The sequence below is a fragment of the Carassius gibelio genome, chromosome A1 (assembly GCF_023724105.1).
Source record: "Carassius gibelio isolate Cgi1373 ecotype wild population from Czech Republic chromosome A1, carGib1.2-hapl.c, whole genome shotgun sequence".
In the NCBI taxonomy this organism is placed as follows: domain Eukaryota; kingdom Metazoa; phylum Chordata; class Actinopteri; order Cypriniformes; family Cyprinidae; genus Carassius; species Carassius gibelio.
The window spans coordinates 15,663,600-15,725,686 of NC_068371.1; the positions used below are offsets into that span (position 1 = coordinate 15,663,600).

Consider the following 62,087-nt stretch of genomic DNA (forward strand, 5'->3'; position numbering starts at 1 on the left):
ACGTAAATTTTTGTAATGGTTGTGTTGTTGTCTGCCCTAGCTCCATCTAAAACTATTATTAAAAAATGTAAATATTTATCTGCTAAATTACAACTGTAACGTTACAATAGATAATAATGATTACCTTTAGCATGCAGGGTTTTGAGTTATGAGTAATGGTTTGCTACTGTGTAAGGGAAACAGGTCAATTTAGCTCAAAGGGAATCATTTAATAATTTAAAGGGAATTTGAACAGAATCACTGTTTCACGGCTGAGCACTGAGACGCCCTGCGATTCACTGAACGAGCCGTTTAACATCAACTCTGCGCTGGATATTAATATCCAAACTATCAATTAGCACAGTAACAAGATCGGCAGTTTAAGACATTAACTTGTAAGCACAAAACACAAGATACTTCTCTTTTCAATATGAATAAGTCTTTATTAGATAAATCTAAGACATATAAACTAATCTAACACATAAACGCACGCACTCACACATTCACACAAGTTGCAGGAAGATCGAAAGTTAGGGAAAGATGAGTTTAAGAGAATGTAAATATGGAATCCCAAGTTTACAGCAATACGTTAAATTGCATAGACATGAACAACCATCAATCGCGTAATTAGCCCTCGCATTGAGTTCCTCAGTGAGGTTAAAATTATATTAGATACACCAGTAAAGGTCACAGTCTGGAGGTAAAGTTACTTGCGTCTCCTGTGAAAAAGGAGTCCTGTTGAAAGGGCTATCCCGATGTCCTGGTTGGGCGTTGGATGAAAATGCAGAGTTGTGTGCGCTGGTTGAAGTTGAACTCGACGTTACAAACTTAACTCAGAACACGAAACTCTCAAACGGAAAAGAAAAGAAGTAAAGTTTGACGAGACTAGGTTGTGTTCCTTCTCATCGTGGCTAAGTAGCAGCAGACAGGCACGCTGGAACCGTGCTCAAAGAACAGCTAACAGTGATGACTAAGAGCATGGCTAAAAGCTAAAGCTAGGTAGCAAAGCTACAAGCTAAACGCTAAAAGCAGGCATGACTAGTAGCAGAAGTAAAGCTAACAACTAAAAGCAAAAGCAGGCATGACTAGCAGAAGCATAGCTAGAGACTAGAAAGCAAGATTTTATGGTGTCCTTAGTATTTAAACTGGCCTGTTGGCCACACCTCAAATGTTGTCTTGACCAATCAGATATTGTCTTGGCTCAGGGGTATCATAAATTATATGTTTGTCTTACCAAGCATGTGGTCCGAATATTCCCACTCTTGCAGGGTTTAATTTTGGGCATGATTCCTATAACACGAATATGATATATTTGACAAATAAATGATTGGCTGGACTAATTCAAGCAAACAGATTCGATTACATCGATACTAGACATGAATATGTATCCTTAAGTTATCCCATAGTTATTAAAAGACATACACAATAAGTGATTATAACATGATAGTCAAATGTGTGGGTTACATATAAATGAATATGGAGTTAAGTGATGGAATGATATTCATTTAGAAGTCATTTTGGAGTTCATTTTGGTCCATATATATGTACAAAAGACAGTTCCTTTGTCATTCTCTGACATAGGGATGTTCTGTGGAGACCAGAGGTTACAAGTTCCCCCAACACCCCCCCCCCCCCCCTTAGAAATTTCAGTCTGGTTCTGCTGGGTGGGCGAAGTCAATGGAAGTGTTTAACTCGATCTCATGGGTTTACATGTGATGTCCAGCTTTGCATTTCCATTACGAACAATACATTTGACACCAGATTTTGTCTTCTTCGAATTGAAATTGTAAATAATTGTTCTAGTGGTGTTAATGTTGAAATATGTTGTGTTAACAAGTTGGTTGCTCATCTTGCTTGGGACTTGTGGCACAGAATGTTTTATGACTTCCTGAGGAATTCGGCTCCGTGTTTCAAACACAGCCCTGATAGACTCTTTAATTTGTCTGGTTCAAGTCATTTCTGTTACAACTGCTAACGGGTGTTAGCAGTTTAATACTTAAATAAGTAAACAAAGACAAAACTACAATAGTCTATTTACAGATTAAATGCTCAGGTTTCTAAATTAACCTCGGTTGTATTGCATGTATGTGTTTACCATGACTGCGTGGTATGTCTATAACAGGCATGGGCATTAATCTGGGGACGGTGCATGCATGTGTAATTTGCTTTTCTTTTTTTCTTTTTACTGAATGCTTATATATATATATATGTAATGATAAAATCTCCATATTCATCCGGAAGAAGGAGGCGGGAACCGGCGCACAATCAAAATGAAACTTTAATATTCAAAATAAACACAAAACGGACGACTGGTGTGCCGAGACTGCACTCTACTCCCCCCCTTCCCTCCGGGGGGGACCGCGTTGCCTGGCGGTGGCACTGGACGGCCCTCGGCGGACGGCACGACACTCCTCCGCCGCCCGGTGGACGGCGACGGCTCCCCCGGTTTTGGGCAGCCGGCAGGAGTCCCCCGTTCCCTGCCCCTCCGAATTCCTTCGCGGAGGCAGCAGGCTCCGGCCCCCTGGCGAACAGCGCCGACTCCTCCACTCCCTCATGGACAGCAGCCGCCCCTCCATATCGTGGGCGGTCGGCAGCGAGCTCGCCCGTCCCCGGCAACTCGCTCCAGCCCACTGCCTCGAGCGTCCATGGCGGCACATACCTCGCCAGCTCGAGGGCACCGCGGATTCACCACAGTGGTGAGGGATCTTCAGCAGCGCGTACCTCCTTCTCCCGGGCTTCGGCACCACTGTAATGATATTACCTTCGCAATCATCGGGAAGAAGGAGGCGGGAACCGGCGCACAATCGAAACATCATTTTAATATTCAAAATAAACACAAAACAGCGCACCAGCCCCTCGCTGACAACTGGTGCGCGCAAATAAAAACAAAACATTAACTACGATCCCAGGCCTGGTCCTCTCTCGTCCTTCACTATAGTCGCTCCAGTTTTATATCCTTCCATCTCCTACGTGGGACTCGATACCGGCGGTGGGGCGCAGGTGTAGCTCATCTCCAATCACTACACCTGGCCTCACTCCTCGTTCCCACGCCTCTCGGCCCCGCCCCACTCGCCACAATATATATATATTCAAGTTAGAATTTTAAAAAGGGTTATGCATTTAGAAAATGTATATTGATGAATATGGTATTGTAACAATACAAACTTCACAATCATCGGGAAGAAGGAGGCTGGAACCGACAATCAAATGAAAGCTTTAATAATAAAATAAACACACAACAGCGCGGCAGCCCTTCACGGATGACTGCCATGCACAAACAAAATCAAAACACAAAATGAAATCCAGGCCTGGTCCTCTGTCGTCCTTCACTGCCGTCACTCCTGTTTTATATCCTTCCATCTCCTCCGTGGGACTCGAGACCGGTGGGTCGAGCAGGTTTCGCTCATTACCAATCACTCCACCAGCCTCGCTCCGTTCCCACGGCTCTAGGCCCGTCCCACTCGTCACATACGAGTCCTCTTGAGACTGCGCTCTACCACACCCCTACCCCCCTTACATCAGGGGGAACTGCTCACGGTGATCTGTGGGAACCTGGGGGTAGGACAAACGAGGCGAGAGAAAAGGAGATGGAAGGATGAGGAGCAACAGAGACGAGAGAGGGGAGAGGAGAGAAAAAAAAAAACACGACAAAAAGACACTCCTCCGCCACCCGGTGGACAGCGACGGCTACTCCGGTTTTGGGCAATACAAACTTCACAATCATCGGGAAGAAGGAGGCGGGAACCGTCACAGGTATTTAAAAATCACATACATGAAAGCCAAAAATTACATTTCAATAAATCAACTCAAAATAAGGATTCACATAACATTTGATAAAATCAAAAATGTCACACCAAAATGATGTTGTGTAAGAGCAATTCCAGAATAAATGTAAATAAGTTTCTAAACAGAAAGAACAGTTGGTAGGCTATTAATATCAACCTTAAGTCTTATAAGAGAGTAATTATCCAGGTAAATTCTATAAATCAACTTAAAGGTCCCCTGAAATGCTTTGAAACACGCACCGTTATTCTGTTTGTCTACGTCATTTTAACTGAAACAAGAAGACAGGGTCGGAAATATCAAGCAGCCCCCACCCAGGAGCAGCATTCAGAAGGATGCCCACGAGTGGCCCCTTTGCGGCCGATATGCGCCCTCGATCCATACTTCTGCCTCAGGGTCACTTCTGCCACTACATGCCATTCACTGTACAGGGAATACTAATTCTGTAAACAAGTGAAGTGACCAATTACAGCCGTGGCTTCAGTGTCTATTTTTAGTGTATGGGGCGTGTGCTTCGTATTCTAGAGAGCATTTGATTGGACAGAAGACCTAATGAGAAGATGATGTGCGATGTGATTTCATGAAAATCTCTGATCCATTTTAGCAGAAGTGAGAGACTGTAAGTTTTGAATGCTTACATCTCCTAAATGTGAATTTTGTTTTTATTTTGAAACACACCAGCTTATTCATAACCTTAAGGCTAACAAACTGAAATTTTGATTTCATGGGGACTTGAAAATTAAATTTCTCTCATTTTGTTAAATATTTGTGAGGTAATGACCAAACATTCTTCCAGGGAATATCAGTTACAAAACCATTCCATTAAGAGATTACATAAGGCACAGAAATCGACTACATCTGAAACAAAACTCTGATAATGTAATATTACTCTATACTTTGATGGCACCTTATACAGTATATTCCTAATTTTTATCTTTCCTCTGTGATGGTTCTTTTGTTTATTTTTTTATTTATTTAGTATAATTTTGGACATGTTTCTGTTGCTTTGGCAATTCTGCATGTGAAATATTTAAGCCAATAAAGTAGTTTTAAGTTAAATTGACTACATACAGTATTTTTTTAGTGTCTGCATCCCATTTTATGTATGGTGCCTCCAAAAAAAACTGATAACAGTGATCCTTTTTTTTATTTCAAAGAAAGAAAACAGAAAATATAATTGTGTATACAAATATAGATTCAAACTATAAACTAAAACCATTACACATGCATATATTCATGCATCTATTCATTTTGAAATTCAACTCCAATCACTTATAAAACAATCAAGCGAGCAGTAGCCCTTAAATTCTTTGAATCAATAAAACCCACAGACCCCCCTCCTTCCATTCCTAACATACCCAGGTGGGCAGTTTTTAAATATCTTTCTGCACCATAGGTCAGTGGACCTTATTGCACTGGATCAGTGAATACGGCACCCAGAACTCCTGTCAGCATTTTGCAGAAAATCCACTCAAGCTTACATCACCTAGTTTACATAAAAGAACAAACAATATTAAAGCCATATTAAATCAGAAGAATGGCAAAAGTCAATAAAAATTTTGGTTGGCTTGGCCTGAGATTTTTTTATTTATTTTAAAGCTTTACAGTTAAGGGCAATACAGTCTATCAGAGAGAAAACAACAATCAAAATCAGATAGATGAGAGGAGACAGATAGACAGACGAGAAGAGACAGACACTCAAATAGTTTTTTAAAGTACTCACTACATGTTAAGAAGTTAAAGAACTTACTGTCTAGCCACATGAAGTGGGCCTCTTCACTTAATTTCGTCTCACTGACGATGTCCCTAAAAAGACATGAAAGTAAATTTAAGAGGTAACATTTTACAATAAGGTGTCATTGGTTAACCCTAGTTAATGTATTAATTAACATGAACTAACAGTGAACAATACATAAGTTACAGTATCTGTTAATCTTTGATATGGTTACTTAATGAAAAAGATGACAAATATGAGAAACAACATTATAATTGTTTTACTATTATTTATTTATTTATTGCATTACTTTATTAATATAAGTCTTTCTGCTCTCATTTTAGGCAAAATAAGACTTAAAAAAAACAAACTTAAAAAGACCATCAGAATCCCTGTCACTTTGAAAACTAACACATATCATAAAACATGTCATAAATGTTTGAAATCGACACATTTAATTATGACCAAAGCATCCTTACATTTAAAAGCTGTTAACACAAATGCACATAAAATAATAATAATAATAAGTTAATGTTCTAATGACTCACTTCTACTGAATCTCAAATCCACCATACCTTTTGAACATCCGGAAGTGAATGAACCTGTGCATGCACATTAACGCCAGTCAGTACTGAGTGCATGCGTATTTACGGTAAACACATAGACAGTAAAAGAAATGGACACAGCGACCCCATTGGAACTCAATTGAGACAAGTGAAGCCCATTTTTAGCGTTTTTTAGCACTTCCGTTTCTGACGCGCAGACTCAAACAAAGCTTGACGACGTCAGCAACCTGTCTGACAGATGTAAATCTTCTAAGTGGCTGTGCGTGCAAACTGCCATTTTTAATCTTGCAGAGACGGCGAGCTTGAGCTGGGAGTTCTTTGTCGTGAGTGAGCAGGAGTAAGTATTCTGATTAATTATTTTGTATAGTATTTTAAAATGTAACGCCAGTACGCCATATTAAGTTAATTGCCTGCGAGCTTCTCCTCCTGTCTGTACGGTAATGCGACAGAGAGTTATGATTATGATTGTTATGATGCAATCGTTAGCCTATTTTTTACAAAAACTGTTTATACGGGGCCATAATGTAACATAGAAGGTAATGGAGCCCTTTATACATTGTCGTGTATCTTTAGAAATAAATAATGGACAAACGGAGTCTTTAAATGCCTCAGATGTAAAGTTATTCGCTGTCAAAGTGACGCCAAAATGAATGGGAGTCAATGGGAATGCTAACGCAAGTGAAGTTCTGCTAAAAGATGGCAGCCCCCACCCGACTTCAACTTCCAGTCGAGTTCCTTGCCGCCTGGGTAAACACCTATGGTATGTGATGTCACTACGTTAATCCACATTCGTGTTATAGACATACCTATGTCATGTATGTGTTTCCCGCGCATGCAGAATGTGACATATGGTATGTGACGTATCGTATGCACTACAGTCTGCAGGCGAGGAGTACTTGTCTGTCACTGAAGCCTCATTTTGTAACATTTGTGTAGCAGCACAAACCAATGGCGTTCAAGCCCGCCAGAAGGGGCGTAGCCGACTGCTATATGAGACTGCTTTATAAGTCAGCTTGGAGCGCCATCTCATCAGAATCATAGGACTGAAGTGACAGACATCGATTATCGTTCATCTTATAACATGGCATATCACGCAACACTCGTTTGCTTATCTCAGGAAACCAAGGATATGTTAGTAACCAGTGCATTCCAAGCGTGTACGTCTGCATACTGCAAGACGGGGGCGTAACTTGAAGTGGGCGTAACTTGAAGTTGTCCAAATCACACAGAACCACGCGAGATCTCAAAACGATAAGTCGTTGGCAATATGGCGGCACAGAGTAGAATATTGATTAAGTTTTAAGGGAGGCAGGGGTTTTAGGCAGGATTTGATGCATGATGTGTGTGTAGATATTAATGTTTGGGGACAATGTCAGAGATGTGTACGTTTTAGTAGGAAAACGTATTATATGATCTACACTCCGTAACAGAAGAGGGCGGTAATGCACCAATAATCAATTAAAACTAAGGTGTAAAGTAAGCAACATATAAGCAAAAGTTCTAAAGAAGCTATTCTAATCTATCCTGTCTGTGACCTACATGATATAGCATATATTATATGATCTACACTCCGTAACAGAAGAGGGCGGTAATGCACCAATAATCAATTAAAACTAAGGTGTAAAGTAAGCAACATATAAGCAAAAGTTCTAAAGAAGCTATTCTAATCTATCCTGTCTGTGACCTACATGATATAGCATATTTGTGATTTCACTGTAAACATGTTTTATAATGCATAACTAACAGTGAAGCTCCATTAAGTACACGACTCAATAGTGGATTTTAATAAACCATATATACTTCTTAAAGACTATTACTGTCTATTTATCATCTGACTGGATAATGTTTGATAAGTTTTGTAGATGAGCACATCTAACAGACATGAAACAGGTTTCTGAGTGATGTGTGTGTGATATTGGGTAGAATTCACTTTTGTCAACCTGCTATAAATGAGTGTAAGTCATGTAAACAAACAAATCTACATAAAGTAACTAAACATAAGTTATCTATTTTATTTGTCCATTTGCAATATTCATAATTTAGGGAACATTTGTGTTGGTTAAAGGTGAGTTACATCAGTTATTAGTTCAACATGTAAATGCAGTATATCACAGATATATGACAGAGGAGACTGACTCTTGTCTGGATGTTACAGGGACAGATGAGACACACGTGTGTTTATCTGCTGTAGAGTAACTGATGAAGGAATGCTGCCATCAAAGGATTTGTGTAAGTACACTACAAAAATAAATGAAACATTTTAAATCTTAAGTTGTATTTTATTTTAATGTAATTTTAAACAACTATTACACCTCTTTTCTTATTCTTGATTTCTGTGCATTTGCTGCAGATCTTTTGTGGTGGAGCAGGACCTGCAAGGAAAGGTGAAAAAAAGGGAAAACCTGAAACAAAAGAATAATGTAATGACTTTTTGTATTGTTTTTTGTATTTTTGTATGACATGAAAATGTCTTTAGACTGGTGTGTGGACTGAGGATGGAGAAGACCACAGCATCATCCTGGAAATGATCGAGAGTCACAGATGAGATGCTCCTTCACTCCACCAGCCCTTTACTGTCTCATCAGGACCAGATGCTGCTGTGGTGTCTTCATCCTATGTTCGAATACCAGGGAACACATGTTAGGTAAAAACTGAAAGCACTGTAAGTCGCTTTGGATAATTTTATAATTAATTTATTAATTTGAAACACTTCAGTTCAAAAGTAATAAATCAATTAATGTACTTGTAAACTTTGTGTAAATGTTTTTTCAGGTAGTTGTGCTCATGGGGTTCAGGCACACGAAAGTTTGGAGCCGTGTTCTTCTGCTCTCGCTTCAAGGTTGTGTGGTTCAGAGAGCCGACATCATGGTCTTCCTCAATTGAGAAGAGTGAGATTGTGAAGTGCAGCAGCAGAACTGTATCAGCTGTGTTCAGATGGCAGGAGGATGTTGGGTTCATCATCTGTAAATACATGATTGTTAGAACAATAAGTTTGAATGAAGCTTTGTTTCATGTGTTGTTGACTTACACATGTATGCATTTATTGTGATACTAACTTTTATACATTATTTTCATCATTTAGACATGTTTTTGTGCTGTCAGCAAATAAAATATAAATATTTTATCCATTCATGTATTAATTGCTTGACTGAAAATGGATGTATTCACATCGACTGCATTTATTTAATTAGTATATATTCATGTATAGCTATGTCACAAAAGAAAATACATTTTGCTTCTTTTACTAAAATGTAATTTAAAAAAAAAAATATATAATTATTGGTTGGCATTTATCGTTATTATTGCAAGTAAGTGTTGGGGTCGGCAAAAGATGCAATTCATTATAGGGTAATATTAATTTTCGAGTAGTAATACTTACATTTTTAGAGTATAAAATCAACAACAGTCTTCTCCAAAGGTGAGATCTTCGAGCAGCTGATTGAAGTACCCTTTGTGCAGATATCGCAGAGTCGCTGTGAGGAGTTAGTGCACCTAATCCTCTTTTTTTTATTATTGCCAAATTATTTCATAAAAGATCATGGTAAGACGGTTGTATCTAACAATAACAATCATAATGCCATAAAACAGTAAATAAACAAACAAACAAACAAAAAAATAATGTTTTCATCATAGTATGCGATACTATACAAGAAAAACATTTTTTCACGTAAAATTATTTAAAAAAATATTCAAGAGATAACGATTTTGGGTTTTCTAATAACAATAAAAAATGCTTTAAGGATAACACTTGATCACATTAGTGGAGTTAAAAATATACAAAATTAAAATTAACAGTATTGGCTATACTACAATCACAAAATAAAAAGGCAGCCGTTTCTTCAACAAGACTACAACATGGGCAATGTTCTTCATTATCAAGATACTTACAAATACATTAATTAAATCTGTCACTTCTAACTTTTAAGTTTTTGTGCTTGTTTTAACTTTGTAGGTCACATGATCTGCAAAGATTATGATGATATACAAATTGCATTCATACTTCATACATACGCATTTAGGCTGAAGAGTATTTACCCTTTTAGCGCTCGTAAAGTTAGTACTTATTGAAATTAAATGCCTAATTAAAGTGTATGCGGTTTCGAACGCATCCCGACAAAATCTCGTTTTGACATCTCGCGTGGTTCTGTGTGATTTGAACAACTTCAAGTTACGCCTCCTACTTCAAGTTATGCCCACTTCAAGTTACGCCCCCGTAGGGCTGTAGTACTCGAGTCCGGACTTGGACTCGAGTCCGGACTCGAGACATTTTTCTGTCGTCTCGGACTTGTCTCGGACTCGTTTAATTTGCACTCGGACTTGTCTCGGACTTGGCCATTGGACTCGCCAAGTCTTCTAGTTGGTCTCGACCGAGTCCAGCAAAAAAATAAAATAAAAAATTTCTCCTTCAAAACAAAACCACATTTGCATGATGTCGCGACTGAAAACGTGTGGAAAACGCTAGGCGCGTCGCTCTCCTTATTTCCAAAGCACTCTGTAGCCTGCGCTTGCGCTCCAGTGGCGTCTGCTGTTGCTGGGCAACCATGACCCGCTCTCCATGATGACGCAGAAGTTTCAGCAAAGAATAAATGGAATTCCAGCACTTAAAATCACTTGCAGTAGCTCTGCTAATAGATTCATTTAAAAAATGGCTATCCTTGTACAACTATGATCATCTGTTTCTCCATCTTGCCTTAGCTTTCAGTATTGTTCCGGGAAAGGATGTGCATGACCAGTGGTGCACTTACTGCGACCTGAAAAGTTTAGATGTTTCTAATTTAATTTTCTACCTGTTAGATTGTGTTTTATTTACGTCTACACCTAGATAGCCTTTTTTTAATCAATAAACGCGTATTAATGTATAGCCTTATGCAACAATTACATATGTAAACTTTATATATGACATTACATATTTACATTTTCATGTAACAGCCAGTATTTGTATCTGTAACAATCACAAAATTTTTCCTATCTGCATTCGGATACAACATCGTACAGTTACTTGATAAGACTGTTATGACTTTTTATATATTTTTTCGTAGTTATCACTGAACAAGTATGTCGTGTTAAACTGAAATAATTATTAATTTCTAAAATAATATTTATCATGCAAGCAGAGATATGTCATGACAAACGTTTAGTGATCATTTGAACACGACTGAATCCATTCAATGCACACATTCTCATTACGCAGAACACTTTGAGCGAGTCTTAATGTTAATGAACTTCACTAAACAGATATGTGTGTTTGCGCAAACCAGCAAAAGGTAAATATGCAAACATGTAGGACAAGTAGACAATGTATCCGTATCGAAGCTGATTATTAGCCTACTCTTGAGAGAGAACTGATTTGGTTTTTGAGAGACTGAGACGCGCAGCGTGGCTGTTTGATTGGTGAGCGCGCTGTGCTTATTCCATTCATTCATATCATGGTAGCCTAAGCTTTCAATATTTGCCTTTTAAATATATACAAATAATATAACGTGTATCTATGATGTATTATTATAGGTAAAATTACTCTTGCAACGCTCTGATTTCTGAGAGATAAACTGAGAGGTGACAACAATGCGGTGTTTGATTTGCTCTCTTTTCACTCATAAAGTTTACATTCATTCACTTCTGGCGCTGATTCCCTGGCTCACCTGTTATCTAGCAAACACCAGACTCTGTCAGCTTTAGCTGAGTATTCAGGCAGAATTATTCCTTGAGTGTTATTCGTTTTTTAAGCCATTATCCGTGCCTTTCCGAATAAGGTATTCGGCTTCAGGCACAACCCTAATTATTACATTACATATTTTATTTTTACATGCAACATAGATAAGGTCATATAGTAACAGCTCCACGCAATATTGTAATTCTAAAATTCACGTCGTACTTGCAAACACTTTGTATGCATTATGGTTAATGCATGCTGGAGTAGTCGATTGTTTCCGATAGAGCTCGACTAGTCTATGCAAGCACTAGCACAGTATGACAAAAATGTCGCTGTATTTATGTGCGCATGTCCAGTAGAGCCAAACGTATCCATTCTAGCCTTGCTGCGCGCATTTGTCATATCACGAGCTTTGCGTGTGTCTGTGCACTGTGCCAATTAGGCATAGTCATATACATTTTTGACCACAGATATAATGTCAACAAAAAATAAAGTACATAAAAATTATTTGACCTTACAGTTCCAAATTTTTAGATGTTTAGCTCCCAGGGTCGGACTGGGGGTAAAACCACTCATTAGCAAGGCCCCAAAGGAAAAGAGGGCCCTTGAAAAGTATGAATCTGAAATATATTTTTTACCTGGATATTTTCATGGGTGGGGGCCATGGGGGCCCATCAGGACTGCCTATGCATAGGGCCCAGGATCTTGTTTAACGCCCCTGTTAGCTTTAACCCTAATTATACACACTTGAACCTAATCAAGCTCTTACTAGACACACTAATCTTCCAGGTGTTTTAAGGCCAGTTGGAGCTAAACTTTTCAGGACATTGGCCATCCAGGATGTAGTTTGGAGACCCCTGTCCTACAGAGTTGTTACTTTGCACATGCTTTTTGATCATTACAAATAATAATGTAAAATGATTTTCTTAGAATAGGAGATATGCTTTCTCTCGCATCACAAACATTATCAGTAGTTAAGTATGTGGTCTTGAAGAGGACCCTTTTTTCTTTCATTTGGACTCGGTCTTGGACTTGGACTCGAAACTTTTGGACTTGGACTTGACTTGGACTCGAACCTCTTTGGACTCGGTCTTGACTCGGTCTCGACTAGTCCTGGACTTGGACTTGACTTGGACTCGACAAAGCCGGACTTGACTACAGCTCTACGCCCCCGTTTTGCAGTCTGCAGACAGACCCTTCTCGTGCATTCCCTATCGAACGGGAACTCCTGTTACGTCTCTTGACGCTAATGGGGAACACGTCCAGCAGCGCCATACTATTAGCAGAAGCAGAACTAAGCTTGCTCTACAAGCCCAACACAGCAGTACTCATTATAGGGCCCCATTAGCCTGGGCTACAGCAGAGACCCAAGGTCTGCTTAACAAAGCCCTTACACTTAAAGGGGGATGGGTACATTCAAGCAGAAAGGATACACGCCTGCATAACTGGGATGTCCAAACTGTAAAATCTAGTGATGGTATACAGCAAGACATGCAAAAGAAATCTAATGTATCTCTTGCTCTGGCTACTGTGTATAGACCACCAGGGCCGTATACAGAATTCCTAAAAGAATTTGCAGATTTCCTCTCAGACCTTCTAGTTACAGTTGATAAGGCGCTAATCATGGGAGATTTTAATATTCACGTTGATAATGCAAATGATACATTAGGACTTGCGTTTACTGACCTAATAAACTCCTTTGGAGTCAAGCAAAATGTCACCGGGCCCACTCATCGTTTTAATCATACACTAGATTTAATTATATCGCATGGACTCGATCTTACTGATATAGATATCGTACCTCAAAGTGATGATATTACAGACCATTTCCTTGTATCGTGCATGCTGCGTATAACTGATATTAACTATATGTCGCAGCGTTACCGTCTGGGCAGAACTATTGTTCCAGCCACCAAAGAAAGATTCGCAAATAACCTGCCTGATCTATCTCAACTGCTAATTATACCCAAAAATACACACAAATTAGACGAAATTACTGACAACATGGGCACTATTTTCTCTAATACATTAGAAGCTGTTGCCCCAATCAAATTGAAAAAAGTTAGAGAAAAACGTACTGTACCATGGTATAACAGTAATACTCACTCTCTCAAGAAATTAACTCGTAGTCTTGAACGCAAATGGAGAAAAACTAACTTAGAAGTTTTTAGAATTGCATGGAAAAACAGTATGTCCAGCTATAGACAGGCTCTAAAAACTGCTAGGGCAGAGCATATACACAAACTCATTGAAAATAACCAAAACAATCCAAGGTTTTTATTTAGCACAGTGGCTAAGTTAACAAATTACCAGACGCCACCTGATTCAAATATTGCACCAACGTTAAATAGTAATGACTTTATGAATTTCTTCACTGATAAAATAGATAACATTAGAAATACAATAGCGAATGTAGATTCTACAGCGTCTAACACTTCAGTTTCATCCATCGCACCCAAAGATAAACTGCAGTGCTTTACAACCATAGGACAGGAAGAGCTAAATAAACTTATCACTGTATCTAAACCAACAACATGTTTATTAGATCCTGTACCCTCTAAATTACTGAAAGAGCTGTTACCTGTAGCCGAAGAACCGCTTCTCAATATCATAAACTCGTCGTTAACTTTAGGACACGTCCCAAAACCATTCAAGCTGGTGGTTATCAAGCCTCTTATTAAGAAACCAAAACTAGATCCTAGTGTACTGGCAAATTATAGGCCTATTTCAAATCTTCCATTTATGTCTAAAATTTTAGAGAAAGTTGTGTCTGCTCAATTGAGCACCTTCCTGCATAAAAATGATCTGTATGAAGAATTTCAGTCAGGTTTCAGGCCCCACCATAGCACAGAAACTGCACTTGTTAAAATTACAAATGACCTGCTCCTTGCGTCAGACCAAGGCTGCATCTCATTTCTAGTCTTACTTGATCTTAGTGCTGTGTTCGACACCATAGATCATGACATACTCATAGATCGATTACAAAACTATACAGGTATTCAAGGGCAGGCTCTAAGATGGTTTAGATCCTACCTGTCCGATCGCTACCATTTTGTTTACTTAAATGGGGAGTCATCTCATTTATCATCAGTAAAATATGGAGTGCCACAAGGATCCGTCCTAGGTCCCCTTCTATTTTCAATATATATGTTGCCCCTTGGTAATATTATTAGAAAATACGGAATTAGCTTCCACTGTTATGCTGATGATACTCAGCTATATATCTCAACGAGACCAGATGAAACTTCCCAATTATCTAAGCTAACAGAGTGTGTTAAAAATGTAAAAGATTGGATGACACACAATTTTCTCCAATTAAATTCGGATAAGACAGAGATACTAATTATTGGACCAAAAAACACTACACAGAATCTTGTAGATTACAATCTGCAACTAGACGGATGTACTGTTACTTCCTCTACAGTCAGAAATCTGGGTGTTATATTAGACAGCAATTTGTCTTTTGAAAATCATATTTCCAATGTTACAAAAACTGCATTCTTCCATCTTAGAAACATTGCCAAGCTACGAAACATGTTATCTGTTTCTGATGCAGAAAAGCTAGTTCATGCATTCATGACCTCTAGACTGGACTATTGTAATGCACTTCTAGGTGGTTGTCCTGCTTCGTCAATAAACAAGCTACAGGTCGTCCAAAATGCAGCAGCTAGAGTCCTTACCAGGTCAAGAAAATATGATCATATTACCCCAATTTTACAGTCTCTGCACTGGCTACCTATTAAGTTCCGTATCAGTTACAAATTATCATTACTTACCTATAAGGCCCTAAATGGTTTAGCTCCAGCATACCTAACTAGCCTCCTACCTTGTTACAACCCATCACGCACCCTAAGGTCACAAAACGCTGGACTTTTGGTCGTTCCTAGGATAGCAAAATACACTAAAGGAGGTAGAGCTTTCTCACATTTGGCTCCCAAACTCTGGAATAGCCTTCCTGATAATGTTCGGGGTTCAGACACACTCTCTCTGTTTAAATCTAGATTAAAAACACATCTCTTTCGCCAAGCATTCGAATAATGTATCTTTTTAATTGTGAGTGTAGTTGCATCTGTTCAAAGGTGCATTTTATTCATTAACTTGGGTTAAACTAATTTTACTTTGTTGGATCAGCAGCTATGCTAATGATGTCTGTATTTTGTTTCTATGTTTCGCCACGGGATTGGTAACTAGGATTTAAACAAGCTCCAGTCTGGATCCAGAACACCTGAGAAGAGATGATGCTGACCCTCAGAGGACCCCAGATGATGCTACCTTGAATCAACAAACAGAACTAACAATTATTGCTAAATGTGTCACTGAATCATATAATAACTTAATTAATAATATCGATAGTTCATCGTCTAGCTGACTACGTCTTATATTATTATTATTATTATTTTTATTTTTTCTAAAATCCTGTCAAATGTGCACAAACTACTAGCTACTACTAAATATTGTAGAAACATAATTTTCTGTAAAGTTGCTTTGTAACGATTTATTTTGTAAATAGCGCTATACAAATAAACTTGAATTGAATTGAATTGAATGACCAGCCGGCAATCAGAATCACACTGGACCATGCCCAGGAAGAGGCCATTCCTCTGGTGGAATGGGCCCTTACACTTATAGGACATTAAAAACTGCGGCATAAGCCAGGGTTATAGCTTCTACTATCCAGCAAGATAACTTTGTAACTGGCAGCTCCTTAGATCGGCCAAAAGCAGAGCGGTTTTGAGCAACATGGGCTACAGGCAAGCCGTTTGAAGTGGCTCAAAAGGATTATAGACAATCCCATGTCAGCACAGTTCTAGGGTGTGGCGGCTTCAGTCTCCAAGCTCCCCTTAAGAACTTAATAACCAGGCTTTTTCTACAGATTGAGCGGCCAGCCACGAGAGAATGATTCACTATGATGGCTGTCACATAAACCTTGAGTTCGGAAGGGGTTTGGCCCTTGTCCAACAACTCCTGAAGAAATGCTAGCATGTGGGACACATCACAAGAATAAGGATCCAGACTTCCTTCAGAAAATCAGTCACAGAATTCTGACCATTTCAATTCTTCTGTGAAATCTTTCCACACTGAAAATCTGGCTTGTTCATAATGTTAAATTCAGACTGTTGTGTGCTAAAGAAACTGAAGGACACCAGAATTTGTACATTGACCTTGTGATGATCATTTTAAAGAAACTATAATTTCACATTTTGTAAGAAACGTGAATGTTTGTCCATTTAAAACTAGCTATGCATGGTTGTCATGGTGTTGCTATGCTGTTGCTAAGGAGTTGTCCTAGTAACCACATTTTTTTCACATATTTTTAAACTAATTTATTTAGTTAAATTGTATTGTGTTTTACAATGCTATGTAAATATAGTAGTATGAATACAGTAATTGAACAATACCAAATAAGGGTATTCTTATAAGACATCAGATGCAAAAACTCTAAGTGTGATTTTTTTTTTTAAATAAGGTATTCAATAACTGAATAACATTTTATTTGCCATTAAAGATAAATTACTGACCCTTTTGCTTAATTAAACTTTATATATATATATTTTTTTTATCTTTTTCTATTTTACATTTACATACATGTAAATGTTCATATAAACTGCATGAGATGAGACTTTTGTATTTTGCAAATAGCTATTTTTAGTTTAAACACAAATCGAGAGAGAGATACAGTATGTTTGTTCTCTAGAAACAAAATCTAAGTATTCCTCTAAGTTCTGTGAATCAAAATCACTTCATAGTATTCCTTAATCTGTTTAGACCTTAGAGTCTTGAGCGCTCTGTACTTGTCTAATCCCTGTTTAATGGATCCAGTTTCTGGATGTTTGGAGAAAAGAGCTGCAACAGGCCTCTGCTATAAAGCTGGTTTAAGTAAGGTAAAGCTCTCCTGCTGGATTCGGCCTTCAGATTGACATGAGAACTAGAAAGAGCAGTTTCAGACCTTTAGACACCTGTTGCTTGAGATGGCAGTTGCATTTTTATTGAATTTGAGGTTGGAAAACACAGGTGAGCTCACTAAAGTAATCGTTTTCACTTCAACAGTGAAAAAAATGGTTGGGGAAAGAATTAACAACAAATAACACATTGAATTAAAGGTGAAATTTTGAGGTGCAAAAACTGAAATAGTATTTTCTAAAACATACTCCTCCAATAATATTGTATTTACAGCTTTGAAAAAAAAAAATTAAAAATCAGCTTTTAATGCAAACATTAAGAGAATATTCCATTTTATTATTTTCCAAACATTATGGGAATACATGCCCGTAGGCAGGGGGGTTCGGGTGGTTCGAAATATATATTCCTCCTCATATCGATCAATCAGTTATTTCAATGCGCAAAGAAGTCAATAAAACTGCTGGAGAACAATTATGTCACATAACATTTACCTCAGGAAAGCCATTTAATTACCATATATGTAGCACGTTAGTTGGCTAGAAAAAGAGAGTTATAGAGAATATTTAGCTAATTATCTGTAGGCCTACTATATTATATATTTATTATATTTTTACTTATATCATTAAATACAGTTGTTGTTATAATAATAAAATGCAATATATTTCATTTGAGTTATATGTAACCTAAAAATTACTACCAGCTGATAGGACTGATTAGGTGAGTTTATTTTTGTCTTGAGAAAAATGAATGCCTATATCTTGTGTAGCCTACCTAATATTTATCCAAATTAGTCAATATTGATTAAAATCACAAGCACTGAACTGAAATCATAAAATTTGTCAAGCACAAAAAACGTGGCTAACCAGAAATTGTACCATGTAAACAATATAACAATTAAACATGTTGTTACTAAACCTAATACAATTCTGCTTAGTTACTAAAATGTTCTGATTTTTTTTTTTTTTGCACCAATCTATCTGAAGTTGGATGTACATACATCTAATGAATTAAATTGGAGTGTTTAATCAATGACAAAGCTTCAAAAAGGTGTTTTGACTGTTTTTATGTCAGGCGATACAACCAAATAGTGAGTATGGGGCGAAAAGAGCAGGAGAAGACGGAAGAGAGAGCAGGCAGCAGCATCATTGTCGCAGAATATTGAACATATGTTCAAAAAAACTGGCAAACAGGGTAAGGTTGTTATATTTACTACATAACCTATAATATTTGATAGCTAACAGTCGTCAACCCCACTGGAGCAGAAGGTAGCTGAGGTTGTTCCTGATATACAGTAAATTTTCTATCTAAGATCTATAAACCACAAAATTATAAAAACACCAAAATATTTGTAATTTTTTTTTTAAGTACCTTGTTTGTCTTCCAAAAAGTATGCAGCCAACTGTTACTGGATAACAGGAACATATAACTTTGCAAGTAAACTATACAAGTGTATTAATGAAACAGTTGGATTCACTTTATACTACATCACTGACCAATGCATATACTGTATATTTACAGATGATTCACAACAGCTCAGGGAAGGTCTAGGTGAAATGCAACAGCTCAGCGAAGGTCTAGGTGAAATGCGACAGCTCAGGGAAGGTCTAGGTGAAATGCGACAGCTCAGGGAAGGTCTAGGTGAAATGCGACAGCTCAGCGAAGGTCTAGGTGAAATGCGACAGCTCAGTGAAGGTCAAGGTCAAGGTGAAATGCGACAGCTTAGGGAAGGTCAAGGTGAAATGCGACATCTCAGGGAAGGTCTAGGTGAAATGCGACAGCTCAGGGAAGGTCTAGGTGAAATGTGACAGCTCAGCGAAGATCAAGGTGAAATGCGACAGCTCAGGGAAGGTCAAGGTGAAATGCGACAGCTCAGCGAAGGTCAAGGTGGAATGCGACAGCTCAGCGAAGGTCAAGGTGAAATGCGACAGCTCAGTGAAGGTCAAGGTCAAGGTGAAATGCGACAGCTCAGGGAAGGTCAAGGTGAAATGCGACATCTCAGGGAAGGTCTAGGTGAAATGCGACAGCTCAGGGAAGGTCTAGGTGAAATGTGACAGCTCAGCGAAGATCAAGGTGAAATGCGACAGCTCAGGGAAGGTCAAGGTGAAATGCGACAGCTCAGCGAAGGTCAAGGTGGAATGCGACAGCTCAGCGAAGGTCAAGGTGAAATGCGACAGCTCAGGGAAGGTCTAGGTGAAATGCGACAGCTCAGCGAAGGTCATGGTGAAATGCGACAGCTCAGGGAAGGTCTGGGTGAAATGCGACAGCTCAGCGAAGGTCTAGGTGAAATGCGACAGCTCAGCGAAGGTCAAGGTCAAGGTGAAATGCGACAGCTCAGCGAAGGTCAAGGTGAAATGCGACAGCTCAGGGAAGGTCTAGGTGAAATGCGACAGCTCAGGGAAGGTCTAGGTGAAATGCGACAGCTCAGGGAAGGTCAAGAGGACCCACACCCTGTCATGGAAGGTCAGGAGATATTTAATGATATTGGATTTTTCATTCAGGCCACAAAATCGGTTAAAGAAATCTTAGAGAGTGTGCGTAAGATGTCTGATGGCCAGAAATACCATTTACTCAGGAACCACAACAAGCCTTCTAAAAACATCATTTTTCCAACACAATTCCTTGCTGGCTGCAATAGGGCATTCAAACTCGGGTGGTTGGAGGAATGTGGCTGGTGGTTGGTGTATAGTTCCAACCTTGATGGTCTCTTCTGTGTGTGATGTGCCCTGTTTGTCAATGCCAAAGAGAGAAAACAAATGTGAGTGTTAGTAAATGCCACATTCACAAAATGGCACAAGAAAAGCATGGTAATAGGCAGCCATTCAACAAAAGCATATCACTTGGCTGCAGTTGAAAATGCTCAGTTGTTTCTCCAGTCAGTTGAAAAACCTCAGACCCAAATCTCTGTCCTTATGGACAGTAAGAAGAAAGCCAATATCAAAGAAAACCGGCACATACTCAAGTCTGTAGCAGAGAGTGTACTATACTGTGGTCGCCAGTGCATTGCACTTAGAGGTACATCTGAGAAGCAGAATTCTACTGGCAATCCTGGAAACTTTTTGGCCCTGATGGAACTACTTGCAAACCATGATGAGAAGCTGAAGCAGCACATGGAACGGCCAAAGCTCAGAAATGCCACCTACCTCTCGCCCCCAAACCCAAAATCAGATGATTGACGTGATAGGAAAGCGAATAATTCAGGCCCAGATTGTGGATGAGGTAAAAAATGCACAGATCTATACAGTCATGGCTGATGAGGTGACATCCCATAATGTAGAGCTGATGCCATTGTGTGTAAGGTTTGTTGACAAAGACCTAAATATAAGGGAGGAATTGCTGGAGATTTGCTCTCTGCCACGAATCACAGGCAGCCACATTGCAATCGCAATTAAGGATGTGCTGAGTCACCTCAACATAGAGATTGGTGATTGCAGAGGCCAGGGGTATGATGGTGCCAGCAACATGAGCAGTGAAAATGTTGGTGTCCAGGCTCTGATCAAGAACAGACTGAATTTCATGCTGGATCAGGAGTGCAGGAGCAGTATGCAGTTTTAATGACATCCGGTTTGGTTGGCGCTTGTTGGCTGCCGCTTCTCCGCTCGGCTCTGTTTTAATGTCTTAATATTTAATGTTTATTTATCTTAATGCTTCTTAATCAGTATTCATTTTATTACTACAAGTTTCATTCATCCTCTCAGTCATCTCATACGGAATTTACAACGGATAACGTATGAATGAATAATCAAGTGGATATCTGTCCTGGGAATCTCACGTAGGACAAACACCAGAACAAACAATAAGTGCCCGACTCAACCGTGGCCTTCGAGCAGAACAACAACTCTGATCGCGAAGAAATCTTAGAACCTAATGTTACATACTTGCTGAACTTGACTGGAATTGAGACGCCCCGGCTTCTGGATAAAGTTAGCGCTAGCTTGTGCTAGCGCAACACGCCTGGATTATGCCACTGTTATGCTCTGCTGTCGACTCCCGCTCACTCAACAACCTCCTCCGTCCGGACAACATCAACATCCTTCAAGAATCTGGACTACCTCGCCGTCCTTTGCATAGAGGCTCTGGTCGTATGTTCAATTATAACTTTTCAACTTCAAACTCTATTCCATCCATCTGGTCTTATTCGCGCATTCCAACTTCCTCACTACGTCACCATAACAAACGACACGCGCTCCTATCGAATCTCCACTCCCTTCCTCTGTCCTCCCAATGCATCACAAAGCAACGTCACCTGAAACTGGCTTTGCTTAATACTCGCACACTTAACAATAAAAGTCTCATTTTAAACGAATTCATAACTGACAATAACTTGGATTTCCTCTGTATCACTGAAACCTGGCATAAACCTCTGGACTATTTCTCACTCAATGAAACCACACCCACAGGATACACATATATGGACAAACCCCGACCTGAGGGGCGTGGAGGTGGTGTCGCTGCAGTGTACAGAAAGGACATTAAAACATCCATCATTTCCATCCCTGCTGTTCAGTCCTTTGAACACATCACTTTTAAACTTTCTGGTCCCACTCCTCTGGTCACTGCCATAATCTATCGCCCCCCAAATCCTTCCTTTCTCACTGACTTATCTGATTTTTTGACTCAGCTATCTGCCATTTCATCTTCTGTTCTGCTTTTGGGAGATTTTAATTTTCATATCAATACTAACTGCAAATCTGCCATTGAATTCCTGGAAACGCTACACTGCTTCAACTTTACTCAACATGTTAACTTTCTTACTCATAGCCGGGGTCATATCCTGGATCTGGTTTGCTCTACTGGTCTTACCATATCTCACCTCTCCAGCCTCAACCTCAACATCTCTGACCATCTGGTAATCACCATGAACATCGATCTCCCCATTAAGACCACTAAGAATAAACGGTCAATATCCTTCAGAAATCTTAAATCCATTTCTACTTCTGCTCTTGTAGCCTCTCTTGTTAGCAAAATATCCTCCATCCCCCCACTGCAGACTGATAACACCTCCGATCTCACTGACTACTACAATGAAACTCTCTCCATCTGTCTCGATCAGTTGGCTCCTATTAAAACCAAAACTGTTTCATTCACTCACTCTGCTCCCTGGTACACCCCGGATCTGCGCAAAATGAAATCGCGAAAGCGTCAGCTTGAAAGGCTTCATAGGAAAACCAATTTATCTTTTCATCTACAAGCATATACAGATTACCTCGAGCTGTATAAAGAAATTATCAAGACTGCCCGATCCACTTACTACTCACACCTCATACACTCTGGTTCCTCCAACCCCAAGGCTCTTTTCTCAACTGTAAATAAACTTCTCAAACCCAGTGATACTACCACCAACTCTTTCACAACTGAAAAATGCAACTCTTTTCTTTCATTTTTTCAGACCAAAATTGACACCATTTATAACAACCTTTCCTCTTCCTCTGTCAATACTGTCTGTACTCCCATCCTATCACTTGCTCCTGCCCCCTTCACTTTTCTGTCCCTCTCTCAGTTTTCACCTGTGTCAGCAGGGTAGCTGTCCAAAATCATAACTGGAATGAAAACATCTACTTGTGTCCTGGACCCCATCCCATCATATCTTATCAAGAACTGTCTACCTGCTATTTCCTCACTCATTACTGGAATCATTAACTCCTCTCTCAGCACTGGCTCAATTCCCCCTTCACTCAAACTGGCTGCTGTTACTCCCATTCTTAAAAAACCTGGACTAAACCCCGACATTATGTCAAACTTTCGGCCCATCTCCAATCTCCCTTTTCTGTCAAAGATACTGGAACGCACTGTTGCCAAACAACTCAAAACCCACCTCTGCTCAAATGACCTGTTCGAACCTTTTCAATCTGGCTTTCGTTCGCAACACAGCACTGAAACAGCCCTCCTTAAAGTCACCAATGACATCCTCCTCTCTGCTGATGTTGGTCATCTCACTATTCTCATCCTCCTGGATCTCACAGCAGCTTTTAGCCACTCCGCAGACACTATAAACCACTCCATTCTTCTTTCCCGCCTCAAATCTTCCCTCAATATCACTGGCACTGCCCTTTCCTGGCTCAAATCGTATCTCACTGACAGACAACAGTTCATTCACATTAACAACTGTACCTCCTCCACTGCTCCGCTGTCCCAAGGTGTCCCCCAGGGTTCGGTGCTTGGCCCTCTCCTTTTCATATTATATCTGCTTCCCCTTGCCAACATCATTCGCCACCATGGTCTAAACTTTCACTGTTACGCCGATGATGTTCAGCTTTACATCTCTACTAAATCCATTACCTCCGCTACCCACTCCACGATCTCCAACTGCCTCATTGACATTAAATCCTGGATGCACACTAATTTCCTTCAACTTAACTGTGAAAAAACAGACATGATCATCATCGGTACCAAATCCATCACCAAGGCCACTCACAGTTTCTCTCTCACTGTCGACAACTCCACCCTGTTTCCATCCCTTCACAGTCGCAACCTCGGAGTCATCTTTGACAATAACTTCTCCTTTGATCCGCACATAAAACAAATCACCAGAACTGCCTTTTTTCATTTAAAAAACATTGCCCGACTCCGTCCTTCACTCTCGTTCTCAGCTGCTGAAACCCTCATCCACGCCTTCATCACCTCCAGAATCGACTACTGTAACAGCATCCTGTATGGCACAACATTGAAAAGCTTAAACAAACTTCAATACATTCAGAACTCTGCTGCTCGTCTACTCACCCACACCTCCACCCGTGACCACATCACTCCAGTCCTTAAGAACCTTCATTGGCTCCCGGTGCCACAACGAATTCAATTCAAAATCCTTCTCCTCACTCATAAAGCCCTCTATAACCAGACCCCTTCCTACCTCACTGACCTGCTCCACCGCCACAACCCATCTCGTTGCCTCCGCTCTTCTAATGCAAACTTCTTGACTCTACCTCCCAAGACCAAGCACCGAACCTGGGGGGGGACAGAGCCTTCTCTGTGGCTGCCCCAACCCTCTGGAACTCTCTACCCCAAAAAATCCGTGACTGCACTGACTTGCCAAAATTCAAAATCTTGACAAAAACTCATCTTTTTATAATTGCTTTTAATGTTTAATTTTATCGTGTGTTTTATTTTCTATTCTGTTACTTCTGCTTTACAATTTTTCTGTTGCTACATTTGTTTTACAATTTTCTGTAAAGTGTCTTTGAGTACTTAGAAAAGCGCTTACAAATTAAATGTATTATTATTATTATTATTATAAGAAGGACACACCTAAAGCAGTGTACATGCACTGTAATGGGCATTGCCTGAACCTTGTCATTGCACGCTCCTGTGCTCTTCCAGTTGTGCGCAACATGATTGACAAGATGAAGTCTACTATCATATTCTTCACCTACAGCCCAAAGAGGGAACACCTACTCATGGAGGTTGTACATAAGGATGCACACTCTATGGGACAGAGGAAACCACTGATTGATATATGTCACACAAGATGGGCAGAAAGACATAACGCATACAGCCACTTTTATAGTGCCTTCGTCTTTATTGTTAAGGCTCTAGAAGTCATCATACTTGGTCTCCATACAGAAGATTACAGCCAAGATGTCACCACTGGATGGCAGGGCAAGTACAAAGCAGAGGCCTATAGTCTCTTGTCTGGGCTCCAAAACTTCGGTTTCATCCTGACCTTCCTCACCGTCTATCAAGTCTTGTCCCACCTTACAGGCATCACAGTGAAGCTGCAAAAAACCTCAGTTGACATCGTGGAGGCATTTAGCATGGTAGATGAGGTCAAGAATATCTACAAGGAGCTACGTGAGACATTTGAGGATGACTTCAACCAGATCTACAAGCAAGCCATCAGGATGGCTGCTCAGGTCGATGTTCAGCCTACCAGTCAACCACATGTTGCTGGAAGGCAGACACACAGAGAAAATGTACCTGCTGAAACTGTGAAGGACTACTATCGTCGCAACATGGCTATACCTGTCCTAGACCATGTCATCTTGGAGTTTGAATCCAGATTCAGTCCTCTATCTGTAATCGCATCAAGGCTCCTGGGTCAAATTCCGTCTATACAGTGCAACTCAGGTGTGACAGTGGACATTTCTGAAGTAGTCCAACTTTACCAAGATGACTTACCTTCACCAGAGCTGATTGACCAGGAACTGAAACGCTGGACACTGAAGTGGCAAAACAAGCCATCAGAACAAAGGCCAACTTCATGTGCTGAGGCAATCAAACAATGTGATGCTCTGATCTACCCAAACATCTTCAAGCTTCTCAAAATAGCTTGTACTCTGCCAGTCACCTCATGTGAATGTGAACGGTCGGCCAGCACTCTCCGGAGACTGAACACATTCATGCGTAGCAGCATGGGAGAGGACCGCTTGTCATCCCTGGCCCTCATCCATACACACTATGACATGGCAGTCAACCTGGATGAAGCTGTGAACATATTCTCCAAATTGCACCCAAGAAGATTGGAAATGACCAGTGTACTAAATCCATAAGTGTCAAGACAAATACAGCAACAAGCAAAGAGGCATTGACAGAGAGTCAAGAAATGATGATGAGAAAAATTATTATTAATATTTCAGGAAAGTTCATTAAATCTATTCTGTTGTTAGTGTGGTCTTTAAACTTATGAACAGTGTATGGACTGACAAAGGTGTTACATGAGGAAGCAATTTGACAACAATGCAGTAAATATTTTAGGTGCATCAAAATGTGCTGGTTAAGATACCAGCAGATAAACTAATCCAGCACAAATTAGTGCATAAAACGTCACCAAAATGAAGTATTTGAACCTCATAATTAAAAACAAAAGGTGGAGAAAAACTGCAAAAAGGTCCACTTTTTGAAAAAAAGAACCCCCCCCCCCCCCCCCTTTCAATAGGCTGGCTACGAACCTGGAATGTTACTTTTAAATGTCTGAAAGTTCTGAAACAAATAGTAACACATAAATGGTAACTAAAAGTAAAAAAAAAAAATGTCAATTTGAAAGAACATTTGTTCAAAACTTTAAGAGAACCATGCCAGAAAATTCTGGGAAAGTTATTTAGAAGCTGGGACCAAAAAATAAATAAATAAATTCAAGAATTATTTGTCCCAAAAATGCACATATAACTGGATTACGAGAGAACAAAGGATGCTAAGATGGTCATGTGAGAGTTTTTAGGCCTGAGAAGCTCGTAACATTCACATAGCAGTTTCGAACAAGACAACAAACAAAGGCAGTTGCTAGATTTTCCCTCAGAGTCAATTATCAGTTCAACTTATGGAGATCAAAAATTGTGTTAGTGTTGGTGTAGTGACTCGGAGGGTGTTTAGTCCTGAATAGGGATGGGTACCGAAACCCGGTATTAAACTGGCCCTCGGGCTAAATTATGAAAGACCATAGTATCAGTAAGATCTGACGGGAAAACATTTATGTACTATGTATTTTTGCTTAATAATGTTATCGTGCACATTTTATCTCCCCAAACATTTCTAATGTGCGATCATATTAAGATGTTTGTCTGTGAGATTTGCGAGATCGCTCATGCGCGCCGCGGAGGCTGTCTGTCAGTCACACACACACACACACCACAACGAGCGCGGCACACGCACAGACATAACAGTATGAAAACTCCTGCTTAGTAATAAAAGAGTGACGATGGCGAAGAGATTTGCTTTATGATGTTATCGTGCACATTTTATCTTACTAAACATTTCTAATTTGCGATATTATTAAGACGTTTGTCTGTGAGATCTAAGAGATTTCTCATGCGCGCCACAGAGGTCTGTCAGTCACACCCACACACAACAAGAACGAGTGCGGCACACACACACGCGAATTGGCTGTTCACATATTGCATCTTTTGCACGCTCAAGTTCGTTATTTCAAATGCAGGTGCACGGTATGCGTGCTCATAATGGAAGTGACACGGTCACGACGCGCACGTGGTCCGACGAGCTCGTTTTTTCAAGGCGCGTCCACACCGCATCGAGTAAAAAACATCTCAACTTTTCAGAATGCCGCAAGCGCACCGCAGGACATGTAACTTCCTCACCTTTTCCGTAATAACGTTGAAAGCTCAGCCAAGATGAAGGAACAGCTGACAGCTGTATGTGGATTTTTTTATTAATTTGGTAGCAGTGCTACTGCAACCAGTTTTAGTGCTGCAAATCCATTCATCCATTGCTGAAATTTCCGCGTCTTCATGGAGAGAGCAGGTCATGGTTGCTTAGCAACGGCAGACTCCTCAGGATCGCAAGTGCTCGAAGGCTTTGGGGAAAAAATCAGAAAGCGGCGTGCATAGCGTTTTCCACGCGTTTTTAGACGCGATATGCAAACGGCCCCTTACAGTACAAAAATTCCTGCTTAATACAAAGAGTGACGATGGCGGAGACAGTAAAAGGTTCCAAAGTGTGGTTATACTTCACAAGAGTGGATGAAGTGGTTGTCATAAGATGCAGTGGTTGTCATAAGTGCAACAATATTTTTGCATGTAATGGCGGAAACACAAGCAATCTGTCAAAGCATCTTTCAAAAGTGCATTTTGTGCAGACAGAGAAATGCAAAGTTTTCGACTGCCTAACACAACACAAAGTACCGATAAGAATACCGTTAAAGTACCGGACCATTAAGCAGTATCGGTAAGAGTAGTAATACCGTTAAAACCTTAACGATACCCATCCCTAGTCCTGAATCATGTAGTGGGTCAAGCACATCTGCCCTGAGAGGAAGAGTTTTGGCAGAAGACAACAATCATGTCCGGTTCTTTATTGGTCTCTGGGACGAGCAGCTCTTCCTGGGCAGGACTGACTGATTGTTCTCCACTCAACTTCACCCAGACGTCTTCCTTCAGCTCAGCCCTCTGATGCTGTACATTACAAAGAATGGGAAGTGAGGTTGCTGAACGTAACCTTTTGCTTCTGAAATACTCAGAAATTGAAAAGCATTGTGAAGAAAAGTGAACAACTCTTTAATTCCAACATGATTTAATTAATATCCATGGTAAATAGATTTTGTTGTATGGATGTTTTGACAAAAAAAAAAAAAAAAAGATAAAGATAAAGATGTTAATTAGAAGCAGGTTTTTATATGGCACAGAATGAACGTTTGTGGTCTTTAAGATGTTTTTGAAAGAAGTATTTTATTTGCTCACTAAAGCTGCATTTGTTTGATTAAAAATACAGAAAAATTTAAAATATCAATACAATTTAAAATAACTTTTCTGTTGTAAAATGCAATTTATTCCTTTTGATCAAAGCTGAATTTTCAGCATCATTACTCCAGTCTTCAGTGTCACATGATCCTTCAGAAATCATTCTAATATATTATTATTATTATTATTATTATTATAGAAACTAAGATACATTTTATTTTTCAGGATTCTCTGATAAATAGAAAGTACAAGAAATATAAATATTTTGTAACAATATAAATGTATCTTCTGTTGCTTTTTATTATGTTAATAGATCTTTCATTAATAAAAAAAAATAATGAAAAAAAAGTAAAAAATACTCAGACCCTATTCTTTTTAAATGTAAAAAAAAAAAAAAAAAATGTTTTGAATACATGAATGTAAATTGTGATTTTATATTTATTATTCTAATATAATAGTAAATCACAATGTATGTCCATAAATCTTAAGTATATAAATGCATATCTGAATATACAGTATATAGTCTACACTTCAACATAAATATAATATCTTTATTATTAGGCATGTCAATAGGCAGATGTTCTTTTTTTTTTTTTAAACGCTATGCCTATGTATTCTGTACTTGTACCAATGCAGATATTGTACTATATTAGTTATATATTAGTTATTTTAATTATTACTATCTATCCCATGCTGCTGCAATTGTCTCAATTCACTTCAGTCACTACTGTATTTGTAAATATATGTTGCTGTTGGCAATTCCCTAGCCCTCTCAACTATGCTTAACTGTGTAGAAAAGATGGGTAACAGCATTGTCGCTGACTGTGAGGACCTTTTGGCACCACAGCCAGCCTTTTTTAAAGTATATGAAAAATACTCCTTTTGGTTAAGATTAGTGAGATGCACTTAGAATAATTAATGTAGTAAAATATTTACATTAATAACTATATAAAGTATGATCAGGTATTATAAAAAGTCTATTGATATGCCTTAAAATAAAGATATAGTTATATTGAGCTGTAGCAAATACAGCATACTGTATATCCATATTTGCATTTAAACAGTATATTCGGATTTATACATATTTTCAGATTTTATGATATGCATTTATATCAATGATTTACATTTATATATTCAGACTTATAACTAAAGTATATATTCAGATTCACTTCTAAATATTCACAATTTACATTTATATATAAAATGTATATCTATTTATTCAAAATATACATTTATATATTCAGAATTATAACTATATATTCAGATTAACTTCTATATATTCACTATTTACATTTATAAATTCAGGCTTATAATTATATATTCAGATTAACTTCTATATATTCAGGCTTATAACTATATATTCAGATTTACATTTATATATTCAGAATTTACATCTATATATTTAGATATAATATATTCACAATTTAAATGTATATATTCAGGTTTTTATATAATTATTTCCTGTTTGGCACCTCATTATATATATATATATATATATATATATATATATATATATATATATATATATATATATATATATATATATATATATATATATATATATATATATATATATATATATATATATATATGTGCAAAACACACACACACACACACATACATATATATATATATATATATATATATATATATATATATATATATATATATATATATATATATGGTAGAGGTATATGTATATATATATATATATATATATATATATATATATATATATATATATATATATATATATATATATATATATATATATATATATATATGTAGGTAGAGAATATATTTATGTCCATATTTTTAAATCATATTTTAGCATTTCTTTTGTATTTGTATATGAAGAGACACACACACACACCAAATTGAGGCAGTAATTAAAGCAAAAGGAGCCCCTATCAAGAATTGGTAAAATAAAGACATAGAGCCAGAGCCATAGAGAGATGTGCACTGCTCTTGTCATAATAACTATAGTGTTTTTAACCACATAATGCATATTTTAGGTTTCAGACATTTAAATACACATAAATACTTGTAAAAAAATACATTTAGAGTTTGAAAAATACACGCATGTCTCTGGAATCAACAATAATAATCCATTCAAAATTTATTTGCAGGTGTTTTTTATTCATATTAAATACTCACAGTGCAAGTAACTATAAAGTTCACTCAATTCTTTATCCAATTCACCGGCCTCTCATTACCTGTATTTCGGGATAACTTGATGAATTCAAATGCTGTAAATCTGATCAATAAGACTCTATGAATTGCAGCGCAAACACATTACAGATCACGATCAAGATCATTTAGAAAGGATTTTAAACAACAAAACAGACTAATTTACAAATATTTATGAATCAGAATATCAGATTGTTCATGACATGGTATGCAACTTTGTAAATATTTTAAATAAAAAAGGAAAAACTAAATAAAAGCGATCCATCTTAAAAAGCATGGTCTCTAACCTTCTTCCCTAAGTAGCTATAGGCCTATTTCAAACTTATCTTTTCTAAGATATTGCAAAAAGTTGTTGCCTCCCAGATACAGACCTTTTTAACAGCACACAACCTCTATGAGCCCTTCCAGTCTGGTTTTCATCCTTTACTCAGTACTGAAACAACCATGGTTACGGTTCTTAATGATCTTCTCTTAGCTTCTGATTCTGGTGCTTTCAGCTCTCTCCTTCTGTTAGACATCAATTCAGCTTTTGACACTGTTTGTCATGATATACTCCTCTCATGGCTTTCAGCAATTGGAATTACTGGCACAGCCCTTGAATGGTTTTCCTCCTATTTGACCAGGAGGCAACAATTTGTTATAAATCAGAAGCACATATTATCTACCAAATCCATCTGTTCTGGTGTACCACAGGGTTCTGTTTTGGGCCCTCTCCTCTTTACCATTTATATGCTACCAATTGGACAAATAATCAAACGCTATGGGTTTAACTTCCACTGTTAATCTGATGACATTGAAATTTATTTTAGCGTACCCTCCACCTCAATGTTTCCTCCACTAACAAATTGCATCAGGGAACTCAAGTCTTGGCTGGAGGCAAATTACCTTAAATTTAACTCTGATAAAACTGAGGTAATTCTGATTGGCTCCAAAGCTGTTGTATTGAAGCTCTCTTGTCAACTGATGGAACTGGATGGTGTTCTGATTGTGCCCTCCTCTAAGGTTCGCAATCTTGGTGTTCTCATTGATTTGACATTTGACATATTTGATCCTCTATCAGTCAGCAGGATGTTGAAACTGTTATACATGCCTTATTATTGCTGTTATACAATCTCAATTAGATTACTGTAATTCACTTCTTTATGGCCTTTCTGCTAATAACATCAAATGACTACAACTGCAGCTTGATTACCAACACAAGAAAGTGTTAATCAGATAATCTCTTTACAACAAAACAAGAAAAAAACAAGCAACCGTCTAGGCATAATTATTATTATTAATAGAGACATATTATTATTACTACATAGAGACATAGCTAAATCTACTGTAGGCTACAACAGTAGCTTAATATATTGTCAACAGTTAAGACATCGTTTTATCACCTCAGAAATATAGCCCGGCTACGTCCTATGTTATCCTTTTCGGTAGCTGAGAAGTTGATTAACTCTTTTGTCTTTTCGCGCATTGACTACTGCAATGGTCTTCTAGCTGGGGTATCTAAATCATCACTGGATAAATTGCAATATCTTCAAAATTCAGCTGCTAGAGTATTATCTGGGGTCAAGACCAGGGACCATATAACTCCAGTCTTGGAGTCCCTGCACTGGCTACCTGTTAGGTACCGTATTGATATTAAAATCCTTATTTTGGCCTATAAATCTCTACACAATCTGGCACCTGAGTATTTGACTGACTTATTAATCCCCTACACACCACGTCGCAATCTGCGCTCCTCTCAGAGTGGTCTATTGGTTGTTCCGAAGACACGGCTTCATACGTGGGGTGACCGAGCATTCTCTGTCTATGCTCCTAAGCTCTGGAATTCTCTCCCGGCCGACATCAGGGAAGCAAATTCATTAGTCACTTTTAAATCTCTTCTTAAAACATTTTATTTTAGGATTGCTTTTACATGAACTTGATTTTATGCGTTTATTTTCTTGTACTTACATTGTGTTTATTCATTTGGTGTTATGCTTGTATGTAAAGTGCTTTGAGAAAGCTACTTTTAAAGGCGCTATACAAAATAAATATATTATTATTATTATTATTAATTTACTCACATTAAACCGAACATTTATTTTGATGGGTTGCCATGAAGATCTTTGAGTGTCTGGGTTTGTGATATGACAGTTTTCTCAAATGAAACAGTAAATCCTCATGAAGTGTTGTTTGTAATTTTGTAATTTTGTAATTTACATTTTAAATTATTTTTGTTAAAATATATCTGCCGACATTTGGACTGCCAACCAATCAGCAAACAGCAGCTGACTGTGACCCCAGCAGTCTATGATATAAACAGATAATTTTAGATTGCACATTGCTAGCTAGCAATATGTCGCAGAGCTCCTTTCTTGTTAAATGTAATAATTTTCTTCCAGATACGATAATTTAGAATTTCTGGTACGATACTTGGACATTTCCAATCTGACAACACTGTCTGTTGATGTATCTCGCTCCCCGGGCCCAACATCAACAGACAGTGTTGTCAGATTGGAAATGTCCAAGTATCGTACCAGAAATTCTAAATTATCGTATTTGGAAGAAAATTATTACATTTAACAATTAACTACATGTTGACACGACCTGCAAATTACCGCTAGGAGTATGGTTGGACGGAAGCAGTGCAACAAAAATACTATCCCATAATTTTGCACAGTAATCTGACAATAAATGTGGCACACCCAGATTTTCATATGCACACCCAAAATCTCTTTTCTGGCTACGCTACTGCATTACATGTACGAGTGACATAAAATGTTTAACCTTGGTGAACATTCTTGAACACAACTCATTGAATGTGTTCAGAATGTTCTGAAACAAGTTACATAAAAAAAAAAAATGGATGAACGTCCAACATTGAACACTGTAATAACATTTCCGAAAGAATATTAACCAAAGTTCTTAGAATGTTCCTTGTTACCTGGAATACTGTATATAAGGCAAAACATATTAAATCACAAAACATTTTTGCCATTAATTCATAACATCAGGTTTAGAAAGAAAGAAAGAAAGAAAGAAAGAAAGAAAGAAAGAAAGAAAGAAAGAAAGAAAAACGGACAAACTTGCTCATTTCTTAATGAACGCATAAAGATAAGTTGTAAAACATGTATGCTGGTGCCAAGAACAGTGTCCATATCCAGTAAATAAACAGACGGCTCCAAAACATCTGACATTACATCAACATCTTTGTACAAAACTGCTATAGAAAGCAATAAGTGCAGGAATGCAAGACATGTTACACAAACACACACATGTATCTGGGTCAGTAGTGGGCGTATGCATTCCTGCAGTTTGACTACATTTACTAATGCCCTGTGAAAGCAAACACACAAAACACACACACACACACACACACACTGGAAGTGTTACAATGACTCCAACAGTCTGGTCAGAATGAAAGCAAATATTAGAAAGCAAAAGCATTAAGCAAATATCTATATACATAGTAAAGAGAATGTGGTCAGTATCAGTTCAATGGAATCTTGTCGCGATCTGATTAACATGCATGAAGTGACCAAATGTAAAATAACACCAAAGATAAAAGTGTTATTTTGAGAATCTGTAATGAAAATTGTATGGGAACATAATTCCAGTTTTGGGACGCTTATCACGGTAATGATGTTAAAGGTTACAGAGACATTTCTTACAAAGTTTTAATAACTTAATTTTCACATAAAATATGTTATTTGAATTAGGGGTGAGCTGGTTTCAGAATTGGTGATGACGGTTATGACGTGAGTCAAAAGTGACGGTCCATAACATAACCGTCGGGGGGGGGGGGGATTAGTGGATCTGCCGTAGAGTCAATTGGTTGTTCTTGGAGATAGCGGGTTAACTCCGTATCAGCGCCACTCTGATCGGTAAAGGGGCAGAGATTTCAGACCTCCGTTTATTAAGGAGATCTGTCACAAAACTCATCATCCGCACCAACGTTTTTTGAGCAAATTTCAAAGCCGCACCCGCCCGCCATCCACTGACTGTTTTGCGATGCAATGCTTTGCTGATGTGAGCCGCAAAAAAAGCCACTGTCTGTTCTAGAAAGGATGCAGCAAAGATATTTAATGCTAATGTATGAAGCATAGGCCTACGCTGAGTTTCATTTACGATGAGATGTGCTCTAGTTCACAGTGCAGTGCAAGTGAACGCGGCGCTGGTGCTTCCATGTCACGGTTATCATTGTCTGCTATATTTGCTTTTTATTTATTAAAATACATGCAATTGGTTGATGAAACATTTATTAAAATTAAGATAAAATGAGTACAAAACGAAATTCGTTTTTAAGAAAGGTTTTCTACATAGCAAAATTTTATGAAGTGGTAAATATCATGTCTGACGATTTACAAAACTTTATTAAGTGGTAGAAACCATGTCTCCCAATATATTGCGCATCTTATGATCCTATCTAAAAAATGAAAATAATTTTTGATAAAAAATGTTTGTAAAAAATATTTTAATGACACGGTTTTGGCGGTTATAGAGTTCTAATGACGGTGTTCAACTATAACCGCCGGTCTCACGGTTATATACTAACCGTCACACCCCTAATTTGAATGCTTATTTTTAATATTCTAAGAATGTTAAAATGTCTATATGTTATTTTTTTGATTAGAATGTTACTAAAATGTTTCTTAGAACATTCATCAAGTTCCATCTATTGATCTTCAACATCCATCATTTCAGCATTATATTTACTTTATGCATTTATTAGAAATTCATAAAAATATATATATATATATATATATATATATATATAAAAATACATCTATAGGATGATACCCTGCAAGCTTTCTGTCATTTAAAGTTCTTCCTTTTTCATGTCAAATACCAAATGATCTGTTTTACTGCAGTGATTATAATGGTGTTATTTTGACAGGAACAATGGTTTCTAAACAAACTTTTCACATAACACAAACATAAACTATACTTTTAGATTTGAGACTGACAGGAGTTTATAAATCCAAATAATGAAGTGAAAAACTGATGCAGGAAACAATGTAAAGTATAAACTGTTTGGAACATCTCATACACTATTAATATTTAAAGCTACAATTTGTAAGATATTTGCAGTAAAATATCCAAAAACCACTAACTCTAGTGTTATATATTTTGTCTAGCTGATTACTAACAATGTCTCTAATGTTTTCAACTACTTGTAAATCATGAGAAAATTCCCATTCTAAACAGTGACACGGGGCAGTGCAGTCGCCTGTCAATGACGTTAGTTACCCTTTGTTACCACCTTTACTGACATAGAAACCACATGACAACAGTGCCGTGGACAAATGTGGAAGTAGTGTCTAGCATCCAGCAAACCCGGGGGGCAGGGTTTAATATTTTATTGAAGCTTCCCCGCGCCGCCATTGATTAGCGGACCCCCACCTGCTGTTAGCATTTCATTGACTCCCATTCATTTTGTTGTCACTTTGACAGTGAATAACTTTACATCTGAGGCATTTAAAGATTCCATTTGTCCAATAAAGTTTTTCTAAAGAAACACGAAAATTTATAAAAGGCCCCATTACCTTGTATCTTACATTATGGCCCCGTATAAGCAGTTTTTGTAAAATTTGGCTAACGATTGCGTCATAACTTGCGACTCTCTGTCGCACAGTAGAGAAATTACCGTATGTACAGGAGGAGAAGCTCGCAGGCAATCTTTTACTATCTATGAGGCTATTGGTGGGATGTGGAGGCATAAAGTCAAGGGAGAGGGCACATAGAGAGCCCATAAAAGCAATGGGACAAAAGATTTCGTGGGTGATTCAGATTTCTCTTGGCACAGCGATTAGAAGACTTACGTCACGTCACATCTACATCATCAAGCTCAGTTTGAGTCTGCGCAGTATGCTCGACCCCCAAGAAGTGCGTAAGTGTGTAACGTAAGTGTACCAACCAACCAATTGACCCAAGAAGAGTTTGGGACAAGAGGAGAGAAAGAGCAGGGATCAATATCGGTGTTGCATTTTCTAGATGGAGAGAGCTTTGCGACAAACTTCAACTAGAAAGAGATGCCAATCTTGCTTGTGTTTTACTCGACAGGTGAGTTGTTTTGATTCACATCTTTACAGAAAACATATGCTATTATAACAAGATTAGTATTATGGGGCATCGCGTCTCTAGACCCATGCGAGGATGCGTCTGATCCATAGTCTGATCGTGTCTTTGCATTGACTTTGTATGTAGTCTACTCGCGCAAATCGTTGAACTCACCTTAGATAATGTATGCCCAATTATTGTGTTTGAATGTACACGAGTGTATATATTTGTTGAACAAGTGGTAATCGTTTTCATATCATCTGATTGATGGCCGTCAGCGGTTGGGTAGAAGACAACAAATCCCTCCATTCCACGCTCCTTCTTAGTGTCATCAAACCCTGCGATTGTTATTGCAATAGTGTATCCCATCATTAAATAACAGTTGCAACTTTCAATTTTAACAATGTGTTATTAAATATTAGAACACCTAAGATTAATGATAGCCTATTTAGTTTAAATATTTAAGTATTTGGTGCAGTGATAAACATCACAGTGAATCCACAAAATCTGAATGGATATTTAAAATTATTTAAATATGTTTTAGAAAGTAGGCTGCTGCTTTATTTATGGGATTTCCAGGGTAAGGGCTGCATTTTCTACAGTTTAGCACCATCTGCTGTCAGAGAGTGAATGTGCTTTCATTCAGCACGTCTCGTGTTCCCCCATTTGCTTCTCATGCATGCTTGTTTACATCAGAGACACACCTCTTTCAAGCAGCATACAGCGGTGTTGTGCATTTTGACCAGTTGATGGGAAGATTATTCTTAAAATGTATTCCAAATTCTGAATTATTTGTTATATATTATTATTTACGGTATTTAGAAGTGCCCACAATAACAATATCATGCATATTCAGTACTGTGATATTGCATTACCGAATACCAGCATAAGTCTAGTTCATAGCATTGGTTGGCAATTCACAGTTGTATTTTCACCAATTTTCAACCAGCTTTGTATTATTACAAATGTCAGTAGTAGAAATAAATTAATAATTTATTTTCCTTTTTTCTCTCTGTTTTCTCTAGTCACATAGCATGATTTAAAAAATACAAAATGAATAAAAATAAATAATATTTTACCAAATAGAAAACTTTCATTAAAAAACCCTCTTGCCAGTGGTTATTTACTCCTTTAATAAAGTCAGATAGTAGAGAAGTGTCAGAAAATGTTTGAGCTGGATCACCAAGTTAAATGGGTCACCCACATTTAGCATTTTGTTGTTTTGTTTGTTGCATTTTCTATCATCCATGAAAAGCCACTAAAAAACAGTGATAGTGATCACAGTATCATTCACAGTTAAGTGCTCCTTATTGATGTTGAAATGACTGTTCCTGCAAAGAAACATCACTCTGAAAAGGCTGATTATAGGCTCAGATTTCATTTTGAGGTAACCTAAAGCTTTTAAACAAACATCAAGGTGCAAGAAGAGTTCATATACTATGCCTATGAATTTATTACTGTAAGCTGCAATTTATTTTAACTGCAATGAACACATTTAGGTCACAAGGGGAAAAATGGACTTACTTCTGATCTGATGTCTATTTCTGCAAGTAATTCCTATATATGCTGCAGCAATTGTGATGAGCAAAATGATGAGTACCCCACAGACTGAAGATATCACAGTGGTGCTCTGGACACGCTTAGGTTCATCTGACACTTTCCCTTGTTCTGCAAGAACAATACAAGTTCATTGTATATTTGTGTGGAGTAGTGAAATGTGTTTGTGGTCTTCAGTCTCCCTAGAGAGCTTTCTTTTGGATGCAAACTCTGTAACCTTACATATACGCAGTATGGTAGCAATGAGATAAAATATGACATAAAAGGGTTAGTTCATTGAAAAATCTAAATTATGTAATTAATAACTCGTGAGACCCCATTTATCTTTGGAACAGTTTTAGATATTTTAGATTTAGTCCTAGAGCTCTCAGTCCCTCCATTGAAACTGTGTGTCCATGTCCAGAAAGGTAAGAAAAACATCATCAAAGTAGTCCATGTGACATCAGAGGGTCAGTTAGAATTTTTTGAAGCATCAAAAATACATTTTGGTCCAAAAAATGCAAAACCTACAACTTTATTTATCATTGTCTTCTCTTCCGTGTCTGTTGTGAGAGAGTTGAAAACACAGCAGTTTGTGATAACCGGGTTTGCGAATGAATCACTCAATGTAACCGGATCTTTTTAAACCAGTTCACCAAATCGAACTAAATCGTTTTAAATGGTTCGCGTCTCCAATACACATTAATCCACAAATGACTTAAACTGTAAATTTTTTTAATGTGGCTGACACTCACTCTAAGTTAAAACAAACCAATATCCCGGAGTAATTAATTTACTCAAACAGTACACTGACTGAACTGCTGTGAAGAGAGAACTGAAGATGAACACCGAGCCGAAAAAAAGTTTCAAAAATGAAGTTGTACGTTTGAAGGAGTATTTTTGTTCCCAAAATACTCCTTCCGGTTTGTCACAAGTTTCGGAAAGTTTTTTTTCGAGTATGGCTCTGTGTGACGTTAGATGGAGCGGAATTTCCTTATATGGGTCCTAAGGGCACGTCTGCCGGAAGAGCGCGCGCTCCCGTATAGCAGAGCACTGAGAGCAGAGACATTCACTGATCAGAGCGAGTGCGTCGCGAAAAGTCACAAAATAAGTGTGTTTTTGGTTGCCAGGGCAAGACAACCCTGCACAGATTACCCAAAAAAAAAAAAAAACAGCATTAAGGGACCAGTGGATGGAGTTTATTTTTACAGAGCATCAACGGAGTTGTGCAAGTGTTTTTGTTTGTTCCCTGCATTTCGAAGATGCTTGTTTTACAAACAAGGCCCAGTTTGACGACGGATTTGCACATCGTTTATTTCTTAAGTATGATGCAATTCCAACGAAAAAGGGTCACGATCGTGTGTTGGAACCGCAGGCGGTGAGCAGAACTGCTTAAAATATCTCTGCCTCCTTGTTAGTGCGTCCGCCTCCCATGCCGGAGACCCGGGTTCGAGCCCCGCTTGAAGCGAGTCGTTGCTGCTGCTGCTCTCGTTCAGTTTCAGCCTCGGGATCTGATTCTGGATCATAAATAAACGGCTGAATCTGACTGTTAGCCATGGTTTGTTTTGGATGATGTTTTTTTTTTCCCCTCACGGTAATGTCACAACTTCCAAACGCTCTCAACGCAAAAGCCTACTGGCGCTCGTGATTCTTTAGCTCCGCCCACACGTCACGCCTCCAGCCTGTCGTGTTTTTCTGGGAAAAATCGGTACAGACTATCTTTCTCTTATGAATATAATAAAACTAAAGACTTTTTGGAGTTATGAAGGATGCAGTACTACTCTATAGGTACTCAAGATTAACAGGATACTGAGTGAAAACGAGCATTTTACCCCCCCTTTAAACTCTGTCCTGAAAATAAACGGGGATCTCACGGGTTTGGAACGACATGAGGGTGAGTTATTAATTACATTATTTTTATTTTTCAATGAACTAACCCTTTAAGGTTGACAGCAAAACAATAGCTCCATTTCCCAGTGAACAGTTAAATAAACAGAGATAAAATAAGCATTGTGAAGTCATTGTGAAAGTAAAAAAGAAGCATCTCCTTATTTCTCTCACAAGCATTCAGAGAGCTCACATTTAGTTTTACAATTCTGAATGAGTTTATTATATAACCTACATCCAAAAGTCTTGCAAAAGTTATGGAATATTTATTTTTGCCAGAGAATAGTCATTAAAAAAAATATCTTCAAATTTCACACTTTTTTTCTCTTAAATGCAAGTTTATATCTTAATTCTCTCTCTCACAATTCTGACTTTTATATAGACTCAGAATTGTGAGATAAAAGAATTAAGACATTATAAAATCAGAATTATTAAATATAATATCAGAATTGTAAAATTTAAATTCAGAATTGAGAGATATAAACTTGAAACTGCTAGAAAAACATATACTTTTTTTTTTCATTGTAGAAATAAGCTTCCATAGTGCTGAATTAAGAATCAGTAGTAACGTTTATTGATTTAATCAAATTATTAAATTAGATTTTACATCACAGGACCATTAAAATGAACAACTGAACAGAAGAAATGGCATATATAAGCATATAAAATACACTTTCCCTTCATAATTTGAGTATGTGATACGCACAACAAAGGACGATGAAAAATAAATGGTGATACTGACCTGTAACCCCCAGATAGATTTTTTCATGCCTTAAAGGATTTTTCTTATAGTAACAGATGTACAGTCCCTGGTCTGATAAACACACACTATGAATCACAAGAGAACAGTTTCCTGTCAGTCTCAGCTCTGTTCTGTTCCTGTACTCGAGTGCGATTTGGATGTCTTCTTGGTCATCATCTTTGTAGTAATTAACCACGAGTGCCTTATCAATGTTCTTCTGCCAGACCAGAAACGGAGGCCAGTCAGGAGGACACATGCAGGGAAGAGTTGCTGCTTCTCCAACAATAGCAATAACTTCAATGTGTGGGTGGTCTGTGGAGGAAATCACATCTGAAGTTTAATAAATATTATGGTATGGACTGTTTGATCTCCCACTGGTAGAGGTGGGGGAATTATTGTGGTTCACAATTTACAATTTAACATCAGCGCTGGGTGCATACCACAGTTTTCATCATCTAAATGCCTTGTTTTGAGCATCTCTGCCCCTAAAGCTTTTACCATCGCTACAGTCTTATCAACCACCAAAGGCAAATTAAGTCTTTTATGTCTGAATTTGCAGATTTGTTGTCAATGTTGTGTTTTAAATTCAAGAATGCCTTATCTTTACATACACACTGACCAAAATGACGGTGTGATGACTAAGGACTTTTTGTTTTTGTTGGACTGTTTTAACAACACATAACAAAGGCCACACATTAGACCACTGCAAATGATGCAGTTGTTTTACAGCTGTTTTCTGTTGAAATTAGTCTGTCAGATCATCTTGAAATTTTCTTTGACCTGGATCTGTCTCTGCCTCCTCTCTAATTTGGATTATTTTGCTCACTTGAAATCTAGCTGTGTCTCTATTGCTCGTTCTGCCATTTGTGTTCTAAGAAATCAGCTTCCCGTAAATTGGAGCACAAGTAGGGTAACTCAGGCCTGAATGTGTTTTATCAAGCTTGGAAAGACCACTTGAGAGAAAATAAAGCTGAAATTGAGTCTACCAGATCTGTTTATTTTTCTCAGATTATATATAATAATAAGAGTAATCCCAGGCATTTCTTTCATACTATTAACAGACTTCTTTAAGTTAAATGCCAACACTTCTCTACCTGTTTCAAATAAGTTGTGTAATGATTTTCTTATTTTCTTTAGTAAAAAAATGTACAATGTTTACAAAAAGCTGAAGCCGTTTCCTCAGTTTGCCTGTCTAGTGTTCATGGCACATTGTTTACAAGTTTTTTCTCAAATTGACTCTGAGCTGCTTTAGTGCTTACTAGGGAGGTATCACGTATGAAAGATACCCCTGCAAGTTTGATCCCTTCCCTACAAGCTTATTTAAGTCTTGTTTTAATCTGATTTAGATCTTATCTCACTGATCGTCAACAGTTTGTTTGTGCAGTAGGTAAACATCCAAAACACCCCTTCTACCGCCGTGGGTACCGCCGCCACGGCGTCTGTAAAGTGCATTTGAAGCTTTTGACCACTGAGTGGCGCTTTAACCAAGTTATCAAACAAGCACATCGAAGCACATTTTCGTAATTAGATGTCAGTTTTGTTGGCTTCAGTAACATTTACATTTATTCATTTAGCAGACGCTTTTATCCAAAGCGACTTACAGATGAAGACAGTGGAAGCAATCAAAAACAATAAAAAGAGCAATGATATATAAGTGCTATAACAAGTCTCAGTTAGGTTAACACACGATACGTAGCATGGGATTTTAAATAATATAATAAATAAAAAGAAAACAGATAGAATAAAAAAAAGAATAGAGCAAGCTAGATAGAGGTCTTTACACATACACACACACATATATATATATATATATATATATATATATATATATATATATATATATATATATATATAATTGCATAATAAATGAAAAGAAAAATAGAATACAAAAAGATTAGAAAGGTAGTTAGATTTTTTTTAAGAATAGAATTAGAATATTGAGTGATAAAGTTAGAGGGTCAAATAATGATGGAAGAGATGCGTTTTAAGCCGATTCTTGAAGATGGCTAAGGACTCAGCTGCTCGGATTGAGTTGGGAAGGTCATACGACCAGGAGGGAACATTTAATTTTAAGGTCCGTAAAAGTAACTTTGTGCTTCTTTGGGATAGCACAATCAAGCGATGTTCATTTGCTGAACGCAACTTCTAGAGGGCACATAGCAGGTGATCTAAACTGAGACTGGCTGAAACCTTGTTCAGATGAATTTTAGTCCTTTTGTGATTCTGTCAATTTTACACAGTTAATCAATTCTCCCACTTGTTTAAATCTTAAGTGCCATGAGAAATCCACCTTAATTGATTTAATTTTGACTAATGTCCCGCACAAATTTTCTGCTGTTGGTGTTTTTTTTGCAATTACCTAAGTGATCATTGTGTTGTTGCTGCTGTAAGAAATACTAAGATGCCTAAATGTAAACCTCACGTAATATGTAAGAGGAATCTCAAAAAATTTAATGAACAGGGCTTTGGCCATGATTTGTTTAATTGTGATTGGAGTAGAATAGAACTGATTCCAGATGTGGAGTCAGCCTGGATCTTTTTCCGGGATAGTTTTTTGCAAGTAATAAATAGACATGCCCCACTAAAGAGATTCAGAGTTAAGGGGCGGGACAATCCCTGGTTTTCCTCTGAGCTTGGAGATATTCTTCATGACCGCAATTTAGCTTGGGCCAAAGCAAGAAAAACGGGCTCTTCATCTGATTGGCTTGTTTATAGGCAGTTAAGAAATAAATGTTCTTCTTTTAATAAGAAAGCAAAATCTGACTTTTATCTGTCAGCCACTAATAACACCTTAAATGATCCCAGAAAATTTTGGAAGGCTATAAAATTACTTTCTTCAAACAAAGATAGTATTAATGTTCCTTCTTTTATTATGAAAGAGTCTGTAGTAGTTCATGACAAGCTGGAGATATTGAACCATTTTAATGAGTATTTTATTCAGTCTGGTTCTTTGTTTTACACTGCTTGTCCTTATACTGTGACACCTTGTAGAGATGTACCAGTCTCTACAAGTGTCTTCAATCTCAGGTATGAGATTGAGTTATGGTTGAAGTGCCTAACTTGATGGTGAAATTGTGATGGAAAGATGGGTTTGCTGGAATCACAAGCAGTTCTATCTTGGCAAGGTTGAGTTGAAGGTGATGGTCCATCATCCAGGAAGAAATGTCTGTTAGACAAGCTGAGATGCGAATAGCTACCGTCGGATCATCAGGATGAAATGAGAGGTAGAGTTGAGTGTCATCAGCATAGCAGTGGTATGAAAAACTATGTTTCTGAATGACAGAACCTAATGATGCCATGTAGACAGAGAAGAGAAGAGGTCCAAGAACTGAGCCCTGAGGCACCCCCGTAATCAGATGTTGAGACTTGGACACCTCACCTCTCCAAGATACTTTGAAGGACCTATCTGAAAGGTAAGACTCAAACAGCTGAAGTGTGGTTCCTGAGAAGCCATTTGCCAGTAGGGTTGATAGGAGGATCTGGTGATTAACCGTGTCAAAAGAAGCGGACAGATCAAGCAGGAGTACTGAAGATTTGGATTCTGCTCTTGCCAGTCTTAGAGCTTCAACAACTGAGAGCGAGGCCGTCTCAGTTGAATGTCCACTTCTGAAGCCAGAGTGGTTGCTGTCAAGGAGATTGTTGTGTGTGAGAAATGTAGAGACTTGTTTGAACACAGCTCTTTCAAGTGTTTTTGCAATGAAAGGAAGAAGAGAAACTGGTCTGTTGTTCTCTAAAAGAGAGGGGTTGTGGTTGGGTTTCTTAAGTAGTGGAGTTATACGTGCCTGTCTAAATGATGAGGGGAAAACACCAGTGTGGAGGGAAGTGATGATGATGTGAGTGAGTGCAGGTATAACTGCAGGAGAAATGGCTTGAAGAAGATGAGATGGAATAGGATCAAGTGGGCAAGTAGTAGGGTGATTAGAAAGGATGAGTTTTGAGACTTCTGCCTCAGAGAAGGAAGAGAAGGATAAAAATGAGTGTAAGTTCGCTGGTGATATGAGCTTGAATGATTGTGGTGTGGAAAATTGTGCACTAATGTGTTTAATTTTATTAATGAATAACGTTGCAAAGTCGTCAGCTATTAGAGATGAAGCAGGAGGGGGAGGACAAAGGAGTGAGGAAAATGTTTTAAAAAGCATGCGAGAGTTTGATGAATTGTTAATTTTGTTATGGTAGTATGTCTTTTTAGCAGAGGAGACATTAGTAAATGTAATGAAAGTAACAAAAAATGAAAGAAAAACACTATAGTTAAAATATTAAATATATTGAATATTTACAGATGAAAGTTTGGTACTTACGAAGTTATGTGCATTTCAAGCAGGATAAATGTCAAGCCTGTGCTTGAGTGTGATGATTGGGTTTTGGGAAAAAAGTATGTTTTATTGCACAAAAAGGGAAATACAAAATAAACAGTCTTGGGAGACAAACAAAACTAAAAGAGGGAACCGGATGAAACGGGAACTCGGAGGAACGAGAAGGTAAGGGGAAGTCTCGGGAGACGAGAACATATGACACATAGGGTAAGGACTCCATACAGACAACAGAGAAGGACAGCTATATATAGGGAGACTATTGACAAAGAATTGTCAGCACCTGTGCGATTTAATTGGAGTGCAATTACTGTGAAGACAGGACCAGACTAGCGGAATTAAAGTGCCTATGGTGAAGTGCCTAAGGAAAAGTGAGCTCACTAGGGAACACCCAGGAAAACAGAGACTGACAGCGTGACATTACCCCCTCCCCTACGGAGCAGCTCCCAGATTGCTCCACCTGAAACCCAGGAAAACCCAACAGAAAAAGAGGTAGGAGGGAGGTGAAGCGGCGGCGGACTAGGGGGAGGGACGGAGGGTCAGATTGCTTTGACAGATTGCTTGTGTTTCTGCCCTTACATGCAAAAATTTAGTTGCACTTATGACAACCACTGCATCTTATGACAACCACTGCATCCACTCTAGTGAAGTATAACCACACTTTGGAACGTTTTACTGTCTCCGCCATCGTCACTCTTTGTATTAAGCAGGAATTTTTGTACTGTAAGGGGCCATTTGCATATCGCGTCTAAAAACGCGTGGAAAACGCTAGGCACGCCGCTTTCTGATTTTTTCCCCAAATCCTTCGGGCACTTGCGCTCCTGAGGAGTCTGCCATTGCTAAGCAACCATGACCTGCTCTCTCCATGAAGACGCGGAAATTTCAGCAATGGATGAATGGATTTTCAGCACTAAAACTGGTTGCAGTAGCACTGCTACTAAATTAATAAAAAAATCCACATACAGCTATCAGCAGTTCCTTCATCTTGGCTGAACTTTCAACGTTGTTACGGAAAAGGTGAGGAAGTTACATGACCTGCGGTGCGCTTGCGGCATTCTGCGCCGTGTCACTTCCATTATGAGCGCGCATACCGTGCACCTGCATTTGAAATAACGAACTTGAGCACACAAAACACGCGATATGTGAACAGCCCCTTCGCGTGTGTGTGCGCCACACTCGTTCTTGTTGTGTGTGGGTGTGACTGACAGACAGCCTCCGCGACAAACGTCTTAATAATATCGCAAATTAGAAATGTTTGGTAGGATAAAATGTGCACGATAACATCATAAAGCAAATCTCTTCGCCATCGTCACTCTTTATTACTAAGCGGGAGTTTTCATACTGTTATGTCTGTGCGTATTCCGCGCTCGTTGTGGTGTGTGTGTGTGTGTGACTGACAGACAGCCTCCACGACAAATGTCTTAATATGATCGCACATTAGAAATTTTTGGTGAGATAAAATGTGCACGATAACATTATTAAGCAAAAATATATAGTACATTAATTTTTTCCCCTCCAGTACCGAAAGCAGAACCGGTACCGTCAGATCTTACTGATATTATGGTCTTTCATAATTTAGCCCCGGGGCCAGTTTAATACTGGGATTCGGTACCCGTTCCTAGATTTGATGCATTTAAAAGGTGTGCAGTATTATTTATATTATATGAATTAAGTGTTATATTATTCAAAAGAAATTGTGGTTTACTTTGCATCGGAGCATTAAAAGTGGTAGCCTATTTTAGGGGGGTAGGCTATATGGATTAATATGCAAAATGTCAATATTTTCATATATTATGCCTATATTTTAATTTATATTTTAAAATTACTTTAATAATACAAAATGCATTTTTGTTATTCATTACCTGTCCTTTATTTTGACAAATAACTTCTTGGGAAAAAGACATTTGTCTGTAAACTGTATTTGTCTGTAAACTACATTAACACTCAATATACACAAATAAGTGGCTATAATGTGTATTCTATTATGTTATAGAAGTTTGTCTATAAAGATTTGCTCTTGTAATCATTTGCACACAAATGGATCGAAAGAGCTTCCACAACACTGTGTGAGGTGATGCAGTATGGAGCACAGTTTTGGGTGTTGTCACAGATTGGCCAGGCTCAGCCACCACCCAATCACAGTTACACAGAGTACTGATTTCATGCACCTATTTGGAATTACATTCTTATCAAGATTCATACAAAAGCACACACCTCTCCTCACTCCAGTGTCCGGTCTCATTCATACGAAAAGGAGTCTCTAAGCTATCCTTGTGATACATTGAACTAATGAAATAACTAACTAAATAAATAACTAACTACCTACCTAGATGTTGCACTTATCTGCTCTGTTTCCTCCAGTGTGTTCTCCAGCACCCTTCTCTGGCTTGGTGGAGGAGTGCAACGGATTTCTGCTGCAGTGTTCACTCGCACTGGAGATGCAGCCACATCTTTATTCAACGGATAAAGCCAAGATTGTGCCATATCATATCCCTGCTGATGAGGCGAAAACTCCAGTGAGCAAAGCCCATCTGGTCCCAAGCAAGTACTGTATCTCAATCTCTTAATAATTGTATTGCACCTTTCCGAGAAGTCTTTGGTAGACCGGCAGGATATACCTCTGTCTTTGAACAGTTATATCACCTCTGTCAAGGTTCTCTGTCCAAAAACATTTATGCCCTCAAGTTAAAAACTTGCGGCTGGAATGAGTGCGCACTTCTCACCACTTACCGGCAGGGACCAGAGCCAAGAGTGCAGCTTGAGCTCGCAGCCTAAGATGATTCCTGTGGCTTGGAATGATTTATACAGCTGTCTATCTGATGTGCTACTTGTATGCAGTCTTGCATTGGAGAACATCAACTCTCACCATACACTCCACTCCTTCACTGGCCAGACACCATCAGCCATCCAGAACCATGTCATGAACCAATGCTAGTAAACGGCATTCAATTCTCCTTGTGGGAGTGGCAGAGATGGCTGATCCAGAGCTTATGTCTGTAGTGTGGAGCTGTGGGGCATGTAATCTCAGCATGCTTAATTCGTCCACCACGACCTATGGTGAGTGTCATCAAACCATCGATAATTAATATGCAGCCCCTCACCTCTGTTGTAAAACTAAATGCCTCCGGTATCTCCTTTCCAGTACAGGCCCTCTTCGACTCTGGATCAGCTGGGAACTTCATCTCAAGGAATCTACGCAAGCTCAATCTCTCGAAAAAAATTACCTACCATGTCCAATCGGTGACCGGAATACCCCTCAGCCTAAGACTTATGTGTCACAGTGTGGGTTCTCTTCATGTACAAGTGGGACAATTACATGAAAAAACACTACATCTCCTAGTTCTGGAAGATTTCACCGATGTGATCCAAAGTGCAACACTATCCCATCATCTCCTGGAGAACTGGTGAGGTCCTGAAGTGTGGCAGTCATCACCTCCTCCCTCTGAAATTATCACACTCAATTCTACGTCCATTAAGACATCAAAAACACTCAGTCAACATTCCAATCTGTTACGCCCCCTTCAGCGATGTATTTTGGCCAAAGAAAGCAATAGATCTGATTCTGGGTGAGACAGTGCCCCAAGGAAATAGTTAGCCGTTATCACTCCCAGAACAGAAATCCATGGAGGAATATATAGAGGAAGCTTTACATTAAGGCTATATCCATCTTTATACATCCCCTGTTGCATCAAGCTTTTTTCTTTTTGGCCAAGAAAGATGGAGTTTTGAGGCCTTGTATTGATTACTGAGCACTAAATATAAGAGTACAGTCAAATTTCACTATCCATGTCCCCTTGTCCCAGCAGCATTGGAACATCTCTGTTGAGCCCACTAACCAAGTTAGACCTCCACAGAATGTACAAATTCATCTGGATACGTGAGGGGGGCAAATGGAAGACCGCATTTGTGATCGCTACTTGACACAATGAGTATTTCTCTATGCCATATGGAAAGGTGTGTTTACCCCTCTGTATTTCAGGATTTCATGCATGAGGTACTCCAGGAGCATCTACACAGGTCCATCCTAATCTACATTGTTGAGATTCTAATCTACTCCCAGAGGATGGCCGAACATCGCCCACCACATTGCAGAGGTCCTGAAATGCCTGAGAGAATTCCATCTATTCCTCAAAGCTGAGAAATGTTCCTTCCATCAGTCCTTTGTGCTGTGGATGTATCATCGATAACTGGCCAGTTCCAACCACCATAAAGGAACTCCAGCACTTCCTAGGATTTTCAAACTTTAATAAACGATTCATTTACAAATACAGCTCCATAACCAGTCCACTCACTAGTCTGTTAAGTTTCAAAGCCTAAATCTCGGTCCAGGTCACCAGCGGCCACTAAAGCCTTTGAAGTCCTCAAGAAAGCTTTCATTTTTGCACCTCTCCTCATCCATCCAGACCCCAACAGGCCCTTTATTGTGGAAATTAAGAGCCGTGTTTTCCCAACAGCAGGGGACTCCAGTCAAACTCCATCCATGTGCCGCCTGGCAGAGAGAAATTATGATATAGGCAACAGTGAAATCCTTGCTATTAAGTTAGCCCTGGAGGAATGGGTGCATTTGTTGTAGGGGACACAACATCCATTCAGTGTCCTCAATGACCATAAAAACCTGCAATATCTGCAAGACACCAAGAGACTTAATCCTCTTTTTGACTAGATTCAATTTTACCGTTTCCTATCTTCCAGGCCCCAAAAATGTGAAAACAGGGGTTCTCTCTCATCTTCATGCTCCTGAAGAGGTCAGTCCATTAGTCCACAGTCCCGGAATCCATTCTCTCCCAGGAAATCATTGTAAAGCCCATCCAATGGAACCCTAATCCAGCCACCTCTTCCAATGCCCCAAGGAACACTCCACCAGGCTGTCCATAATGATTGCAATATGTCACCAGAGCAGAACGCACTCCTGATTCACTCCACTGAGACTTCTCTGGTCACTGGCCACCCAGGGGCCAACAGCACCATCTTGCTGCAGAAAGATCGCTTCTGGTGGCCCATTATGGCCAAGGATGTGAAAAGGTTTGTCCAGGGCTGTTCCGACTGTGCCATTTGCCAAGAGACCACACCACCTACCATCTGGTAAACTTCTTTCACTGCGCATTCCCAACCACCATTGGTCACACCTAGGAGTTTGCTTCATCACAAATCTGCCTGCCACGTATGGTAACACATGTGTTCTAGTAGTCATTGATTGATCATTGATCCTGCTGTCTTCTCCCCCTCAAAGGTCTACCCCAGAGATGGAAACCGCTGATATCATGTTTAACAATATCTTCAGATATTACAGAATCCCAGAAGACATTGTTTCAGACCGTGGTCCACAGTTCATTTCCAGGGTATGGAAGGCCTTGTTCTCCCTCCTAAGTGTGACCATAAGCCTCTTGTGATGATGCCATCCCCAGTATGGCCACCAGAACTCTTGGATCCAGTTCCTAGGCTGGGCAAAATAAGCACAGAACTCACTTCACCGGCCATCCACTGGTCTCACTCCCTTCCAGTGCATACTCAATTACCAGCCTCCCCTATTCCCCTGGTCTGGGGAACAGTCTGATGTCCCATCAATCAATTACTGGTTCAGAGAGAGCGAGAGGGTCTGGGACGCGGCTCACCATCAGCTTCAGCAGGCAGTGCGCAGAAGCAAGACGACAGCAGAACTTTGAAGGGCTGAAACTTCAAAACTTCCTGCCTGTTGTTCTTACCTCCTATGTTTCTTCCAGTGTGTATTGCCATTACCATGTGCAACTTTGCTGTTAATATGCAAAAAGTTTGTACTCCAATCATCTGTGTGAGTCTCCTTCCGTAACCGGTGTGAGTGAGGTTTGTTTTCTTTTGTAGACTGATGTATTGTTTTCCAATAACAACCCCCTCAGCCATATAGGTTCAGCCAGAGATGGGCATAAATACATGATAACAACCCCCTCAACCATATAGGTACAGCCAAGTTGGGTGTCACTGACCAATGATGGACAGCTCAGTTGGCTGACTTTGAGATTAGGTATGTGTCAGGTTGTAGCGTTCGGAATCTGGATGCCTTGTTTAGAAAAACTCTACCTTCAAGGGAGGTTGTCCAATGGCTGACGCCAGAGTTGGCTATCCCAGAGCGGATAGCTCAAGTAGCCCAGGCCCAGGATTTGTCTGGAAAAGATATACGGGGTTGGGGTTGGTGTTCATGAGACCAATCCTCATATTGCACAACTCCTAAGGTTTTGGTGATGACAGGCAAACATGGGAGGAGCGTAGTCAGTTGCCCAAACTAGGCTTGCTGCGATAGATGGTGATACCGGTGTTAAGCCGCAACAGTGGTTATGTCACTGTGGCACCAACCCCCACCATTGTTTAGATTTATTTATAGTAATTAATATAATTTAGTTCAGTAAAAGAACAGACACTACAATTTAAAAACAGAACGTGGCTGCTCAATGAAGTGTGCCGAACAACAATCATATCACAGACCGGATTTCATTTCTTCAGTGAGGAGAGGGAGTCGATTGATGACTAATATGAGGCAGGGCAACAACTTACTGCATGATGGACCCTAGATAATATCCCTAAAATTCAAGATATCAAGAAATTTTGTCTCATATTTACATCACATAGTTAAGAAATATCACACAAGCTGTAGGCTAAATGCAATATCACATGAGTGCAAATGTGATACTTATACAACAGTTCATTAAGAAGTTAATATTGTGTTATTTAATATTATATTGTATATTAATATAAAGACAAATCAGAACTGTTCATCCCTGAGCAACCCATAGCGGCATTTCTTTTTTAATCCACGTTTTGAACGAATTTGGTGAACCATTTACCTTGTTGAACCATTGGCCATTGGCACATTGACTTTGAAGTGGGGCTGCACAGACCGATCAGTGTATGACATTAAAGTACCGCGAGAGCGATTCAAAAGCACAGAGTCGTCTGCTCTCAAAGATATTGAGGTACTTTGATGTACGTCTGATGGTGATGATCCGCTTCAAGTTGAACAAGCCTAATGATTCAATGAACAATTCATAAAGAACCCTTTACTTCACTCCTAAATGAATTAGCCATTTAAACAAATCAAACTAGTGAACAAATGACTCGACTTAATCATTAAGACATTTACCACCACATACTGGAAGTTTTAGTTTATTATTTAGAGTATCGTTTTATTAAAGAAGTGTGTTTTACATTATACTCCTCTACGTCCGCTACGTTCTCAAAACTCAGGCAATTTGATAATACCTAGAATATCAAAATCAACTGCGGGCGGCAGATCCTTTTCCTATTTGGCGCCTAAACTCTGGAATAACCTACCTAACATTGTTCGGGAGGCAGACACACTCTTGCAGTTTAAATCTAGATTAAAGACCCATCACTTTAACCTGGCATACACATAACATACTAATATGCTTTTAATATCCAAATCCGTTAAAGGATTTTTAGGCTGCATTAATTAGGTAAACCGGAACCGGAAACACTTCACATAACACCGTACTTTCTACATCATTAGAAGAATGGCATCTACGCTAATATTTGTCTGTTTCTCTCTTGTTCCGAGGTCACCGTGGCCACGAGATCCAGTCTGTGTCCAGATCAGAGGGTCACTTCAGTCACCCGGATCCAGTACGTATCCAGACCAGATGGTGGATCAGCACCTAGAAAGGACCTCTACTGCCCTGAAAGACAGCGGAGACCAGGACAACTAGAGCCCCAGATACAGATCCCCTGTAAAGACCTTGTCTCAGACGACCACCGGGACAAGACCACAGGAAACAGATGATTCTTCTGCACAATCTGACTTTGCTGCAGCCTGGAATTGAACTACTGGTTTTCGTCTGGTCAGAGGAGAACTGACCCCCCAACTGAGCCTGGTTTCTCCCAAGGTTTTTTTCTCCATTCTGTCACCGATGGAGTTTCGGTTCCTTGCCGCTGTCGCCTCTGGCTTGCTTAGTTGGGGTCATTTCATCTACAGTGATATCATTGACTTGATTGCAAGTAAAAACAAACACTATTTCCACTGAACAGAGATGACATCACTGAATTCAATGATGAACTGCCTTTAACTATCATTTTGCATTATTGAGACACTGTTTTCCAAATGAATGTTGTTCAGTGCTTTGACGCAATGTATTTTGTTTAAAGCACTATATAAATAAAGGTGATTGATTGAAGAAATAATTTAATATTTTCTTAGTAATAATAATAAAATTAAGAAAATTGATTAAAGTAAAAATTCACCCAACCAAAAATGACAAGTCTGTCATCCTTTACTCAAATGGTCCAAAAGAGTATATAATACATTTGATCAAACAAAATATTTCTTGCTGAACCTACTTTTTGTAATCTACTTTCTGTTTGATGCTTTGCACAACATTGACTTTACATTATCTATTCAGAGTAATTTCTCCAAACTTTTTGTGCGATTAATTAATCACCACATCTTGTAATTAAATTGATATACATTTTAATCACTTAACATACTTATTTATTTTATTTGACATCAAGGTGAGACGTGCCTCCAAGCTACCTATTTAAATTTTATGTAAGTTAATTGTTATTTTATATTATGTATAGCCTGCCCTATTGCATGGTGTATTTTTATAAATTTTCTTAATAAATGTTATAAAGGCTAAAGTGAGTTTGATGTTGTATTTTGTTGTTGTATTCAAGCAATTGAATTGCCGCTAATTTGACCATGCATGCCGTTTTTACAAGCTATTTAAAAGTGAAGGAAAGTGAGGTAAAGAGGGAACGCCCTCACCCTCATGGTGATACTTGTATTATCGGTGTTGTCACACGTCGATTAACCAGTGGGGAACTTTTCTCACCATCACAGCCCTAGCCTAAACCTGTGGTTACAATACTTTGGCAGTGGAACTGTTTTGGTGGAGAAGGAGGGAGTCAAGAACCACCAAGTATATCGTCCAGATGGAGGTGAATACATTTTTTAGGTTTTAATGCCAATAATAATGAGGGACGAAGTTCTGAGGCAGTTACACCAGCAGCACGGACACCAGGGTGTGGGACAGACCAAAGAACTTTTGTGACAATGGTGTTATTGGCGGGATATATTATTTGAGACTGCGCAATGGTGTCAGATGGTGAAAGATGCAAGCATGCCAAGGGCCTTCCTTCAAATTACAGTAGTTTCCCGGTTGAATGAAATTTTAGCTATTGATTGTACAATTTTGGAGCCTTCTCAGTAGCGTTGTGCCAATAGATGATATTATCGTGTTTCAACAATAGTCAGAGTAATCGGCGATTTTTGGCTCATTCTCCTATTAATGTATTAAATTATAATAATAATAATAATAACTATTTTATTTTTATTAGGCGACCTAATATAATTCGGCTATTAAACTGCCCAGCTATTTCACTTTAACACCGCATTTCGCACGCGCAAATGAAGATTGGAGTCTATAGCCGATGAAGGAGTCTCCATCCACAAACAGATGTACATCGTCTGCAGATATAAGGTATTTCATTGCACTATAACAAGTAATCTGAACGGCCTATATATGTGCAATATTTTAAACGAGTCCTCACTAACTGAGTTTAATGCCACAGTTATGTTAGAATGCATCTCATTCTTGTTACTGAGGCGGTGCGTCAGGCTCATCATCAGGCTCGCGGTCCGGAACACTATATGACTGATGCATAAGTTAAATTCAGCTTTACTCCAAATAAATGAAATTACCTGTTTTGAATATTTTATATTTAACATGTTCGTTTATGTCCAATATTAGTGTTAAGCTGCTGGACTTTAAATTAAATCTACTATTGATTTTTACCATTGACTGATTTTGCAGAACATTAAGACTGATAACTTCCTTGTGCAGATGCGGCAAATTTGTCACAGGACGCGCGATATGACAATTGCATCCGACTATATATGAACTAGCTGTTTTAAATACAGTATTGTCATATTTAACGTTAGTTTATCAGTACGTTTAAAAGTATATATTTTTAATTATTGGTGATTCCATAGGCTCTCTCACATGCACCTGCGCAGTTTAAAACACCAAATAGTTATGCTATGACAAGAACAAGAGTCTCTCTCTTGCTCCACCATGCAGGCGGACACTGTGGTGCAGGTTTTGGTGTCTGAATCGTTCTGTCGGATCGGTGTCCCAAGCCGCATCCATTCAGATCAGGGATGAAACTGAAGCAGCTCTCATTTACCAGCTTTTCTTTTTGTACTGTATTGAAAAGTCTCGCACTATGGTTTATTAGGAAGTTACATGACCTTGTGCACTCACTGCCAGGTTCTCAGAAAGGAGATTGGCCTGTGTGTCTTTCTCAAGTGCTGTTTTCATATAAAATCACTCCTCATTAGAGTACTTGGGAGTCCCCACTTTTCTTGATGTTTGGTCAGGAGCCACGGCTCCCTGTTTATTTTCTTTTTTAGGGATGATCCAGTAGCTGGAGGCTGGCTGTGTGCAGAGGTGGGTTTTGGGTTTTAAGACTAACTTGTTTAAGACTTAACTACTAATTAACTTGTAAGCACAAAACACAAGATACTTGTCTTTTCAATATGAATAAGACTTTATTAGATAAATTAAAACATATACACTAATCTAACACATAAACACATGCATTCACACAAGTTACAGTAAGATAGAAAGTAAGGGAAGAATGAGTTTAACCCTCTGATGGTCTTCGTTTCCTGTCCACACTCGTGTTTTTTTGGGGTCTTTTAATGTTTTTACTCAACATTTGTGCAGTTTTTGGAGGATTTATGATATATTTAAAATTTCTATAAATAAATAAATAAATATTTATTTAAATAGGCTTTTTACAAAAAAAATAAAAAATAAAAACAGCATTTGATGTAAAATTCACTTTATAAAAGACCCAGATTTCTAACTTTCATTCATGGGGATAACATGGATAATTTTAAATGATTTAATGTAACATTTATACCCATTTTTTGGAAAATGCAGTAAAAAAAAAAAAAAAAAAAAAAAAAATCACTTTAACCACTAGATGGCTATAGAGCTCCACTATATGCTATTTGCTATTTGACTACCTGAAAGATATCTTTTCACAAGTTGGATTCAGTTGGATTCCTATCTAAATATTATAAAATCACAATTATAACAAAAATAAAATATTTTTTGTCAAAGTTTAGAATTTTTTTTTACTGAAAAAAAAACAGTTTTTCAATAATGTTACATTACAATGCTTTGCAGGCAGTAAGCATGGTAAACCGCATGACTTCTGTAGACGGGGTTGGAGCAGGTTTGTGTGTGTTTGTGCGTGCTAAATTGTTTTGTCCCATCCTGTCATCTCTCTCTCACTCTCTCTCCCTCTTTGGTGGTTCTGCATTTTGCATGATATTTTTTAAATAATTATAAGAGAGCAGTTGTTTTATAACCTCACAAGTGTGTGTGTGTGTGTGTGTGTACACACTGTCGGTGTCAGTGTCACCACTTTATATTTGAGTTGGTTCTGCATTTTGGATGATTTTATTTGACAAATGATAAGAGAACAGTTTTTATAGTCTCAAAAATGTATTCCTCTATATGTGTGTGTGTGTGTGTGTGTGTACGCGTGTTGTGAGCAATATAATTTATCATTGTGGATGTTTTTTGCATTGGTGGAAGTGTGCCACTTTATTTGTGCCATTTCTGTCGATTTGTTCTGCGTTGTTTCTGATTTTGATGATGAATTTAGTCTTATTTTGATTGTGGCGTCTCACCACGAGTGTCACAAATTTTGTCGCGCTAACATAAAAACAGATATCATTCGAATTCATTTTTTTTTTTTTTTTTTTTTGTAGATCTAGAAAGTGTTGAGAGCCGTAGAAGGTTTCATACCATTTGGACAAAGGGGAAAAATTTTTTTTAATTTGAGCAAAAGTCATTTGGGGTCAAAAAGACCCCGAAGACCATCTGAGGGTTAAGAGAATGAAAATGTGAAATGTATTACTGCTAAATACAATTGTACCTGCAAAACACTGTTTATTTTTGTTTGTGTATTATGTGTATTTGAAATGTGTATCTTTGTTCTATTTTTTTCTTTTAATAACAAAGATAAAATAATGACAAATATTTTTATGATTTCAGGTGGCTAATTGAGCAAAGTGCTTCCATTTATTTTATTATTAGTAGTATTAGTTCAAGATTGAAATAAAAATATCAGATTGACATCGGTATCGGAAGTAAAAAGTGGTATCGGGACATTCCTAGTGTTAATGTTTATGTTTTGATGCTCCGGCCGGACAGGGCATCACAATATGTTAAGGGGCATAACATTTGCGCCACATGCTTGACGTATTCGGCCAATCACAATGCACTGGATAGCTGGCCAATCACAGCACACCTCTTTTTTTTCAGAACGATAAGCCTTATAAAAATCAATGCGTTTCAGAAGGCGGGACATAGAGGAGAAACAATACTGTACAGTGTGTGGAAAATAATGTTTTTTGAACCTTAAACTGCATAAACACATTTCATTACACTAAATACTCAAAATAATGTTTTTTTTTGCAGCATCATATGACCCCTTTAAAGGATCAGTGTGTCATGTAATATTCCCATATAAACTTAAACAGCCAGTTAAAAAGAATTGGTATAGTAAAACTCACTAATTCACGAGATCAATACATCCTTTATTGAACCTCTTTGTAGAGTTTAATGTGTCCTTGTGTCAAAATGCTGAATCACTTTAATCACTTCTTACAGCCCTTAATGACAACAGCGTCATTCACAGCGGGCAGAGTGTCACATTAATCAAAGGGGAAGTTCAAGCGATAATGAGTAGGAAAGGATTAAGCTGCATTGATTACTTTTATGCCACTGATCAGGCTTTTATATGTACTTTGGGGTAACAAAGGGTTTAATAGGGTTGACTGAAATAATAATGCAATAATATATTACAGGTCCTTCTCAAAAAATTAGCATATTGTGATAAAAGTTCATTATTTTCCATAATGTAATGATAAAAATTTTTGCATGTTGAATGTTAACTTAAAATGTGAAAAGGCAGCCATTCACACGGAAATCTTTTTTGTGTTTGTGCGTTTTTTCAGGTGTTTCCCTATAATGTGAACATGCAATGGATGTCTTTGACAAGTCATCCCAGCTTTTCATTTTTTCTGTTTGCATTTCAATAGGTCCATGTGTTAAAAAGTAACCGTGAAGCTTCAGTTTCAGATTGATCTGATGTTTATATTATACCTGTCATTTGTTCATCAGCACACTTTTACTGACTGACCCACACACTCGCACAGAAAATGCACTAGGAAGCTAAAGTAATTGCACAGCTACCACATTCATACACAACAGTCAGAACAATAACTCCCATGGCCAAAAGATGGTACTTTTTGATAGACTACTTTGTGTCTGTGTGTCCAGACTACATTTTAGATAAATATTTGTAACCTAGAAGTGAGCCAAATCTGTCAAAACCTCTCATTTGTTAGTTATCATTTGTTAAAATATATATATATATATATATATAATAAATAAGTAAATACATTTTCTGTATAGGCGTGCATATACTGTGTGTGTGTGTGTGTGTGTGTGTGTGTGTGTGTGTGTGTGTGTGTGTGTGTGTGTGTGTGTGTTTCTGTCTATACATTTGATTTAGCTGATTATGAATTTTATTTTTAGGAATAGGCTCAACAATCCAAATGGCCTACAATAATGAAACATAACAGGTCCTACTTTTAATTCTATTTATCTATCTGTCTGTCTATCTATACATACATATATAGGCTACATTTGAGATCGTTGATTATGAATTTTAGGCTTACTAAAGTAGACCTCCGTAGACTCATATCATCAACTCTCTCTCTCTCTATCTCTCTCTCTCTCTGTACATTTATATGTATTTATTTACAAGGTTTCAAGGTTATTTTATAGTGGCTTTCTACTTAAAAATATGGAAAATAATATATCATTTACAAACATTGCAGAATTAAAGATGAATATATCGATACTCACCGCTGCACGAGCATGTCGATAACAGCATAAACGCAACTGAAAATCCTGTGAAACGAACAGATCGAATTCCATGGGCAAACGTCATCCTGGTGCTTTTCAAACAGTCTGTTCGCATAACAATAGGTCCTTATGTCTTCATAAACTTGACCGTGAAGCTTCAGTTTCAGAATGAGCTGATGTCTACATTATACCAGGCTTGTCAGAGATATTTTTTCAGCAGCACACTTTCACTCGCACATATGTGCTCGACAGCGAAAGTAACAGCCACTAGTACATTCCTTACATGGCACTCCGTAGACTCACGTCCAACCAGTGGAAGCTTACTCACATTAAACTGATTGGTTCAATGGGAATTTTTTTTTTTTTTTTTTTTTTTTTGTGGGTGTGTAATGAAGTAGGCTGCTACTTCATAAATAGCATAACTGTCAACTGTAACAACTTAGCAGCTTGTTAACCTGTTTTTATGGTTATAACTTTTCTTCTGAATATTCTCACGTTCAAAAACGTTTTATTCATTCCCACAGAAATGTGCAGAAAATGCAGGATTCATATTTCAACCAACTTTTGCAACTTAACATTTACAGATACTGGTCCATATGGAGATTTGATTTGATTAATTTGACTCTGATGTCTCTTTAAGAGGTTAAACATAAAATATAATTCGTTTTGGGTAAATCTAACAGGTAATCTTTGGTCTGTATTCAGTTAATATGTTAAAATGAAAATAAAAAGAGGCAATTGATATATTTGTAATGGCTGTATATACAATTCCCTGAACCAAGTGCATTTCTGCGGCTTTTCATATATGTTTAAATGAAAACAAAATTTCATTTTATTGCAAATATACTACATGAAGAAAATTGCCGTAACCAAGGCGAGCTGACTGATGTTCAAGTACGCTGCTGTTTGCAGTAGGCTATTACCGATTTAGCGCCTTTGGGAACATATCACTCCCGAGTTGAATAAGTAAAGTCTGAACTACCGAAGTCCCAAATGTGCGTAACTTACTTTGTATTGAGAAACATCTGCCTAATCTTCCTTGTACTTAAGACCATGGTAGGAACAGAGAAAGCAACAGGTCTGAGGAGGAAAAAATTCCTGGTACAATTGTTCTGGGTAATTTTGGTGGAAACGATGCACAATTGAGCAAAGTGCTTCCATTTATTTTATTATTATTCAAGAATAAAATAAAAATATTGGATTGATATCGGAATCAGCAAATAGCCAAAGCTGCATTGGTATCGGTATGGTAAGTGAAAAAGTGGTATCGGGACATCCCAGGCCCGAATGCAGGATGAAATTACTGAGGGGGCATGTGAAATTGTTAAGGGGGCTTAACTTTATTACACCATCAATGATTAATACACACTGAGATCTCGCTTTGCAACGACAGATTTTTAAATACAGCGCTCCCTAAAACACTCCATATGCAACTGCAGGTAACCAGAGACTAGTAAATTTTAAACAGTGTAATGATGATAGATCATGTCCTACACCTTTTTAGAAGAGCTGCAGTCTCCTTGATTTGGCACTGAATCACTTAAGTTTAAAATATTCTAACTGACTCACGACAGTAAGATTTTTCGAGGGCGACAGTTATTTTAGAACATCCCCCCTTAATGTTTCCATGGCAACGCGTCATATTTGTCACTTGAAACACCTCAGCCACAGTAATAACACTGTATAACAGATGTAGGCTATCCTGCATTTAGTTTTTCCTTTTTTATTTGAAATATTCACAAACTTACTTACCATGTCATCAACTATCCTATATTCCGATTCTCAGATATGTGTAAGTGAGTGTGTTTGGTCGTTTAAATTTTTTTTATAACAATAGAGTAAACTTTATAGTTAGCCTTACTTCCACTGTGTTTATCTGATATGAAAAACACACGTCGGCAAATTATATTTGAATAGATTGTTTTTGCTGCTTTCACAGACTCCAAATGTAGGCTATTGTTTTACCAGTGCTTATATGTAGCCTATTTAAGTGTATGAAATATAAAATAAACATTATGAGGTTGAAAACACTGCATAGTTGTGATATGACAGCGCTGAGCTTGTCCGTCTCTGGCTCAGCGCCAACGCGACTAGTGATGGGAAGTTCGGTTCTTTTCCGCGAACCGGTTCTTTCGGACGGTTCTGCATGAGAGATCACTTCCGGCACTCTCCATGCTGGCACAGACTAAGCCAGAGTGCGCGCGCACGTCACATCAGGAAGCACTAGCACTAGGGATGCACCGAAATGAAAATTCTTGGCCGAAACCGAAAACCGAAAAAGAGAAAACCAAGGCCGAAAACCGAAACCGAAACACCGAAAGAAAATATGCCAATTATTAGTACCGTTGCATTTATTGCTATGACCGTGTACTAACTTTACTAAAATTAAGACATTGCAATTGCATAAATTAATATTAAAGTTTCAAAAATAATTACAATTACATAACTTATTTAAAAAAAAAAAACATAAAAATACATAATTACAAATGATGCAAATATTTATTAAGCACATTGCAACAATGCACAGTAGAAAATAAAATTCAAACTAAACATGTATCCCACTCGTGTATATTTAATAATAATGTACAGGCCTACTGGCCTGCAGAAAGGTTTTAAAATGAACAGTTCTCTCATAAAAACAAAGTGCATTTAGGTGAAGTGCATTTGAAATTTTTCTATGTAGGACTAGAAAGTGCATTACTTCTCCAGTAGGCAAGACTGTTATCACTTCTG

General features: G+C 38.2%; 1 protein-coding gene and 2 long non-coding RNA genes across 8 annotated transcripts; 2 read left to right on the top strand and 1 right to left on the bottom strand.

The window, feature by feature from the left end:
- Positions 1-4,890: 4,890 nt before the first annotated feature.
- LOC128014841 (butyrophilin subfamily 3 member A2) lies at positions 4,891-59,665 on the bottom strand. Of its 4 annotated transcripts, XM_052598525.1 has the most exons (6): positions 59,355-59,664; positions 41,108-41,419; positions 38,467-38,610; positions 6,025-6,078; positions 5,513-5,568; positions 4,891-5,248 (listed from the first exon to the last, which is right to left on the bottom strand). In XM_052598525.1, exons 1-5 carry the CDS (start codon positions 59,467-59,469, stop codon positions 5,543-5,545), a joined length of 651 nt encoding a protein of 216 aa, XP_052454485.1. In that variant the 5' UTR covers positions 59,470-59,664; the 3' UTR covers positions 4,891-5,248; positions 5,513-5,542. The 4 variants fall into 4 exon arrangements, with proteins under 4 accessions (XP_052454485.1, XP_052454500.1, XP_052454492.1 ...); XM_052598540.1 differs by lacking the exon at positions 6,025-6,078 and having other exon boundaries at positions 38,543-38,610; positions 59,355-59,663; XM_052598532.1 differs by lacking the exon at positions 6,025-6,078 and having other exon boundaries at positions 59,355-59,660.
- LOC128014872 (uncharacterized) lies at positions 8,125-8,957 on the top strand. The gene is made up of 3 exons (XR_008183722.1): positions 8,125-8,271; positions 8,393-8,462; positions 8,815-8,957. It is a non-coding gene; the product is annotated as an uncharacterized LOC128014872 (long non-coding RNA).
- Positions 18,036-19,982, top strand: LOC128014863 (uncharacterized). 3 transcript variants are annotated; one of them, XR_008183718.1, is made up of 3 exons: positions 18,036-19,261; positions 19,508-19,807; positions 19,868-19,982. It is a non-coding gene; the product is annotated as an uncharacterized LOC128014863 (long non-coding RNA). The 3 variants fall into 3 exon arrangements; XR_008183719.1 differs by having other exon boundaries at positions 18,036-19,255; positions 19,532-19,807; XR_008183720.1 differs by lacking the exon at positions 18,036-19,261 and adding an exon at positions 19,429-19,447 and having other exon boundaries at positions 19,664-19,807.
- Positions 59,666-62,087: the final 2,422 nt, after the last annotated feature.

Coding starts and splice junctions, on each gene's coding strand:
- LOC128014841 (XM_052598516.1), bottom strand. CDS start 59,469: ATGCGAACAGACTGTTTGAAAAGCACCAGGATGACGTTTGCCCATGGA. Junction 41,420..59,354: donor ATCGACATGCTCGTGCAGCG/GTGAGTATCGAT, acceptor TTTCCTCCACAG/ACCACCCACACATTGAAGTT. Junction 20,317..38,466: donor AAATAGACATCAGATCAGAA/GTAAGTCCATTT, acceptor ATTGACAAACAG/GGCACATCACACACAGAAGA.